General features: G+C 52.2%; 6 pseudogenes; all 6 read left to right on the top strand.

Annotated features, from left to right (window-relative positions):
- The first annotated feature begins 26,320 nt into the window (after positions 1–26,320).
- On the top strand, positions 26,321–27,658 carry LOC100992896 (double homeobox protein 4-like protein 4; annotated as a pseudogene).
- Positions 27,659–31,060: 3,402 nt separating this feature from the next.
- Positions 31,061–32,894, top strand: LOC100994641 (double homeobox protein 4-like protein 4; annotated as a pseudogene).
- A 10,473-nt stretch (positions 32,895–43,367) lies between these two features.
- Positions 43,368–45,337, top strand: LOC100993252 (uncharacterized; annotated as a pseudogene).
- A 3,430-nt stretch (positions 45,338–48,767) lies between these two features.
- On the top strand, positions 48,768–50,035 carry LOC129393984 (double homeobox protein 4-like protein 4; annotated as a pseudogene).
- A 12,191-nt stretch (positions 50,036–62,226) lies between these two features.
- Positions 62,227–63,495, top strand: LOC129393942 (double homeobox protein 4-like protein 4; annotated as a pseudogene).
- A 3,672-nt stretch (positions 63,496–67,167) lies between these two features.
- Positions 67,168–69,719, top strand: LOC100985013 (double homeobox protein 4-like protein 4; annotated as a pseudogene).
- Positions 69,720–72,089: the final 2,370 nt, after the last annotated feature.

Raw genomic sequence — 72,089 nt, 5'->3', positions numbered from 1 at the left:
AGATATGTCCCAATGTCCCTCTAGGCAGAGCTCAGACCAGAGACACATCTCCTGGGTGATCATTGCAGAGCTAAGTCACAATGCCCCCGTAGGCAGAGACTAGACAAGAGTTACATAACCCAGGTGGTCTGTGCAGAGTGAAGTCACAACGCCCTCTGTAGGCACATCCTAGAAAAGAGTTACATCACCTGGGTGATCAGTGCGGAGATATGTCACAATGCCCCCTGCAGGCAGAGCATAGAGAAGAGTTGCATCACCTGGGTGATCTGTGCAGAGATATGTCGCAATATCCCCTGTAGGCAGAGCACAGAGAAGAGTTGCATCACCTGGGTTATCACTGCAGAGATATGTCACAATGTCCCCTGTAGGCAAAGCCCAGGCAAGAGTAACATCACCTTTGTCATCAGTTCAGGGATATGCGAAAACGACCCTGTAGGCAGAGCCTAGACAAGAGTTACATCACCTAGTTGATCAGTGCAGAGATATTTCACAATATCCCCTGTGGGCAGATCCTAGACAAGAGTTGAATCACCTGGGTGATCAGTGCAGAGATATTTCACAATGCCCCCTTTGGGTAGAGGGTAGACAATGGTTACATCACCTAGGTGAACAGTGCAGAGATTTGTCAAAATTCCCTGTACGCAGTGCTTATAAAAGTGTTACATCACCTAAGTGATCAGTGCAGAAATATGTCACAAAGCTCCTGGAGGCAGAACTTAGATGAGTTACATCACCTGAGAGATCAGTGCAAATGTATGTCACAAAGCCCCTTGTAGGCAAAGCCTAGACAATAGTTACTTCACTTGGGTGATCACTGGCGAGATCTCTCACAGTTCTCCTGTAGGCAGAGCTTATACAACAGTTACATCTCCTGGGTGATCAGTGAAGAGATATGTCACAGTGCACCCATAGGCAGATCCAAGACAAGAGTCTGTCACCTGGGTGATCAGGGCAGAAATATGTCACAATGCCCCCTTAGGCAGAGCCTAGAAAAAACCCACATCACCTGGATGATCAGTGCAGAGTTATCTCACAAAGTCCCTTTAGGCATATCCTAGACGAGTGTTATTTCACTTGGATGATCGGTGCAGAGATTTATCACAATGCCACTGCAGGCAGAGCCTAGACAAGAGTTACATGACCTAGGTGGTCAGTGCTGAGATACATCGCAATGTCCCTGTACGCAGAGCCTTGACAAGTGGTACATCACCTGGGTGATCATTGCAGGGATATGTCACAAAGCACCCTGTAGGCCGATCCTACAGAAGAAATATATCACCTGGGTGATCAGTGCAGAGATATGTCGCAAGCCCCCTGTAGGCAGAGCCAACACAAGAGTTATAACACCTGGGTGATCAGAGCAGTGATATGTCACGATGCCATGTAGCCAGAGCATAGACTAATGTTACAGCACCTGGAAGATCAGTGCAGAGATATGTCCCAATGTCCCTCCAGGCGGATCTTAGATATGATTCACATCTCCTCGGTGATCAGTGCAGAGATATGTCACAATTTCCTCATAGGCAGAGCCTAGACAAGGGTTACATAACCCGGGTGATGCTTGCAGAGTGATGTCACAACGCCCTCTGTAGGCAGACTAGAAAATAGTTACATCACCTGGGTGATCAGTGCAGAGATATGTCACAAAGTCCCTTTAGGCAGATCCTAGACAAGAGTTTCATCACTTGGATCATCAGTGCATAGATATGTCACAAACCCTTCTGTAGGCAAAGCCAGTACAATTCTTACATCACCTAGGAGATCAGTGCAGTTATATGCCACAAAAATCCCTGTAGACAGAGCCTAGAAAAGAGTTATATCATCTGGGTGATAAGTGAAGATATTTGACACAATGCCCCCATAGACAGAGCCAAGCCAAGACTTCCACTACCTGGGTGATCAGTACAGTGCAGAGATATGTCACAAATCCCCCTCTAAGCAGAGTACAGAGAAAAGTCCCATCACCTGGGTGATCAGTGCAGAGATATTTCACAATGCCCCCTGTAGGCAGAGAGTACTCAAGAGTGACATAACCTAGGTGATCTGTGCAGGGCTGTGTCAAAACCCACCTGTAGGCAGAGCCTAGATATATGTTACATCAGCTGGGTGATCAGTGTAGAGATACATTACAATACCCCCTGTAGGTGGAGCCTAGACAAGAGTTACATCACCTGGGTTATCAGTGCTGAGATAGGTCACAATACCCCCTGTAGGTGGAGCCTAGACAAGAGTTACATCTCCTGGGTGATCAGTGCGGAGATATGTCACAAAGCCCCTGTAGGCAGAGCCTAAACAAGAGTTTCATCACCTGGGTGATCAGTGCAGAAATATGTCACAAATCCCCGGTAGGCCGAGCCTAGACAAGAGTTACATCTCCTGGGTGATCAGTGCAAACATATGTCACAAAGCCCCCTGTAGACAAATCCCAGAAAACTGTTACATCACCTTGGTGATCAGTGGAGATATCTCTCACAATTCCCCTTTAGGTGCAGCTTAGACGAGCGTTACATCACAAGAGTGATCAGTGCAGAGATATGTCTCAATGCCCCAATAGGCAGTTCCAAGACAAGAGTCCATCACCTGGGTGATCAGTGCAGTAATATGTCACAATGCCCCCATAGGCAGATCCAAGACAAGATTCCATCACCTGTGTGATCAGTGCAGAAATATGCCACAATACCGCCAGTAGGCATATATAGACAAGAGTTACATCACCTGCATGATCACTGCAGAGATAAGTCACAATGCCCCTGTAGGCAGAGCCTAGACAAGTGTCCCATCACCTGCGTGATCAGTGCAGAGTTATGTCACAATGCCCCCTTTTGGCAGAGCCTAGGCAAAGGTTACATCACCTTGGTGATCAGTGCAGAGATGTGTCACAAGACCCCTGTAGCCAGAGCCTAGACAAGAGTTACATCAGCTGTGTGATCAGTGCAATGACATGTCACAATATCCCTGTAGCCATATGCTTGAAAAAAGTGACATCACCTGGGTGATCAGTGCGGCGATATGTCATATTGTCTCCAGTAGGCACAGCCTAGACAGGAGTTACATCACCTGGGTGATCAGGGCAGAGATATGTCACAATGCCCCATGTAAGCAGATCCCAGGAAAGAGTTGCATCACCTCGGTGATCAGTGCAGAAGTGTGTCTCAATGCCCCCTGTTGGTGAAGCCTATACCAGAGTTACATCACCTCGGTGATCAGTGCAGTGATATGTTAAAATGCCACTGTAGGCAGAGCCTAGACAAGAGTTACATCACCTGGGTGATCAGTGCAGAGATAGCTCACAATATCCCATGTAAGCAAAGTCTACACAACAGTTACATCACCTGGGTGATCAGTGCAGAGATATGTCATAAATCCCACTGTAGGCAAAGCCTAGACAAGTTTTACATCACCTCAGTGATCAGTGCAGTTATATGTCCCAGTGTCCCTCTAGGCAGAGCTTAGACAAGTTTCACATTTCCTGGGTGATCAGTGCAGAGTGAAGTCACAATGCCAACATAGGCAGAGCCTAGACAAGAGTTACATAACCAGGGTGATCCCTGCAGGGTGATGTCACAACGCCCTCTGTAGGCAGAGACTAGAAAAGACTTACATCACCTGGGTGATCAGTGCAGAGATATGTCACAATGCCCCCTGTAGGCAGAGCATGGAGAAGACTTGCATCACCTGGGTGATCAGTGCAGAGATATGTCACAATGTCACTGTAGGCAGAGCTGAGAAAAGTGTTACACGAACTAAGTGATCAGTGCAGAGATGCATCGCAATGCCCCTGAAGGCAGAGCCTTGACAACTGGTATGTCACAAGGGTGATCATTGCTGGGATATGTCACAAAGCACCCTGTAGACAGATCCTAGAGAAGAGTTATATCACCTGTGTGATCAGTGCAGGGATATGTCACAAGCCCCTTGTCGGCACTGCCTTGACAAGAGTTATATCACCTGGGTGATCAGTGCAGTGATATGTCACAATGCCGTGTAGCCAGAGACTAGACTAAAGTTACAGCACCTGGGAGATCAGTGCAGAGATATGTCACAATGTCCCCAGTATGCAGAGACCAGGAAAGAGTTGGATCACCTCGGGATCAGTGCAGAGATATGTCTCAATCCCCCTGTGGGCACAGCCTAGACAAAAGTTACATCACCTTGGTTAACAGTGCAGCGATATGTCAAGGTGCCCATGTAGACCAAGCCTACACAAGTGTTACATCACTTAGGTGATCAGTGCAGAGATATGTCACAATACCCCCTGTATGCAGAGCGCAGACCGGAGTTATATCACCTGGGTGACCAGTGCAGATATGTGACAAGGCCCCTTTAAGCAGAGCCTAGACAATAGTTACATCACCTGAGTGATCAGTGCAGAGATCTGTTACAATGCCCCTTTAGGCAGAGCTTAGACCAGAGTTACATCACCTGGGTGATCAGTGCAGATGTATGTCACAATTCCCCCATAGGCAAATCCAAGACAAGTGTCCGTCACCTGGGTGATCAATGCATACATGTGTGACAATGCCCCCAGTAAGCAGAGCCTAGAGAATGGTCCCATTACCTGGGTGTTCAGTGCAGAGATATTTCACAATGCCCCTGCAGGCAGAGCGTTAGCAAGTGTTACATCACCTAGATGATCAGTGCAGAGATACGTCACAAGGCCCCTACAGGCAGAGCCTGGACAAGAGTTACCTCACGTCGGTGATCAATGCAGTGATATGTCACTATACCCCGTAGGCAGAGCCTAGTCAAGCGTTACATCACCTGGGTGATCAGTGCAGAGATATGTCACGAAGCACCCATACACAGAGCCTAGAAAATTGTCCCATCACCTGGGTGATCAGTGCAGAAATATGTAACAATGCCCCCATAGGCAGATCCAACGCAAGAGTTACATCACCTTGGTGATCAGTGTAGAGATATGTCACAATGCCCCCATAGGCAGAGCTTAGAAAAATGTCCCATCACCTGGGTGATCAGTGCAGAGATATGTCACAAGTCCCGTGTAGGCAGCGCATAGACAAGAGTTATATATCCAGGGTGATCAATGTATTCATATGTCACAATGCCTTGTAGCCAGAGCCTAGACTAAAGTTACAGCACCTGGGAGATCAGTGCAGAGATATGCCACAATGTCCCCAGTAGGCAGAGACCGGGCAAGAGTTGGATCACCTCGGAATGAGTGCAGAGTGATGTCTCAATCCCCCTGTGGGCAGAGCCAAGACAAGAGTTACATCACCTCGGTTAACAGTGCAGAGATATATCAAAATGTTCCTATAGGGAGAGCGCACACAAGTGTTGCATCACTTAGGAGATCAGAGCAGAGATATGTCACAATACCACCTGTAAATAGAGCCTAGACAAGAGTTACATCACCTGGGTGATCAGGGCAGAGATATGTCACAATGCCTCCTGTCAGCAGATCCCAGACAAGAGTTGCATCACCTCGGTGATCACTGCAGAGATATGCCTCAATGCCCCTTGTCGGCGAAGCCTATAAAAGACTTACATCATCTCGGTTTTCAGTGCAGTTATATGTTAAAATGCTCCTGTAGGCAGAGCGTAGAAAAGAGTTACATCACCTGGGTGATGAGTGCAGAGATATGTCATAAATCCAACTGTAGGCAAAGCCTAGAAAAGCTTTAAATCACCTCAGCGATCAGTGCAGAGATAAGTCCCAATGTCCCTCTAGGCAGATCTTAGACAGGAGTCACATCTCCTGGATGATCAGTGCAGAGATAAGTCACAATGCCCCCATAGGCAGAGCCTAGACAAGAGTTACATCACCTAGTTGATCAGTGCAGGGTTATTTCACAATACCCCCTGTAGGCAGATCCTAGACAAGAGTTGAATCACCTGGGTGATCAGTGCAAAGATAATTCTCAATGCACCCTTTGGGCAGAGGGTAGACAAGAGTTACATCACCTAGGTGATCAGTGCAGAGATTTGTCAACCTTCCCTGTAGTCAGTGCTTATAAAAGTGTTACATCACCTAAGTGATCAGTGCAGATATGTCACAAAGCTCCTGTATTCAGAACTTAGATGATTTACATCACCTGGGTGATCAGTGCAAAGGTATGTCACAAAGCCACCTGTAGGCAAAGCCTAGACAATAATTACATCACTTGGGTGATCAGTGGTGAGATCTCTCACAATTCCCGTGTAGGCAGAGCTTATATAACAGTTACATCACCTGGGTTATTAGTGCAGAGATATGTCACAGAGCCACCATAGGCAGATCCAAGACAAGAGTCCGTCACCTGGGTGATCAGTGCAGAAATATATCATAATGCCCCCTTAGGCAGAGCCCTGACAAACACCTCATTACCTGGATGATCAGTGCAGAGTTATGTCACAAAGTCCCTTTAGGCAGATCCTAGAAAAGTGTTACATCACTTGGATGATCAGTGCAGAGATATGTCACAATGCCACTGTAGGTAGAGCCTAGAAAAGAGTTATATGACCTAGGTGATCAGTGCGGAGATACATCGCAATGTCCCTTTATGCAGAGCCTTGAGAATTGGTACATCACCTGGGTGATCATTGCAAGGAGATGTCACAAAGCACCATGTAGGCCGATCCTAGAGAAGAGTTATATCACCTGGGTGATCAGTGCAGAGATATGTCACAAGCCCTCTGTAGGAAGAGCCTACACAAGGGTTGTATCACCTCGGTGATGAGTGCAGTCATATGTCACGATGCCGTGTAGCCAGAGCCTAGACTAATATTACAGAAACTGGGAGATCAGTGCAGAAATATCTCACAATGTCCCTCCAGGCAGAGCTTACACAAGAGTCACATCTCCTGAGGGATCAGTGCAGAGATAAGTCACAATGCCCCCATAGGCAGAGCCTAGACAAGAGTTACATAACCCGGGTGATCCGTGCAGAGTGATGTCACAACGCCCTCTGTAGTCAGAGACTAAGAAAGAGTTACATCACATGAGTGATCAGTGCAGAGATATGTCACAATGCCCCCTGTAGACAAAGCCTAGGTAAGAGTTACATCACCTTTGTCATCAGTTCAGGGATATGTGAAAACGCCCCTGTAGTCAGAGCCTAGACAAGAGTTACATCACCTAGTTGATCAGTGCAGAGAGTTTACACAATATCCCCTGTAGGCAGATCCTAGACAAGAGTTGAATCACCTGGGTGATCAGTGTAGAGATATTTCACAATGCCCCTTTGGGCAGAGGGTACAAAAGAGTTACATCACGTAGGTGATCAGGTGCAGAGATTTGTCAAAATTCCCTGTAGGCAGTGCTTATAAAAGTGTTACATCACTTAAGTGATCAGTGCAGAGATATGTCACAAAGCTCCTGTAGGCAGAACTTTGATGAGTTACGTCACCTGTGTGATCAGTGCAAAGGTATGTCACAAAACACCCTGTAGGCAAAGCCTAGACAATAGTTACATCACTTTGGTGATCAGTGGCGAGATCTCTCACAATTCCCCTGTAGGCAGAGGTTATACAACTGTTACATCACCTGGGTGATCAGTGCAGAGATGTGTCACAATGCCCCCATAGGCAGATCAAAGACAAGAGTCCGTCACCTAGGTGATCAGTGCAGAAATATGTCACAGTGCACCCTTAGGCAGAGCCTAGACAAAAGCCCCATCACCTGGATGATCAGTGCTGAGTTATGTCACAAAGAAACCTTTAGGCAGATCCTAGACAGGAGTTACATCCCTTGGATGATCTGTGCAGAGATATGTCACAATGCCACTGTAGGCATAGCCTACACAAGAGTTACATGACCTAGGTGATCAGTGCAGAGATACATCGCAATGTCCCTGTAGGCAGAGCCTTGACAAGTGGTACACCACCTAGGTGATCATTGCAGCGATATGTCACAAAGCACCTTGTAGGCAGATCCTAGAAAAGAGTTACATCACCTGGGTGATCAGTGCAGAGATATGTCACATTGCCACTGTAGGCAGAGCCTAGACAAGAGTTCCATGACCTAGGTGATCAGTGCAGAGATACATCACAATGCCCTGTAGGCAGAGCCTTGAAAATTGTTTTATGACCTGGGTGATCTTTGCAGGGATATGTCACAAAGCACCCTGTAGGCAGATCCTAGAGAAGACTTATATCACCTGGGTGATCAGTGCAGAGATATGTCACAAGCGCCCTGTCTTCCAAGCCTAGACAAGAGTTATATACCCTGGGTGATCAGTGCAGTGATATGTCACAATGCCGCGTAGCCGGAGCCTAGACTGAAGTTACAGCACCTGGGAGATCAGCACAGAGATATGTCACAATGTCCCCAGTAGGCAGAGACCAGGCAAGAGTTGGATCACCTCAGGATCAGTGCAGAGATATGTCTCAATCTCCCTGTGGGCAAAGCCTAGACAAGACTTACATCACCTCGGTTAACAGTGCAGGGATATGTCAAAATGCCCCTTTAGGCAGAGCCTAGAAAAGTGTTACATCACTTAGGTGAACAGTGCAGAGATACGTCACAATATCCCCTGTAGGTGGAGCCTAGACAAGAGTTACATCACCTGGGTGATTAGTGCAGAAATATGTCACAATACACCCTGTAGGCAGAGCCTAGACAAGAGTTACCTAACCCGGGTGATCCGTGCAGAGATATGACACCAATCCCCTGTAGGCAGAGACTAGAAAAGAGTTACATCACCTGGGTGATCAGTGCAGAGATATGTCACAAAGTCCATTTAGACAGATCCTAGACAAGAGTTTCATCACTTGGGTCATCAGTGCATAGATATGTCACAATGCCTTCTGTAGGCAAAGCCCATACAATGCTTACATCACCTAGGAGATCAGTGCAGTGATATGTCACAAAAATCCCTGTAGACAGAGCCTAGAAAAGAGTTACATCACGTGGGTGATCAGTGAAGACATATGACACAATGCCCCCATAGACAGAGCCTAGCCAACACTTCCATTATCTCGGTGATCAGTGCAGAGATATGTCACAAATCCCCCTCTAAGCAGAATATAGAGAAGAGTCCCATCACCTGGGTGATCAGTGCAGAGATATTTCACAATGCCCCCTGTAGGCAGAGAGTGCTCAACAGTGACATAACCTAGGTGATCTGAGCAGAGCTGTGTCAAAACGCACCTGTAGGCAGAGCGTAGATAAATGTTACATCACCTGGGTGATCTGTGCAGAGAGACGTCACAATACACCCTGTTGGTGGAGCCTAGACAAGAGTTACATCAGCTTGATGATAAGTGCAGAAATATGTCACAAAGCACATGTAGGCCGAGCCTAGACAAGACTAACATCTCCTGGGTGATCAGTTCAAAGATATGCCACAAAGCCCCCTGTAGACAAATCCTACAATATTGTTACATCACCTGGGTGATCAGTGGATATATCTGTCACAATTCCACTTTAGGCGCAGCTTAGGCAAGCCTTACATCACATGAGTGATCAGTGCAGATATATGTCAGTATGCCCCCATTGGCAGATCCAAGGCAAGAGTCCATCACCTGGGTGATGAGTGCAGAAATATGCCACAATGCCGCCAGGAGGCAGATAAAGACAAGAGTTACATGACCTGCGTGATCACTGCAGAGATATGCCACAATGCCCCTGTAGGCAGAGCCTAGAAAACAGTCCCATCACCTGGGTGATCAGTGCAGGGTTATGTCACAATGCCCCCTTTTGGCACAGCCTACACAAGTGTTACATCACCTTGGTGATCAGTGCAGAGATGTGTCACAAGCCCGTTGTAGCCAGAGCCTAGAGAAGTGTTACATCAGCTGTGTGATCAGTGCAGTGACATGTCACAATGACCCTGTAGCCATATCCTTCACAATAGTGACATCACCTGGGTGATGAGTGGGGAGATATATCACAATGTCTCCAGTAGGCAGAGCCTAGAGAACAGTTACATCACCTGGGTGATCAGTGCAGAGATATGTCTCAATGCCGCCTGTCGGCGAAGCGTATACAACAGTTACACCATCTCGGCGATCAGTGCAGTGATATGTTAAAATGCCCCTGTAGGCAGAGCCTAGACAAGAGCTATATCACCTGGGTGATCAGTGTAGAGATATGTCATAAATTCCACTGTAGGCAAAGCCTAGACTAGTTTTACATCACCTCAGCGATCAGTGCAGAGATATGTCCAAATTTCCCTCTAGGCAAAGCTTAGACAATACTCACACCTCCTGCGTGATCAGTGCAGAGATAAGTCATAATGCCTCCGTAGGCAGAGCCTAGACAAGAGTTACATAAAACGGGTGATCCGTGCAGAGTGATGTCACAACGACCTCTGTAGGCAGAGACTAGAAAAGAGTTACATCACCTGGGTGATCAGTGCAGAGATATGTCACAATGTCCCCTGTAGGCAAAGCCTAGGCCACAGTTACATCACCTTTGTCATCAGTTCAGGGATACGCCCCTGTAGGCAGAGCCTAGACAAGAATACATCACCTAGTTGATCGGTGCAGAGATATTTCACAATACCGCCTGTAGTCAGATCCTAGGCAAGAGTTGAATCACCTGGGTGATCAGTGCAGAGATATTTCACAATGCCCCCTTTGGGCAGAGGGTAGACAAGAGTTACATCACCTAGGTGATCAGTGCAGAGATTTCTCAAATTTCCCTGTAGGCAATGCTTCGAAAATTGTTACATCACCTAAGTGATCAGTGCAGAGATATGTCACAAAGCTCCTGTAGGCAGAACTTAGATGAGTTACATCACCTGAGTGATCAGTGCAAAGATATGTCACAAAGACCCCTGTAGGCAAATCCTAGAAAATAGTTGCATCACTTGGGTGATCAGTGGAGAGCTCTCTCACAATTCCCCTGTAGGGAGATCTTATACAACAGTTACATCACCTGGGTGATCAGTGCAGAGATATGTCACAATGCCCCCATAGGCAGATCCAAGACAAGAGTCCATCACCTGGGTGATCAGTGCAGAAATATGTCACAATGCCCCCTTAGGCAGAGCCTAGAAAAAAGCCCCATCACCTGGATGATCAGTGCAGAGTTATGTTACAAAGTCGCTTTAGGCAGATGCTAGAAAAGGGTTACATCTCTTGAATGATCAGTGCAGAGATACGTCACAGTGCCACTGTAGGCAGAGCCTAGACAAGAGTAACACGTCCTAGGTGATCAGTGCAGAGATACATCAAAATTTCTCTGTAGGCAGAGCCTTGACAAGTGGTACATCACCTGGGTGATCATTGAAGGGACATGTCACAAAGCACCCTGTAGGCAGATCCTAGAAAAGAGTTACATCACCTGGGTGATCAGTGCAGGGATATGTCACATTGCCACTGTAGGCAGAGCCTAGAAAAGAGTTACATGACCTAGGTGATCAGTGCAGAGATACATCGCAATGCCCCTGCAGGCAGAGCCTTGACAATTGGTGTATAACCTGGGTGATCATTGTAGCGATATATCACAAAGCTCCCTGTAGGCAGATCCTAGAGAAGAGTTATAACACCTGTGTGATCAGTGCAGACATATGTCAGTATGCCCCCATATGCAGATCCAAGACAATTGTCAATCACCTGTGTGATCAGTGCGGAAATATGCCACAATGCTGCCAGTAGGCAGATATAGACAAGAGTTACATCACCTGCGTGATCACTGCAGAGATATGTCACAAGCCCCCTGTAACCAGATCCTAGAGAAGAGTGACATCAGCTGTGTGATCAGTGCAGTGACATGTCACAATGCCCCTGTAGCCATATCCTTGACAAAAGTGACATCACCTGGGTGATCAGTGCGGAAATATGTCACAATGTCTCCAGTAGGCAGAGCCTAGACAAGAGCTACATCACCTGGGTGATCAGGCAGACATGTCACAGTGCCCCCTGTCAGCAGATCACAGACAAGTGTTGCATCACCTCGGTGATCAGTGCAGAGTTATGTCTCAATGCCCTCTGTCGGCGAAGCTTATACAAGAGCTACATCATCTTGGTGATCAGTGCAGTGATATGTTAAAATGCCCCTGTAGGCAGAGCCTAGACAAGAGTAACATCACCTGGGTTATCAGTGCAGAGATATCTCACAATACCCCCTGTAAGGAGAGCCAAGACAAGAGTTACATCACCTGGGTGATCAGTGCAGAGATATGTCATAAATCCCAATGTAGGCAAAGCCTAGACAAGTTTTACATCACCTCAGCGATCGGTGCAGAGATATGTCCAAATTTCCCTCTAGGCAGAGCCTAGAAAAGAGTCACTTCTCCTGCGTGATCAGTGCAGAGATAAGTCAAAATGCCCCCATAGGCAGAGCCTAGACAAGAGTTACATAACACGGGTGATCCGTGCAGAGTGATGTCACAACGGCCTCTGTAGGCAGAGAGTAGAAAAGAGTTACATCACATGGGTGATCAGTGCAGATATATGTCAAAATGTCCCCTGTAGGCAGATCACAGAGAAGAGTTGCATCACCTGGGTGATCAGTGCAGAGATATGTCACAATGTCCCCTGTAGGCAAAGCCTAGGTAAGAGTTACATCACCTTTGTCATCAGTTCAGGGATATGTGAAAACGCCCCTGTTGCAGAGCCTAGAGAAGAGTTACATCACCTTTCTCATCAGTTCAGGGACATGTGAAAACGCCTCTGTAGGCAGAGCCTAGACAAGAGTTACATCACCTAGTTGATCAGTACAGAGATATTTCACAATACCCCCTGTGGGCAGATCCTAGACAAGAGTTGAATCACCTGGGTGATCAGTGCAGAGATATTTCACAATGCTCCCTTTGGGCAGAGGGTAGACAAGAGTTACATCATCTAGGTGATCAGTGCAGAGATTTTTCAAAATTCCCTGTAGGCAGTGCTTATAAAAATGTTACATCATCTAAGTGATCAGTGCAGAGATATGTCACAAATCTCCTGTAGGCAGAACTTAGATGAGTTACATCACCTGGGTGATCAGTCCAAAGGTATGTCACGAAGCCCCCTGCAGGCAAAGCCTAGACAATAGTTACATCACTTGGGTGATCAGGGGCGAGATCTCTCACTATTCCCCTGTAGGCAGAGCTTATACAACTGTTACATCACCTGGTTGATCAGTGCAGAGATATGTCACAATGCCTCCAAAGGCAGATTCAAGACAAGAGTCCGTCACCTGGGTGATCAGTGCAGAAATATTTCACAATGCCCCCTTAGGAAGAGCCTAGACAAAAGCCCCATCACCTGGATGATCAGTGCAGATTTATGTCACAAAGTCCTTTTAGGCAGATCCTAGAGAAGAGTTACATCACTTGGATGATCAGTGCAGAGATATGTCACAATGCCACTGTAAGTAGAGCCTAGACAAGAGTTACATGACCTAGGTGATCAGTGCAGGGATACAACACAATGTCCCTGTAGGCAGAGCTTTGACAAGTGGTACATCACCTGGGTGATCATTGCAAGGCTATGTCACAAAGCACCCTGTAGGCAGATCCTTGAAAAGAGTTACATCACCTGGGTGATCAGTGCAGACATATGTCACAATGCCTCTGTAGGCAGAGCCTAGAAAAGTGTTACATGACATAAGTGGTCAGTGCAGAGATACATCGCAATGCCCCTGTAGGCAGAGCCTTGACAAGTGGTATATCACCTGGGTGATCATTGCAGTGATATGTCAAAAAGCACCCTCTAGGCAGATCCTAGAGAAGAGTTATATCACCTGGTTGATCAGTGCACAGATGTGTCACAAGCCCCCTGTAGGCAGAGCCTATACAAGGGTCATATCATCTGGGTGATCAGTTCAGTGATATGTCACAATGCCGTGTAGCCACAGCCTAGACTTAATTTACAGCACCCGTGAGATCAGTGCAGAGATATGTCACAATGTCCCCAGTAGGCAGGGACCAGGCAAGAGTTGGATCACCTCAGGATCAATGCAGAGATATGTCTGAATCCCCATGTGGGCACACTCTAGACAAGAGTTACATCACCTCTGTTAACAGTTCAGAGATATGTCAACATGCCCCTGTAGGCATAGCCTACACAACTCTTACATCACTTAGGTGATCAGTGCAGAAGTATGTCACAATACCCCCTGTAAACAGAGCCTAGACAATAGTTACATCACCTGTGTGATCAGTGCAGAGATCTGTCACAATGCTTCTTTAGGGAGAGCTTACACCAGAGTTACATCACCTGAGTGATCTGTGCAGAGATATGTCACAATGCCACCGTAGGCAAATCCAAGACAAGAGTCCGTCACCTGGGTGGTCAGTGCAGAAATATGTGACAATGCCCCCAGCAGGCACAGCCTAGAGAAGAGTCCCATCACCTGGATGATCAGTGCAGACATTTTTCACAATGCCCCTGCAGGGAGAGCGTAAGCAAGAGTTACATCAGCTAGATGATCAGTGCAGAAATATGTCACAAGACCCCCTATAGGCAGAGCCTGGACAAGAGTTACATCACCTCGGTGATGAATGCAGTGATATGTCACTATGCCCCATAGGCAGAGCCTAGTCAAGCATTACATCTCCTGGGTGACCAGTGCAGAGATATGTCACAAATCCCCCATACACAGAGCCTAGACAAGTGTCCCATCACCTGTGTGATCAGTGCAGAAATATGTCACAGTGCCACCATAGGCAGATCCAACGCAAGTGTTACATCACCTGAGTGATCAGTGTAGAGATATGTCACAATGCCCCCATAGGCACAGCCTAGACAATAGCCCCATTGCCTGTGTGATCAGTGCAGGGATATGTCACAAATCCCCTGTCGGCAGAGCCTAGACAAGAGTTACATCACTTTGTTGATCATTTCAGAGATGTGTCATGCTGACTGTTTGCTCCCAGAGCTCTGCGGGCACCTGGAAACATGCAGGGCAGGGTGGAAGATGCGCATGTTGCCTTCGCTCTCCTTGCCAGTTTCCAAACCGGCCACACTGCAGACTCCCCATGTTGCCGCACACGGGAATCCATCGTCAGGCGATCACGCCGGGGAGGCATCTTCTCTCTGGGGTCTCGCTCTGGTCTCCTTCTTGGAAATGAACGAGAGCCACACGCCTGCACGTGTGAGACTGTCCCGGCAATGTCGTCACCCACAGACACTGCCTCCTTCACGGAGAGAGGGCCTGGATAACTCAAGACTCCCATGGAGGTTCAGTTCCACACTCCCCTCCACCCTCTCAGGCCGGTTTCTCCCTGCTGAAGCCACGTGGGAGCCCAGAGAGCGGCTTCCATTTCCCGCGGGACTCCTGGAGAGGTCCGGAGAGCCAGCCCCCGAAACACGCCCCCCTCACCACTTCCCCCTCGCCCCCTTCCTCTTCGTCTCTCCGGCCCCACCACTACCATCCCCCCCCCAACCCACCAGCCCTCGGCCGCAGGCCTCGACACCCTGGGAGCCTTCCGGGGTGGGGCGGGCTGTCTCATGGCTCACCGCCATTCATGAAGTGTTGGAGCCTGCCTGCCTGCGAGCCTTTATAAGAGACGCTGGCTGGCTGTCCGGCAGGCCTCCTGGCTGCACTTGCCACAATGCACAGGCCGGCTGAGGTGAATGGGAGCCCGCCAGCCTCTCTCTGCCCGTGTCCGTCCGTGAAATTCCGGCTGCGGCTCCCCGCGATGGCCCTCCCGACTCCTTCGGACGGCATCCTCCCCGCGGAAGCACGGGGACGGTGACGGCGAAGGAGACTGGTTTGGAACCCGAGCCAAAGCGAGGCCCTGCGATCCTGCCTTGAGCGGAACCCGTACCCAGGTATCGCCATCAGAGAAAGGCTGGCCCAGGCCATCGGTATTCCGGAGCCCAGGGTCAAGATTTGGTTTCAAAATGAGAGGTCATACCAGGCGAGGCAGCAATGGCGGGAATCTCGGCCCTGGCCCAGGAGACGTGGCCCGCAAGAAGGCAGGCAAAAGCGGACGGCCGTCACTGGATCCCAGACCACCGTGCTCCTCCGAGCCTTTGAAGAGGATCTCTATCCAGGCATAGCCACCAGGGAAGAGCTGGCCAGAGAGACAGGCCTCCCGTAGTCCAGGATTCAGATCTGGTTTCAGAATCAAAGGGCCAGGCACCCGGGACAGGGTGGCAGGGCGAACACGCAGGCAGGCGGCCTGTGCAACGCGATCCCCGGCGGGTGTCACCCTGCTCACTCGTGGGTCTTCTTCGCCCACACCGGCACCTGGGTAACGGGGCTTCACGCACCCCACGTTCCCTGCGTGCCTTGGGCTCTCCCACAGGGGGATTTCCTGAGCCAGTTAGCGAGGGCCGTCCCCGTGCTCCAGCCCAGCCTGCCGCGCCGGCAGAGGGGATCTCCCAACTTGTCCCGGCACGTGGGAATTTTGCCTACGCCGCCCCGGCTCCTCCGGAAGGCGGGCTCTTCCACCCTCAGGCTCCTCGTTGGCGTCCGTGCCTGGGTAAAAGCTGGGAGGACTGGGACCCGCAGTGCGACGGCCTGCCGGGCCCGTGGGTGGTGGCACCGCCTGGGCCCTCTCAAGCGGGGCGACAGGCCCAATGTGTACTTGTGCCACCCAAATCACAGGGGATTCCGTGGTGGGGCTGTGGCTGGGGTCCCCAGGTCGCTGGGGCGGCGTGGGAACCACAAGATGGGGCAGATCCACCTCCCCAACCCACGCCCCCGAGGCCTCCGTGCGCAGGTGCAGATGCAAGCCATACCGGTGCCCTCCCAGGCGCTCCAGGAGCCGGGGCACTCGTCTGCATTCCCCTCTGGCCTGCTGCTGGATGAGCTCCTGGCGAGCTCGAAGTTACTGCAGCAGGTGCAATCTTTCCTAGAAACGGAGGCCCCGGGGGAGCTGGAGGCCTTGGAAGAGGCCGCCTTGCTGGAAGCACCCCTCAGCGAGGAAGAATACTGGACTCCGCTGGAGGAGCTTAAGGACACGGGGTTGGGACGGGGTTGGGTCGGGTCGGGGCAGGGTGGTGGCCTCTCTTTCGCGGGGAACACCTGGCTGGCTATGTAGGGGTGTATCTTCCCCCCACCCCCTCCACCAGGCTGACCGGCCTGGGATTCCTGCCTTCTAGGTCTAGGCCCGGTGAGAGGCTCCACAGAGCGGAGAACTGCCATTCTATCCTGCGCATCCCGGGGATCCCAGAGCTGGCCCAGGTACCAGCAGGTGGGCCACCTACTGTGCACACGCAGGTTTGCGTGCAGCCGTCTGGGCTGTGGGAGCAGCCCGGGCAGAAGTCTCATGCCTTTCCACCACCCCAACCCCGCCTGACCACACCATCCACACACCCAACACCCTACCCCTGGAAAATGCGTCCTCCCCTGGGCTGGGTGGAGACCCCCGTCCTGTGAAACACCGGGCCCGCGCAGCATCCAGGCCTGACACCCGTCCAGTGGCTCGCCTCCTCTGCACTTCTGCGCCACCGTCGCTGGCCCGCCTGTGCCTCTGCAACCTCCCAGCTGCCACCATGGAGCGCCCGGTGGTGGAAGGCAGAACTCTAGCTCTCTTTGCTGGCGTCCTGGCTAGACCTGCTCTCATTGCGCACCCCGGCTGACGTGCAATGGAGCCCGCTGGCCTCTCTGTGCCCTGGTCCATCCGTGAAAGTCCGGCTGAGGCTCTCCCAACACCTTCCGACGCTCTTTACTCGAAGCCTGGAGAATACTTATATCTCCTGGATGATCAGTTCAGAAATATGTCACAATGCCCCCTCCCTGTGGATACTAGAGAAGATTTGCATCATTTGGGTGATCAGTGCAGAGATATATCACAATGCCCCCTGTACAAAAATCCTGGATATGATTTACATCACCTTGGTGATCAGGGCATAGGTATGTCAGAAATCCCCAGTATGCTGAACCTAGACAAGGGTTACATCACTTAGGTGATCACTGTAGAGATATGTGAAAATTCCCGTGTAGACAGAGCCTAGAAAAGTGTTACATCACCTAGCGATCAGTGAAGGGATAAGTCATAAAGCCTCCTGTAGGCAGAGTGTAGACAAGTGTTTCCTCCCTGGGGTGATCAGTACAGATATATGTCACAAAGCCCCTGTAAGCAGAACCTTGTCAAGGGTTACATCACCTGTTTGATCAGTGGAAATGTATATCACAAAGCCCCCTGTAGGCAAAGCCCAGACAATTGTTACATCACTTGGGTCAGCAGTGGAGAGATCTGTCACAATACCCCTGTAGGCAGAGCTTAGACAAGGGTTACATCACCTGGGTTATCGGTGCAGAAATATGTCAAAAACCCCCTGTCCGCAGAGTCTAAACAAGGGTTATATCTCCTGGGTGATCAGTGCAGAAATATATCACAAAGCTCCTGTAGGCCGAGCCTAGAAAAGAGTTACATCTCCAGGGTGATCAGTGCAAAGACATGTCACAAAGACCCCTGTAGACAAATCCCAGGAATTTGTTACATCCCCTTGCTGATCACTGGAGACATCTGTCACAATTCCCCTTGAGGCGCAGCTTAGACAAGCGTTACATCATATGAGTGAGCAGTGCAGAGATATGACACCTTGCCCGAATAGGCATATCCAAGACAAAGTCCATCACCTGGGTGATCAGTGCAGAAATATGTCACAATGCCCCCATAGGCAGATCCAACACAAGGGTTACATCACGTGGGTGATCAGAGTAGAGATATGTCACAATGCCCCCATAGGCAGAGCCTAGACAAGAGTCCCATCACCTGGGAGATCAGTGCAGAAATATGTCCCAATGCCCCCATAGGCAGAGCCTAGACAAATGTCCCATCACCTGGGTGATCAGTGAAGAGATATGTCACAAAGCCCCTGTAGGCAGAGACTAGACAACTGTTACATCTCCAGGGTGATCAGTACAGAAATAGGTCACAAAACCCCTGTAGGCCGAGCCTAGACAAGAGTTACATCTCCTGGGTGATCAGTGCAAACATATGTCACAAAGCCCCCTGTAGACAAATGCCGGAAAATTGTTACATCACCTGGGTGATCAGTGGAGATATCTGTCACAATTCCCCTTTAGGCGCAGCTTAGACAAGCGTTACATCACATGAGTGATCAGTGCACAGATATGTCACTATGTCCCCATAGGCAGATCCAAGACAAGAGTCCATCACGTGGGTGATCAGTGCAGAAATATGCCACTATGCCGCCAGTAGGCAGATATAGAAAAGGGTTATATCACCTGCGTGATCACTGCAGAGATATGTCACAATGCCCCTGTAGGCAGAGCCTAGAAAAGAGTCCCATCACCTGGGTGATCAATGCAGAGTTATATCACAATGCCCCCTTTTGGCAGAGCCTAGAAAAGGGTTACATCACCTGGGTCATCAGTGCAGAGATGTGTCACAAGACCACTGTAGCCAGAGCCTAGGCAAGTGTTACATCACCTGTTTGATCAGTGCAGTGATAGGTCACAATGTCCCTATAGCCATATCTTTGACAATAGTGACATCACCTGGGTGATCAGTGCGGAGATATGTCACAATGTCTACATAAGGCAGAGCGTAGACAAGAGTTACATCCCCTGGGTGATCAGGGCAGAGATATGTCACAATGCCCCCTGTAAGCAGATCCCAGACAAGAGTTACATCACCTCGGTGATCAGTGCAGAGATATGTCTCAATGCCCCCTGTCGGTGAAGCCTATACAAGAGTTACAACATCTCGGTGATCAGTGCAGTGATATGTGAAAATGCCCCTGTAGGCATAGCCTAGACAAGAGTTACATCACCTGGGTGATCAGTGCAGAGATATCTCACAATACCCCCAGTAAGCAGAGCCTAGACAAGAGTTACATCACCTGGCTGATCAGTGCAGAGATGTGTCATAAATCCCACTGTAGACAAAGCTTAGACAATTTTGCATCACCTCAGAGATGAGTGCAGAGATATGTCCCAATGTCACTGTAGGCAGAGCTTAGACAATAGTCACACCTCCTGGGTGAACAGTACAGCGATAAGTCACAGTGTCCCCGTAGGCAGAGCCTAGACAAGAGTTACATAACCCGGGTGATCTGTGCAGAGTGATGTCACAGCGCCCTATGTAGGCAGAGACTTGAAAAGCGTTACATCACCTGGGTGATCAGCGCAGAAATAGGTCACAAGGCCCCCTCGAGGCAGAGCATACAGAAGAGTTGCATCACCTGGGTGATCAGTGCAGAGATATGTCACAATGTCCCCTGTAGGCAAAGCCTAGGCAAGAGGTGCATCAGCTGGGTTATCAGTGCAGATATATGTCACAATGTCCCCTGTAGGCAAAGCCAAGGCAAGAGTTACATCACCTTTCTCATCAGTTCAGGGATATGTGAAAACGCCCCTGTAGGCAGAGCCTAGACAAGAGTTACACCACCTAGTTGATCAGTGCAGAGATATTTCACAATACCTCCAGTAGGCAGATCCTAGACAAGAGTTGAATTACCTGGGTGATCAGTGCAGAGATATCTCACAATACCCCCTGTAAGCAGAGCCAAGGCAAGAGTTACATCACCTGGGTGATCAGTGCAGAGATACGTCGTAAATCCCACTGTAGGCAAAGCCTAGACAAGATTTACATCACCTCAGCGATCAGTGCAGAGATATGTCCCAATGTCCCTCTAGACAGAGCTTAGAAAAGAGTCATATCTCCTGGGTGATCAGTGCAGAGATAAGTCACAATGCCCCTGTAGGCAGAGCCTAGAGAAGAATTACATCACCCAGGTGATCCGTGCAGAGTGATGTCACAACGCCCTCTGTAGGCAGAGACTAGAAAAGAGTTACATCACTTGGGTGATCAGTGCAGAGATATGTCACAATGGCCCCTGTAGGCAGAGCATAGAAAAGAGTAGCATCACCTGGGTGATCAATGCAGCGATATGTCAAAATGTCCCCTGTAGGCAAAGCCTAGGCAAGAGTTACATCACCTTTGTTATCAGTTCAGTGATATGTGAAAACGACCCTATAGGCAGAGCCTAGACAAGAGTTACATCACCTAGTTGATCAGTGCAGAGATACATCGCAATGTCCCTGTAGGCAGAGCCTTGACAAGTGAAATATCACCTGGGTGATCATTGCAGGGATATGTCACAAAGCACCCTGTAGGAAGTTCCTAGAAAAGAGTTACATCACCTGGGTGATCAGTGCAGAGATATGTCACAATGCCACTGTAGGCAGAGCCTAGACATGAGATATATCACGTGGGTGATCAGTGCAGTGATATGTCACAATACCTTGCAGCCAGAGCCTAGTCTAAAGTTACTGCACCTGAGAGATCAGTGCAGAGATATGTCACAATGTCCCCAGTAGGCAGAGACCAGGCAAGAGTTGGATAACCTCGGGATCAGTGCAGAGATATGTCTCAATCCCCCTGTGGGAACAGCCTAGACAAGAGTTACATCAACTCGTTTAACAGTGCAAAGATATGTCAAAATGCCCCTGTAGGCAGAGCCTACACAAGAGTTTCATCACTTTTGTGATCAGTGCAGAGATATGTCACAATACACCCTGAAAGCGGAGCCTAGACAAGAGTTACATCACCTCGATGATAAATGCAGTCATATGTCACTATGCCCCGTAGGCAGAGCCAAGTGAAGCAATACATCACCTGGGTGATCAGCGCAGAGATTTGTCACAATGCCCCCATACACAGAGCCTAGACAAGAGTCCCATCACCTGGGTGATCAGTGCAGAGATATGTCACAAAGCCACTGAAGACAGAGCCTAGACAAGAGTTACATCACTTTTTTGATCAGTTCAGAGATATGTCACAATGTCCCCTGTAGGCAAAGTCTAGGCAAGAGTTACATCACCTTTGTCATCAGTTCAGGTATATGTGAAAACGCCCCTGTAGGCAGAGCCTAGACAAGAGTTACATCACCTCGTTGATCAGTGCAGAGATATTTCACAATACCCCCTGTAGGCAGATCCTAGACAAGAGTTGAATCACCTGGGTGAACAGTGCGGAGATGTTTCGCAATGCCCTCTTTGGGCAGAGGGTATACAAGAGTTACATCACCTAGGTGATCAGTGTACGGATTTGTCAAAATTCCCTGTAGGCAGTGCTTATAAAATTGTTACATCACCTTAGTGATCAGTGCAGAGATATATCACAAAGCTCCTGTAGGCAGAATTAGATGAGTTACATCACCTGGGTGATCAGTGCAAATATATGTCACAAAGCCCCCTGTAGGCAAAGCCTAGACTATAGTTACATCACTTGGGTGATCAGTGGCGAGATCTCTCAAAATTCCCCTGTTGGCAGAGCTTATACAACACTTATATCACCTGGGTGATCAGTGCAGAGATATGTCACAGTGCCCCCATAGGCAGATCCAAGACAAGAGTCCATCACCTGGGTAATCAGTGCAGAAATATGTCACAATGCCCCCTTAGGCAGAGCGTAGACAAAAGCCCCATCACCTGGATGATCAGTGCAGAGTTATTTCACAAAGTCCCTTTAGGCAGATCTTAGACAAGTGTTACATCACTTGGATGATCAGTGCAGAGATATGTCACAATGCCACTGTAGGCAGAGCCTAGACAAGAGTTCCATGACCTAGGTGATCAGTGCAGAGATACATCGCAATGCCCCTGTAGGCAGACCTTTGACATGTGGTATATCACCTGAGAGATCATTGCAGGGATATGTCACAAAGCACCCTGTAGGCAGATTCTAGAGAAGAGTTATATCACCTGGGTGATCAGTGCAGAGATATGTCACAATCCCCGTGAAGGCAGAGCCTAGACAATTGTTATATCACCTGGGTGATCAGTGCAGCGATATGTCACAATGCCATGTAGCCAGCGCCTAGAATAAAGTTACAGCACCTGGTAGAACAGTGCAGAGATATGTCACAATGTCCCCAGTAGGCATAAACCAGGCAAGAGTTGGATCATCTCGGGATCAGTGCAGAGATATGTCTCAATACCCCTGTGTGCACTGCCTAGACAAGAGTTGCATCACCTAGGTTGATAGTGCAGAGATATATCAAAATGCGCCTGTAGGCACAGCCTCCACAAGTGTTACATCACTTAGGTGATCAGTGCAGAGATATGTCACAATACCCCCTGTAAGCAGAGCATAGACAAGAGTTACATCACCTGGGTGATCAGTGTAGAGATATGTGACAAGTCCTCTTTAAGCACAACCTAGATAATAGTTACATCACCTGAGTGATCAGTGCAGAGAACTGTCACAATGTCCCTTTAGGCAGAGCTTAGACCAGAGTTCCATTACCTGTGTGATGAGTGCAGAGATATATCACAGTGCCCCCATAGGGAAACACAAGAGAGGAGTCCGTCACCTGGGTGATCAGTGCAGAAATATGTGACAATGCCCCCAGTAGGCAGAGCCTAGAGAAGAGTCCCAAAACCTGGGTGATCAGTGCAGAGATATTTCACAATGCCCCTGCAGGCAGAGCATAATCAAGAATTACATCACCTAGACGATCAGTGCAGAGATATGTCACAAGGCCCCCTATAGGCAGAGCCTGGACAATAGTTACATCACCTCGGTGATCAATGCAGTGATATGTCACTATGCCCCGTAGGCAGAGCCTAGTCAAGCGTTACATCACCTGGGTGATCAGTGCAGAGTTATGTCACAAAGCCCCCATACACAGAGCCTAGACAAGAGCCCCTCACCTGGGTGATCAGTGCAGAGATATTTCACAATGCCCCATCGGCAGATCCTAGACAAGAGTTGAATCACCTTGGTGATCAGTGTAGAGATATGTCATAATGCCCCCATAGGCAGAGCCTAGACAAGCATCCCATCACCTGGGAGATCAGTGCAGAAATATGTCACAATGCCCCCATAGGCAGAGCCTAGACAAAAGTCCCATCACCTGGGTGATCAGTGAAGAGATATGTCACAAAGCCCCTGTAGGCAGAGCCTAGACAACAGTAACATCTCCTGGGTGATCAGTACAGAAATATGTCACAAAGCCCCTGTAGGCCGAGCCTAGACAAGAGTTATATCTCCCGGGTGATCAGTGCAAACATATGTCACAAAGCCCCCTGTAGACAAATCCCGGAAAACTGTTACACCACCTGGGTGATCAGTGGAGATATCTGTCACAATTCCCCTTTAGGCGCAGCTTAGACAAGCGTTACATCACATGAGTGAACAGTCCAGAGATATGTCACTATGCCCCCATAGGCAGATCCAAGACAAGAGTCCATTACCAGGGTGATCATTGCAGATATATGCCACAATGCCGCCAGTAGGCAGATATAGACAAGAGTTACATCACCTGCGTGATCACTGCAGGGATATGTCACAATGCCCCTGTAGGCAGAGCCTAGACAAGAGTCCCATCACCTAGGTGATTAGTGCAGGGTTATATCACAATGCCCCCTTTTGGCAGAGCCTAGAAAATCGTTACATCACCTGGGTGATCAGTGCAGAGATGTGTCAAAAGACCCCAGTAGCCAGATCCTAGACAAGAGTTACATCAGCTGTTTGATCAGTGCAGTGATATGTCACAATGTCCCTGTATCCATATCCTTGAGAAAAACGACATCACCTGGGTGATCAGTGCAGAGATATGTCACAAAGTCTCCAGCAGGCAGAGCCTAGACAAGAGTTACATCACATGGGTGATCAGGGCAGAAATATGTCACAATGCCCCCTGTAAGCAGATCCCAGACAAAAGTTGCATCACCTCTGTGATCAGTGCAGAGATACGTCTCAATACCCCCTGTTGGTGAAGCCTATACAAGAGTTAAATCATCTCGGTGATCAGTGCAGTGATATGTTAAAATGCCCCTGTAGGCAGAGGCTAAACAAGAGTTACATCACCTGGGTGATCAGTGCAGAGATATCTCACAATACCCCCTGTAAGCAGAGCCTAGGCAAGAGTTACATCACCTGGGTTATCAGTGCAGAGATGTGTCATAAATCCCACTGTAGGCAAAGCTTAGACAAGTTTTGCATCACCTCAGTGATCAGTGCAATGATGTGTCCCAATGTCGCTCTAGGCAGAGCTTAGACAAGAGTCACACTTCCTTGGTGAACAGTACAGCGATAAGTCACAATGCCCCCGTAGGCAGAGCCTAGACAAGAGTTACATAACCCGGGTGATCTGTGCAGAGTGATGTCACAACGCCTTATGTTGGCTGAGACTTGAAAAGCGTTACATCACCTGGGTGATCAGTGCATATGTATGTCAAAATGCCCCCTTAGGCAAATCCAAGATGAGAGTCCATCACCTTGGTGATCAGTGCAGAAATATGTGACAATGACCCCAGGAGGCACAGCCTAGAGAAGAGTCCAATCACCTGGGTGATCAGTGAAGAGATATTTCACAATGCCCCTGCAGGCAGAGCGTAAGCAAGTGTTACATCACCTAGATGATCAGTGCAGAGATATGTCACAAGGCCCCCTATAGGCAGAGCCTGGACAAGAGTTACATCACCTCGGTGATCAATGCAGTGATATGTCACTATACCCCGTAGGCAGAGCCCAGTCAAGCGTTACATCACCTAGGTGATCAGTGCAGAGATATGTCACAAAGCCCCCATACACAGAGCCTAGACAAGAGTCCATTCACCTGGGTGATCAGTGCAGAAATATGTCACAATGCCCCCATAGGCAGATCCAATACAAGGGTTACATCACCTGGGTGATCAGTGTAGAGATATGTCACAATGCCCCCATAGGCAGAGCCTAGACAAAAGTCCCATTACCTGGGTGATCAGTGCAGAGATATGTCACAAATCCCCTGTAGGCAGAGCCTAGACAAGGGTTACATCACTTTGTTGATCAGTTCAGAGATGTGTTATGGTGACTGTTTGATCCCGGAGCTCTGCGGGCACCCGGAAACTTGCAGGGAAGTGTGGAAGACCGGTATGGTGTCTTCGCTCTCCTTGGCAGTTTCCAAACCGGCCTCACTGCAGACTACCCATGTTGCAGCACACGGGAATCCATCGTCAGGCCATGACGCCGGGGAGGCATCTTCTCTCTGGGGTCTCGCTCTGGTCTCCTACGTGGAAATGAACGAGAGCCACACGCCTGCGTGTGTGAGACTGTCCTGGTAACGGCGACACCTACAGGCATTGCCTCCTTCATGGAGGGAGGGCCTGGAACACACAAGACTCCCACGGAATTTCTATTCCACACTGCCCTCCACCCTCCCAGGCCCGTTTCTTACTGCTGAAGAGGCATGGGAGCACAGAGAGCGGCTTCCAGTTCCCATGGGATTCCTGGAGAGGTCCGGAGTGCCATCCCCTGAAACGCGCCCCCCTCATCCCTTCCCCCTCACCCCCTTCCTCTTCGTCTCTCCGGCCCCAACACCACCATCACCACACCCTCCCCATCCACCCCACTACCCCCTCGCCGCAATTCTCGACGCCCTCTGACCCTTCCAGGGTGGGGCAGTCTCTCCCAGGGCTCATCGCCATTCATGAAGGGGTGGAGCCTGCCTGCCTGCAGGCCTTTATAAGAGCCGCTGCCTAGCTCTCCGGGCAGGCCGCCTGACTGCACCTGCCGCAGTGAACAGGACGGCTGAAGTGCACGGGAGCCCGCTGGCCTCTCTCTGCCTGTGTCTGTCCATGAATTTCAGGCCGGGGCTCCCCGGGATGGCCCTCCCGACACCTTCGGACGGCACCCTCCCCGTGGAAGCCTGGAGACCGGGAAGACGAAGGAGACTCGTTTGGACCCTGAGCCAAAGCGAGGCCCTGCGAGCCTGCTTTGAGCTGAACCCGTACCCGGGCATCGCCATCAGAGAACAGCTGGCCTAGGCCATCGGCATTCCAGAGCCCAGGGTCCAGATTTGGTTACAGAATGAGAGGTCATGCCAGCTGAGGCAGCACCAGAGGGAATCTCGGCCCTGGCCTGGGAGACGTGGCCAGCAAGGAGGTAGGCGAAAGCGGACCGCCGTCAACGGATACCAGACAGCCCTGCTCCTCCGAGACTTTGAGAGGGATCACTTTCCAGGCATCACCACCAGGGAAGAGCTGGCCAGAGAGACAGACCTCCCGGAGTCTAGGATTCAGATCTGTTTTCAGAATCGAAGGGCCAGGCACCCGGGACAGGCTGGCAGGATGCCTGCACAGGCAGGCAGCCTGTGCAACGCGGGCCCCATCGGGTGTCACCCTGCTCCCTCGTGGGTCGTCCTGGCCCAAACCGGCACATGGGGAACGGGACTTCCCGCACCCCACGTGCCCTGCGCACCTGGGGCTCTCCCACAAGGGGCTTTCGTGAGCCAAGGAGCAAGGACCGTCCCCGTGCTCCAGCCCAGCCAGGCCGCGCCGTCAGAGGGGATCTCCCAACCTGCTCCGGCACGTAGGGATTTTGCCTACGCCGCCCCGGCTCCTCCGGAATGGGCGCTTTCCCAGCCTCAGGCTCCTCGGTAGCCTCCACACCCGGGCAAAAGCCAGGAGGACCGGGACCCACAGTGGGAGGGCATGCCAGGCCCTTGCACAGTGGGACAGCCTGGGCCCGCTCAAGTGGGGCCACAGGGCCAAGGTGTGCTTGCACCACCCGCGTCTCAGGGGAGTCCGTGGTGAGGCCGGGGCTGGGGTCCACAGGTCGCCGGGGAGGCATGGGAATCCCAAGCTGGGGCAGCTCCACCTCATCAGCCCACGCCTCCAGAGGCCTCCGCGCAGCAGGGGCAGATGCAAGGCATCCCGGCGCCATCCCAGGTGCTCCAGGAACCAGGGCGCTGGTCTGCACTCCCCTCCGTACTGCTGCTGAATGAGCTCCTGGCGAGCCCGGAGTTTCCGCATCAGGTGCAACCTTTCCTAGAAACGGAGGCCCCGGGGTAGATGGAGGCCTTGGAACAGGCCGCCTCACTGGAAGCACCCCTCAGCGAGGAAGAATACCGGGTTCTGCTGGAGGAGCTTTAGGACGTGGGGTTGGGAAGGGGTCGGTTCGGGGCAGGGCGGTGGCCTCTCTTTCGCGAGGAACACCAGGCTGGCCATGGAGGGGCGTGTCTTCCCCCCGCCCCCTCCACTGTTCTGACCGGCCTGAGATTCCTGCCTTCTAGGTCTAGGCCCAGTGGGAGACTCCACCCAGCGGAGAACTGCCATTATTTCCTGGGCATCCAGGGGATCCCAGAGCCGGCGCAGGTACCAGCAGGTGGGCCGTCTACTGTGCACGCGCGTGTTTGCCAGCAGCCCCCTGGGCTGTGGGAGCAGCCCTGGCAGACCTCTCATGCCTTTCCACCACCACACCCCCGCATGACAACCCACTCCCCACCACCACCCCACAACACCAGAAAATGCGTCCTCCCCTGGGCTGGGTGGAGACCCCCGTGCTGAGAAACACCGGGACTGTGCAGCGTCCAGGCCTCACACCCCTCCGGTGGCTCGCCTCCTCTGTGCCTCCCCGCCATGATCCCCGGACCTCCAGTGCCCCTGCAGCCTCCCAGCTGCCACCATGGAGCACCTGGCGGCGGAACCCACACCTCTAGCTCTCTTCGCAGGCTTCCTGGCTAGACCCGTGCTCATTGCGCACCCCGGCTGACGTGCAAAAGAGCCCGCGGGTCTCTCTGTGCCCGTGTCTGTCCGTGAAATTCCGGCTGAGGTTCTCTCAACACCTTCCGACACTCTTTAGTCAAAGCCTGGAGAATAGTTACATCTCCTGGATGATCAGTTCAGAAATATGTCACAATTCCCCCTCCCTGCGGAGCCTAGAGAAGATTTCCATCATTTGGGTGATGAGGGGAGAGATATATCACAATGTCCCCTGTACAAAAAGCCTGGTAATGATTTACATCACCTTGGTAATCAGTGCATAGGCATGTCAGAAATCCCCAGTAGGCTGAACCTAGAAAAGGTTTACATCGCTTAGGTGATCAGTGTAGAGATATGTGAAAATTCCCATGTAGACAGAGCCTAGACAAGTGTTACATCACATAGAGATCAGTGCAGGGATAAGTCATAAAGCCTCCTGTAAGCAGAGTGTAGACAAGTGTTTCCTCCCTGGGGTGATCAGTGCAGAGATATGTCACAAAGCCCCTGTAAGCAGAACTTTGACAAGGCTTACATCACCCGTTTGATCAGTGGAAATGTATATCACAAAGCCCCCTGTAGGCAAAGCCCAGACTACTGTTACATCACCTGGGTGAGCAGTGGAGAGAACTGTCACAATGCCCCTGTAGGCAAAGCTTAGACAAGGGTTACATCACCTGGATCATCAGTGCAGAGATATGTCAAAACGCTCCTGTAGGCTGAACCTAGACAGGAGTTACATCACCCGGGTGATCACTGCAGAGATATGTGAGAATTCCCGTGTAGGCAGAGGCTAGACAGGTGTTACATCACCTAGGTAATCAGTGCAGGTATAAGTCATAAAGCCTCCTGTAGGCAGAGCGTAGACAAGAGTTCTCTCCCCAGTGTGATCAGTGCAGAGATGTGTCACAAATCCCTTGTAGGCAGAGCCTAGACAAGAGTTTCATCACCTGGGTGATCAGTGCAGAGATGTGTCACAATGCCCTCATACACAGAGCCTAGACAAGAGACCCATCACCTGGATGATCAGTGAAGAAATATGCCACAATGCCCTCATAGGCAGATCCAACACAAGAGTTACATCACCTGGGTGATCAGTGTAGAGATATGTCACAAAGCCCCTTTAGGCAGAGCTTAGACCAGAGTTACATCACCTGGGTGATCAGTGCAGAGTTATGTCACAATGCCTCTATAGGCAAATCCAAGACAAGAGTCCATCACCTGGGTGATCAGTTCAGATATGTTTGACAATGACCCCAGAAGGCAGAGCCTAGAGAAGAGTCCCTTCACCTGGGTGATCAGTGCAGAGATATTTCACAATGACCCTGCAGGCTGAGCGTAAGAAAGATTTACAGCACCCAGATGAGCAGTGCAGAGATATGTCACAAGGCCCCCTATAGTCAGAGCCTGGACAATAGTTACATCACCTGGGTTATCAGTGCAGAGATATGTCATAATGCCACTGTAGGCAGAGCCTAGACAAGAGTTACATGACCTAGCTGGTCAGTGCAGAGATACATCGCAATGCCCCTGTAGGCAGAGCCCTGACAAGTGGTATATCACCTGGGTGATCATTGAAGGGAGATATCACAAAGCACCCTGTAGTCAGATTCTAGAGAAGAGTTATATCACCTCGGTGATCAATGCAGTGATATGTCACTATGCCCCATAGGCAGAGCCTAGTCAAGCGTTACATCACCTGGGTGATCAGTGCAGAGTTATGTCACAATGCCCCCATACACAGAGACTAGACAAGAGTCCCATCACCTGCATGTTCGGTGAAGAAATATGCCACAATGCCGCCATAGGCAGATCCAACACAAGAGTTACATCATCTGGGTGATCAGTGTGGAGATATGTCACAAAGCCCATGTAGGCAGAGCATAGACAAAAGTCCCATCACCTGGGTGATCAGTGCAGAGATATGTCACAAAGCCCCTGTAGGCAGAGCCTAGACAAGTGTTACATCACTTTGTTAATCAGTTCAGAGATGTGTCATGGTGACTGTTTGCTCCTGGAGCTCTGAGGGCACCCGGAAACATGCAGGGAAGGGTGGAAGACCCGCATGGTGCCTTCGCTCTCCTTACCAGTTTACAAACCGGCCACACTGCAGACTCCCCATGTTGCCGCACGCGGGAATCCATCGTCAGGCCATCACGCCAGGGAGGCATCTTCTCTGTGGGGTCTCGCTCTGGTCTCCTACGTGGAAATGAACGAGAGCCACACGCCTGCGTGTGTGAGACTGTCCCGGCAATGGCGACACACACAGGCACTGCCTCCTTCATGGAGAGAGGGCCTGGAACACTCAAGAATCCCACGGAGGTTCAGTTCCACACTCCCCTGAACACTCCCAGGCCGGTTTCTCCCTGCTGAAGACGCGTGGGAGCCCAGAGAGCGGCTTCCAGTTCCCGCGGGATTCCTGGAGAAGTCCGGAGAGCCAGTCCCCGAAACGCGCCCCCCTCACCACTTCCACCTCTACCCCTTCATCTTCGTCTCTCCGTCCCCACCACCACCATCACTACGCCCTCCCCCCCCCCACCCCACCACCCCCCAGCCGCAGGTCTCGACTCCCTGGGACCCTTCCGTGGTGGGGCGGACTGTCCCTGGTCTCGCGGCCATTCTTGAAGGGGTGGAGCCTGTCTGCCTGCAGGCCTTTATAAGAGCGGCTGGCTGTCTGTCCTGGCAGGCCTCCTGGCTGCACCTGCCACAGTGCACAGACCACCTGACATGTGCGGGAGCCCGCTGGCCTCTCTCTGCCCATGTCCGTCCGTGAAAATCCGGCCAGGGCTCCCCGCAATGGCCCTCCCAAAATCTTCGGACAGCACCCTCCCCGCGGAAGCCCGGGGACTGGGACGGTGAAGGAGACTCGTTTGGACCCCGAGCCAAAGCGAGGCCCTGCGAGCCTGCTTTGAGCGGAACCCGTACCCGGGCATCGCCACCAGAGAAGGGCTGGCCCAGGCCATCGGCATTCTGGAGCCCAGGGTCCAGATTTTGTTTCAGAATGAGAGGTCATGCCAGCTGAGGCAGCACCGGCGAGAATCTCGGCCCTGGCCCGGGAGATGCGGCCTGCAAGAAGGCAGGTGAAAGCGGAACGCCATCACCAGATCCCAGACTGCCCTGCTCCTCTGAGCCCTTGAGAAGGATCGCTTTCCAGCCACCGCCGCCAGGGAAGAGCTGGACAGAGAGACGGGCCTCCCAGAGTCCAGAATTCAGATCTGGTTTCAGAATCAAAGGGCCAGGCACCCGGGACAGTTTGGCAGGGCGCCCACGCAGGCAGGCGGCCGGTCCAACGCGACCACCGCTGGGTGTCGCCCTGCTCCCTCGTGGGTCGCCTTCGCCAACCCCAGCGCGTGGGGAAGGGGCTTCCCACACCATACGTGCCCTGCACGACTGGGGCTCTCCCACAGGGGGCTTTCGTGAGCCAGGGAGCGAGGGCCGTCCCCGTGCTCCAGCCCAGCCAGGCCGCACCGGCAGAGGGGATCTCCCAACCTGCCCTGGCACGCAGGGATTTTGCCTACGCCACCCTAGAACTTCCGGAAGGTGCTCTCTCGGACCCTCAGGCCCCTCGGTGGCCTCCACACCCGGGCAAAAGCCGGGAGGAACGGGACCTGCAAAGCGACGGCCTGCCGGGCCCTTGCACGGTGGGACAGCCTGGGCCCCCTCAAGCGGGCCCACAGGGTCAAGATGTGCTTGCACCACCCGCGTCCCAGTGGAGTCCATGGTAGGGCTGGGGCCGGGGTCCCCATGTCGCCGGGGCGGCATGGGAACCCCAAGCTGGGGCATCTCCACCTCGCCAGCCCACGCCCCCGGAGGCCTCCGCGTGGAAGGGGCAGATGCAAGGCATCCCAGCACCCTCCCAGGCGCTCCATTAACCGGGGCGCTGGTCTGCACTCCCCTCCAGCCTGCTGCTGGATGAGCTCCTGGTGAGCCCGGAGTTTCTGCAGCAGGCACAAGCTTTCCTAGAAACGGAGGCCCCGGGGGAGCTGGAGGCCTTGGAAGAGGCCGACTCACTGGAAGCACCCCTCAGCGCAGAAGAATACCGGGCTCTGCTGGAGGAGCTTCAGGACCCTGGGTTGGGAGGGGATCCGGTCGGGGCAGGGCGGTGGCCACTCTTTGACAGCTAACAACTGGCTGGCTATGGAGGGGTGTGTATTCCCCCTGCACCCTCCAGTGGGCTCACCGCCCTGGAATTCCTGCCTTCTAGGTCTAGGCCTGGTGAGAGGCTCCACACAGCGGAGACCTGCCATTCTTTCCTGGGCATCCGGGGGATCCGAGAGCCGGCCCAGGTACCAGCAGGTGGGCCGCCTTCTGTGCACGCGCAGGTTTGCGGGCAGCCGCCTGGGCTGTGGGAGCAGCCCGGGCAGATCTCTCATGCCTTTCCACCACCCCAACCCCGCCTGACCACCGCCGCCCCACTCCCAACTCCCAACCCCGGAAAATGCGTCCTCCCCTGGGCTAGGTGGAGACCCCCGTCCCGCGAAACACTGAGTCCTGGCAGCATCCAGGCCTGACACCCCTCTGGCGGCTCGCCTACTCTGCACCTCTGCGCCACTGTCGCCGGCCCGCCCATGCACCTGCAGCCTCCCAGCTGCCACCATGGTCCGCCTGGCGGCGGAACACAGACATCTAGCTCTTTTTGCCGGCATCCTGGCTAGACATGCGCGCATTTCACACCCCGGCTGTCGTGCAAGGGAGCCCGCTGGCCTCTCTGTGCCCTTGTCCATCCGTGAAATTCCGGATGAGCCTCTCCCAACACCTTCCGACGCTCTTTAGTCAAATCCTGGAGAACAGTTACAACTCCTCGATGATCATTTCAGAAATATGTCACAATTCCCCTCACTGCAGAGCCTAGAGAAGATGTGCATCATTTGGGTGATCAGTGCAGAGATTTATCACAATGTCCCCTGTACAAAAAGCCTGGAAATGGTTTACATCACGTCGGTGATCAGTGCATAGGTATGTCAGAAATCCCCAGTAGGCTGAACCTAGACAAGTGTTACCTCATTTAGGTGATCAGTGTAGATATATGTGAAAATTCCCGTGTAAACAGAGCTTAGACAAGTGTTACATCACCTAGTGATCAGTGCAGGGATAAGTCGTAAAGCCTCCGGTAGGCAGAGTGTAGACAAATATTTCCTCCCTGGGGTGATCAGTGCAGATATATGTCACAAAGCCCCTGTAAGCAGAACCTTGACAAGGGTTACATAACCTGTTTGACCAGTGGAAATGTATATCACAAAGCCCCCTGTAGGCAAAGCCAGGACAATTGTTACATCACCTGGGTGAGCAGTGGAGTGATCTGTCACAATGCCCCTGTAGGCAGAGCTTTGACAAGGCTTACATCACCTGTGTGATCAGTGCAGAGATATGTCAAAACGCTCCTGTAGGCTGAACCTAAACAGGAGTTACATCACCTGGGTGATCAGTGTAGAGATATGTGAGAATTCCCGTGTAGGCAGAGCCTAGACAAGTGTTACATCACCTAGTTTATCAGTGCAAATATAAGTCATAAAGCCTCCTGTAGGCAGAGCGTAGGCAAGAGTTCCCTCCCCAGGGTGATCAGTGAAGAGATGTGTCACATAGCCCGTGTAGGCAGAGCCTAGACAAGAGTTTCATCACTTGGTTGATCAGTTCAGAGATGTGTCATAATGTCCATGTAGGCAGATCTAACACAAGAGTCCATCACCTGGGTGATCAGTGCAGAGCTATGAACCAAAGTCCCCTGTAGGCCGTGCCTAAACTAGAGTTGCAACACCACAGAGATCAGTGCATAGATATGTCACAAAGCCGTCTGTAGGCAAAGCCCATACCAGGCTTACATTACCTAGGTGATCAGTGCAGTGATATGTCACAAAAATCCCTGTAGACATAGCCCAGACAAGAGTTACATCACCTGGGTGATCAGTGCAGATATTTGACACAATGCCCCCATAGACAGAGCCTAGACAAGACTTTCATCACTTGGGTGATAGCTGCACAGATATGTCACAAATCGCCCTCTAGGCAGAGAATACAGAAGAGTCCCATCACCTGGGTGATCAGTGCAGAAATATTTCACAATGCCCCCTGTAGGCAGAGGTCAGGGTCCAAAAGAGTCTCCTTCACCGTCCCCGTACCCAGGCTTCCTTGGGGAGGGTACTGTCTGAAGTTTTCGGGAGGGCCACCTCGGGGAGCTCTGGCCAGAATTTCACAGAGGGACACCGGCAGAGAGAGGCCGGCGGGCTCCCGTGCACTTCAGCTGGCCTGTGTACTGCGGCAGGTGCAGCCAGGAGGCCTGCCCGGACAGCCAGCCAGCGGCTCTTATAAAGGCCCGCAGACAGGAAGTCTCCACCCCTTCATGAATGGCGGAGAGCCCTGGGACAGCCCGCCCCACCCCGGAAGGGTCCCAGGGCATCGAGTCCTGCGGCCGGGGTGTTGTGGAGTGGGGGGGGGGGACAGCATGGTGATGGTGGTGGTCAGGCCAAAGAGAGGAAGAGGAAGGGGGTGAGGGGGAAGGGGTGAGGTTGGTGCCTTCTGGGGGCTGGCTCTCCAGACCTCTCAAGGAATGCCGGGGGAACTGGAAGCCGCTCTCTGGGCTCCCATGCATCTTCAGCAGGTAGAAACTGGCCTGGGAGGGTGGAGAGGAGTGTGGAACTGAACCTCCGTGGGAGTCTGGAGTGTTCCAGGCCCTCTCTCCATGAAGAAAGCAGTGTCTGTGGGTGTCGCCGTTTCCGGGACAGTCTCACACGTGCAGGCGTGTGGCTCTCGTTCATTTCCACGTAGGAGACCAGAGCGAGACCCCGGAGAGAAGATGCCTCCCCGGCGTGATGGCCTGACGATGGATTCCCGTGTGCGGCAACACGTTGAGTCTGCAGTGAGACAGGTTTGGAAACTGGTAAGGAGAGCGACGGCATCATGCTGCTCTTCCACACTTCCCTGCATCTTTCCGGGTGCCCGCAGAGCTCCAGGAGCAAACTGTCAGCATGACACATCTCTGAACTGATCAACAAAGTGATGTAACAATTGTTTAGGCTCTGCCTACAGGGGCTTTGTGACATATCTCTGCACTGATCACCCAGGTGATGGGACTTTTGTCTAGGCTCTGCCTATGGGGGCATTGTGATATATCTCTACAGTGATCACCCAGGTGATGTAACTCTTGTGTCGGATCTGCCTATGGGGGCATTGTGACATATTTCTGCACTGATCACCCAGGTGACGGGACTCTTGTTTAGGCTCTGTGTGTGGGTCCTGTGTGATATATCTCTGCACTGATCACCCAGGTGATGTAAACCTTGACTAGGCTCTGCCTACGGGGCATAGTGACATATCACTGCATTGATCACCGAGGTGATGTAACTCTTGTCCAGGCTCTGCCTATAGGGGGCCTTGTGACGTATCTCTGCACTGCTCATCTAGGTGATGGAACTCTTGCTTACACTCTGCCCTGCAGGGGCATTGTGAAATATCTCTGCACAGATCACCCAGGTGATGGGACTCTTCTCTAGGCTATGCCTACTGGGGGCATGGTCACATATATCTGCACTGATCAGCCAGGTGATGGACTGTTGTCTTGGATTTGCCTATGGGGGCATTGTGACATATCTCTGCACTGATCACCCCGGTGATGTAACTTTGGTCTAAGCTCTGTCTAAAGGGCCATTGTGACAGAACTCTGCACTGATCACTCAGGTGATGTAACTACTCTCTCGGTTCTGCTTACAGGGGTCTTGTCACATAACCCTGCACTGATCACCCAGGTGATGTAACTCTTTTCCAGGCTCTGCTCACAGGGGGTATTGTGACTTACCTCTGCACTGATCACCTAAGTGATGTAACACTTGTGTAGGCTCTGCCTACAGGGGCATTTTGACATAGCTCTGCACGGTTAACCGAGGTGATGTAACTCTTGTCTAGGCTGTGCCCACAGGGGGATTGAGACATATCTCTGCACTGATCCCGAGGTGATCCAACTCTTGCCTGGTCTCTGCCTACTGGGGACATTAAGACATATCTCTGCACTGATCTCCCAGGTGCTGTAACTTTAGTCTAGGCTCTGGCTACACGGCATTTTGACATATGACTGCACTGACCACCCAGGTGATATAACTCTTGTCTAGGCTCTGCCTACAGGGGGCTTGTGACATATCTCTGCACTGATCACCCAGGCGATATAACTCTTCTCTAGTATCTGCCTACAGGGTACTTTGTGACATATCACCGCAATGATGACCCAGGTGATATACCACTTGTCAAGGCTCTGCCTCCAGGGGCATTGCGATCTATCTCTGCACTGATCACCTACGTCATGTAACACTTTTCTAGGCTCTGCCTAGAGGGGCACTGTGACATATCTCTGCACTGATCACCAAGGTGATGTAACCCTGTTCTAGGATCTGCCTACAGGGTGCTTTGTGACATATCCCTGCAATGATCACCCAGGTGATGTTCCAATTGTCAAGGCTCTGCCTACAGGGACATTGCAATGTATCTCTGCACTGATCACCTAGGTCATGTAACTCTTGTCTAGGCTCTGCCTACAGAGGCATTGTAACATATTTCTGCACTGATCATCCAAGTGATTTAACTCTTGTCTAGGATCTGCCTAAAGGTAATTTGTGACATAACTCTGCACTGATCATCCATGTGATGAGGCTTTTTTCTAGGCTCTGCCTAAGGGGTCATTCTGACATATTTCTGCACTCATCACGCAGGTGAGGGACTCTTGTCTGGAATCTACCTATGGAGGCTTTGTGACATATCTCTGCACGGATCACCCAGGTGATGGGACTATTGTCTAGGCTCTGCCTATGGGGGCATTGTGACATAATTCTGCACTGATCACCCAGGTTATGTAGCACTTGTGTTGGATCTGCCTATGGGGTCATTGTGACATATTTCTACACAGATCATCCAGGCGATGTAACTGTTGTATAAGCTCTGCCTACAGGAGAATTGTGAGAGATCTCGCCACGGATCACCCAAGTGATGTAACTATAGTCTAGGCATTACCTACAGGGGGCTTTGCGACATACCTTTGTACTGATCACCCAGGAGATGTAACTCATTTAATTTCTGCCTACAGGAGCTTTGTGACATATATCTGCACTGATCACTTAGGTGATGTAAAACTTTTATAAGCACTGCCTACAGGGAAATTTGACAAATCTCTCCACTGATCACCTAGGTGATGTAACTCTTGTTTACCCTCTGCCCAAAGGGGGCATTGTGACATATATCTGCACTGATCAACCAGGTGATTCAACTCTTGTCTAGGGTCTGCCTTCATGGGGTGTTTTGAAATATCTCTGCACTGATCAACTAGGTGATGTAACTCTTGCCTAGGCACTGCCTACAGTGGTGTTTTCACATATCCCTGAACTGATGACAAAGGTGATGTAACTCTTCTCTAGGCTCTGCCTACTGGGGCATTGTGACATATCTCTGCACTGATCACCCAGGTGATGTAAAACTTTTCTAGTCTCTGCCTACAGAGGGCACTGTGACATCACTCTGCACGGATCACCTGGGTTATGTAACTCTTGTCTAGGCTCTGCCTATGGAGGTATTGTGACTTATTTCTGCACTGATCATCCAAGAGATGTGACACTTGTCTAAGCTCTGCCTATAGGGACATTGGGACATATCTCTGCTCTGATTGCTGAGGTGATGTAAAACTTGTCTAGGATTTGCCTACAGTGGGATTTGTGACACATCTCTGCATTGATTACCCAGGTGATGTAACTCTGGTCTATGCTCTGCTTACAGGGGTTGTTGTGAGATATCTCCGCACTGATCACCCAGGTGCTGTAATTCTTGTCTAGGGACTGCCTACAGGAGCATTTTAAAACATCACTGCACTGATCACCGAGATGATGTAACTCTTGTATACGCTTCGCCGACACGGGGCATTGAGACATATTTCTGCACTGATCACAGAGGTGATGCAACTCTTGTCTGGAATATGCTTACAGGGGGCATTGTGACATATCTCTGCCCTGATCACCCTGATGATATAACTTTTGTCTAGGCTCTGCCTACTGGACATATTGTAATATATCTCCGCACTGATCACACAGGTTATGTCACTTTTCTCAAGGATATGGCTACAGGGATATTGTGACATGTCACTGCACTGATCACACAGCTCATGTAACTCTTGTCTAGGCTCTGGCTACAGTGGGCTTGTGACACACCTCTGCACTGATCACCCAGGTGATGTAACCCTTGTCTAGACTCTGCCAAAAGGGGCATTGTGACATATCTCTGAAGTGATCACGCAGTTGTTGTAACTCTTGCCTATATCTGCCTTCTGGCGGCATTGTGGCATATTTCTGCACTGATCACCCAGGTGATGGACTCCTGTCTTGGATCTGCCTATGGGGGCATTGTGACATATCTCTGCACTGATCACTCATGTGAGGTAACGCTTGTCTAAGCTGCGCCTAAACGGGAATTGTGACAGATATCTCCAGTGATCACACAGGTGATGTTACAAATTTCTGGAATTCGTCTATAGGGGTCTTTGCACTGATCACCCAGGAGATGTAACTCTTGTCTAGGCTCGGCCTACAGGGGCTTTGTGACATATTTCTGCACTGATCACCCAGGAGATGTAACTCTTGTTTATGCTCTGCCTACAGGCTTGACACCCCTCTGGCGGCTCCCTTCCTCTGCACCTCCGTGCAACCATCGCCTGCCCGCCCGTGCCCTGTAGCTTCCCAGCTGCCACCATGGAGCACCTGGTGGTGGAACGAAGACCTCTAGCTCTCTTTGCCGGACTCCTGGCTAGACCTACGCTCATTTCGCACCCCGGCTGATGTGCAAGGGAGCCCACTGGCCCCTCTGTGCCCTTGACCATCTGTGAAATTCTGGCTGAGGCTCTCCCAGCACCTTCCGACGCTCTTTAGTCAAAGCCTGGAGAATAGTTACATCTCCTGGATGATCGGTTCAGAAATATGTCACAATGCCACCCCCCTGCGGTGCCTAGAGAAGATTTGCATCATTTCTGTGATCAGTGCAGAGATATATCACAATGTCCCCTGTACAAAACGCCTGGAAATGATTTACTTCACCTCGGTGATCAGTGCATAGGTATGTCAGAAATCCCCAGTAGGCTGAACCTAGACAAGGGTTACATCACTTAGGGGATCAGTGTAGAGATATGTGAAAATTCCCGTGTAGACAGAGCCTAGACAAGTGTTACATCATCTAGTGATCAGTGCAGGGATAAGTCATAAAGCCTCCTGTAGGCATAGTGTAGATAAGTGTTTCCTCCCTGTGGTGATCAGTGCAGAGATATGTCACAAAGCCCCTGTAAGCAGAACCATGACAAGGGTTACATCACTTGTTTGATCTGTGGAAATGTATATCACAAAGCCCCCTGCAGGCAAAGCCAGCACAATTGTTACATCACCTGGGTGAGCAGTGGAGAGATCTGTCACAATACCCCTGTAGGCAGAGCTTAGACAAGGGTTACATCACCTGGGTCATCAGTGCAGAGATATGTCAAAACGCTCCCGTAGGCTGAACTTAGACAGCAGTTACATCACCTGGGTGATCAGTGCAGAGATATGTGAGAATTCCCGTGTAGGCGGAGCCTAGACAAGTGTTACATCACCTAGGTTATCAGTGTAGGTATAAGTCATAAAGCCTCCTGTAGGCAGAGCGTAGACAAGAGTTCCCTCCTCAGGGTGATCAGTGCAGAGATGTGTCACAAAGCTCCTGTAGGCAGAGCATAGACAAGAGTTTCATGACTTGGTTGATCAGTTCAGAAACGTGTCACAATGTCCATGTAGGCAGATCTAAGACAAGAGTCCATCACCTGGGTGATTAGTGTAGAGATATGTACCAATGTCCCCTGTAGGCAGTGCCTAGACAAGAGTTGCATCACATCAGAGATCAGTGCTTAGATATGTCACATAGACTTCTGTAGGCAAAGCCCATACAAGGCTCACATCACCTAGGTGATCAGTGCAGTGAAATGTCACAATAATCCCTGTAGACAGAGCCCAAAAAAGTGTTACATCACCTGGGTGATCAGTGCATATATTTGACACAATGCCCCCACAGACAGAGCCTAGAAAAGACTTCCATCACCTGGGTTATCAGTGCAGAGATATGTCACAAACCCCCTCTAGGCAGAGTATAGAGAAGTGTCCCATCACATGGGTGATCAGTGCAGAGATATTTCACAATGACCCTGTACGCAGACAGTGGACAAGAGTTACATAACCTATGTGATCTGTGCAGAACTATGTCAAAACGCCCCTGTAGGCAGAGCCTAGATAAATGTTACATCACCTGGGTGATCAGTGCAGAGATACGTCACAATACCCCCTGTAGGTGGAGCCTAGAAAATAGTTACATCACCTGGGTGATCAGTGCAGAGATACATCACAACAACCCGTGTAGGTGGAGCCTAGACAAGAGTTACATCACCTGGGTGATCAGTACAGAAATATGTCACAAAGCCCCAGTAGGCCGACCCTAGACAAGAGTTACATCACCTGGGTGATCAGTACAGAAATATGTCACAAAGCCCCAGTAGGCCGAACCTAGACAAGAGTTACATCTCCTGGGTGATCAGTCCAAAGATATGTCAAAAAGCCCCCTGTAGACAAATCCCAGAGAATTGTTACATCAGCTGGGTGATCAGTGGAGATATCTGTCACAATTCCCATTTAGGCGCAGCTTAGACAAGCGTTACATCACATGAGTGATCAGTGCAGAGTATGTCACTATGCCCCCATAGGCAGATCCAAGACAAGAGTCCATCACCTGGGTGATCATTGCAGAAATATGCCACAATGCCGCCAGTAGGCAGATATAGAAAAGAGTTACATCACCTGGATTATCACTGAAGAGATATATCACAATGCCCCTGTAGGCACAGCCTAGACAAGATTCCCATCACCTGGGTGATCAGTGCAGGGTTATGTCACAATGCCCCATTTTGGCAGAGCCTAGACAAGGCTGACATCACCTGGGTGATCAGTGCAGAGAAGTGTCACAAGCCCCCTGTATTCAGAGCCTAGACAAGAATTACATCAGCTGTGTGATCAGTGCAGTGACAGGTCACAATGTCCCTGTAGACATATCGTTGACAAAAGTGACATCACCTGGGTGATCAGTGCGGAGATATGTCACAAGGTCTCCAGTAGTCAGAGCCCAGACAAGTTACATCACCTGGGTGATCAGTGCAGAGATATGTCACAAAGCCCCTGTAGGCAGAGCCTAGACAAGAGTTACATCACCTGCGTGATCACTGCAGATATATGTCACAATGCCACTGTAGGCAGAGCCTAGGCAAGAGTCCCATTACCTGGGTGATCAGTGGAGAGTTATGTCACAATGCCCCCTTTTGGCAGAGCCCAGACAAGGGTTACATCACCTGGTTGACCAGTGCAGAGTTGTGTCACAAGCCCCCTGTAACCAGAGCCTAGACAAGTGTTTCATCAGCTGTGTGATCAGTGGAGTGACATGTCATAATGTCCCTGTAGCCATATCCTTGACAAAAGTGACATAACCTGGGTGATCAGTGTGGAGATATGTCACAATGAATCCAGTAGGCAGAGGCTAGACAAGAGTTACATCACCTGGGTTATCGGGGCAGTGATATGTCACAACGTCCCCTCTAAGCAGATCCCAGACAATAGTTGCATCAATGCAGTGATCAGTGCACAGATATGTCTCAATGCCCCCTGTCGTCAAAGCCTGTACAAGAGTTACATCATCTCTGTTGTCAGTGGAGTGATATGTTAAAATGCCCCTGTAGGCAGAGCCTAGACAAGAGTTACATCACCTGGGTGATCAGTGCAGAAATATGTCATAAATCCCACTGTAGGCAAAGCCTAGACAAGTTTTACATCACCTCAGCGATCAGTGCAGATATATGTCCCAATGTCCCTCTAGGCAGAGCATAGACAAGAGTCACACCTCCTGGGTGATCAGTGCAGAGATAAGTCACGATGCCACTGTAGGCAGAGCCTAGGCAAGAGTCCCATTACCTGGGTGATCAGTGGAGAGTTATCTCACAATGCCCCCTTTTCGCAGAGCCCAGAAAAGGGTTACATCACCTGGGTGACCAGTGCAGAGATGTGTCACAAGCCCCCTGTAGCCAGAGCCTAGACAAGTGTTTCATCAGCTGTGTGATCAGTGGAGTGACAAGTCATAATGTCCCTGTAGCCATATCCTTGACAAAAGTGACATAACCTGGGTGATCAGTGCGGAGATATGTCACAATGACTCCAGTAGGCAGAGGCTAGACAAGAGTTACATCACCTGGGTTATCAGGGCAGTGATATGTCACAATGCCCCCTGTAAGCAGATCCCAGACAATAGTTGCATCACCTCGGTGATCAGTGCACAGATATGTCTCAATGCCCCCTGTCGTCAAAGCCTGTACAAGAGTTACATCATCTCTGTTGTCAGTGGAGTGATATGTTAAAATGCCCCTGTAGGCAGAGCCTAGACAAGAGTTACATCACCTGGGTGATCAGTGCAGAGATATGTCATAAATCCCATTGTAGGCAAAGCCTAGACAAGTTTTACATCACCTCAGCGATCAGTGCAGATATATGTCCCAATGTCCCTCTAGGCAGAGCATAGACAAGAATCACACCTCCTGGGTGATCAGTGCAGAGATAAGTCACAATGCCCCCGTAGGCAGAGCCTAGACAAGAGTTACATAACCCGGGTGATCCGTGCAGAGTGATGTCACAACTCCCTCTGTAGGGTGAGACTAGAAAAGCGTTACATCACCTGGGTGATCAGTGCAGAGATATGTCACAATGCCCCTTGTAGGCATAGCATAGAGAAGAGATGCATCACCTGGGTGATCAGTGCAGAGATATGTCACAATGTCCCCTGTAGTCAGAGCATAGAGAAGAGTTGCATCACCTGGGTGATCAGTGCAGAGATATGTCACAAAGCCCCCATACACAGAGCCTAAACAAGAGTCCCATCACCTGGGTTATCAGTGCACAAATATGTCACATTGCCCCCATAGGCAGATCGAACACAAGAGTTACATCACCTTGGTGATCAGTGTAGAGATATGTCACAAAGCCCCTGTTGGCAGAGCCTAGACAAAAGTTTCATCACTTTGTTGATAAGTTCAGAGATGTGTTATGCTGACTGTTTGCTCCCAGAGCTCTGTGGGCACCCGGAAACATGCAGGGAATGGGAGAAGACCAGCATGGTGCCTTTGCTCTCCTTGCCGATTTCCAAATCGCCCACACTGCAGACTCCCCATGTTGCCGCTCACGGGAATCCATCGTCAGGACATCACGTCGGGGCGGCATCATTTCTCTAGGGACTCGCTCTGGTCTCCTACGTGGAAATGAACGAGAGCCACACGCCTGCGTGTGTGAGACTGACCCAGCAATGGCGACACCCACAGACACTGCCTCCTTCACGGAGAGAGGGCCTGGAACACTCAAGATTCCCACGGAGGTTCAGTTCCACACTCCCCTCCACCGTCCCAGGCTGGTTTCTCCCTGCTGAAGAGGCGTGGGAGCCCAGAGAGCGGCTTCCAGTTCCCGCGGGATTCCTGGAGAGGTCCGGAGAGCCAGCCCCTGAAACGCGCCCCCCTCACCCCTTCCCCCTCGCCCCCTTCCTCTTCGTCTCTCCGGCCCCACCACCACCATCACCACGTCATCCCCCACAACCCACCACCCCACGACCGCAGGCCTCGATGCCCTGGCACCCTTCCCAAGTGGGGCATGCTGTCCCAGGGCTCACCGCCATTCATGAAGAGGTGGAGCCTCCCTGCCTGTGGGCCTTTATAAGAGCCACTGGCTGGCTGTCCGGGCAGGCCTCCTGGCTGCACCTGCCGCAGTGCACAGGCTGGCTGAGGTGCACGGGAGCCCGCCCGCCTCTCTCTGCCCATGTCCGTCCCTGAAATTCCGGCCGGTTCTCCCCGCGATGGCCTTCCGGACACCTTCAGAGCGCACCCTCCCCGCGGAAGCCCGGGGACAGTGACAGTGAATGAGACTCGTTTGGACCCTGAGCCAAAGCGCAGACATGCGAGCCTGCTTTGAGCAGAACCTGTACCCGGGCATAGACGTCAGAGAATGGCTGACCCAGGCCATCGGCATTCCGGAGCCCAGGGTCCAGATTTGGTTTCAGAATGAGAGGTCACGGCAGCTGAGGCAGCACCGGCGGGAATCTTGGCCCTGGCCCAGGAGACACCGCCCGCAAGAAGGCAAGCTAAAGCGGACTGCAGTAACTGGATCCCAGACCACCCTGCTCCTCGGAGCCTTTCAGAAGGATCGCTTTCCAAGCATCCCCGCCAGGGAAGATCTGGCCAGAGGGACGGGCCTCCCGGAGTCCAGGATTCAGATCTGGTTTCAGAATTGAAGGGCCAGGCTCCTGGGACAGGCTGGCAGGTCTCCCACGCAGGCAGGCGGCCGGTGCAATGTGACCCCCAACAGGTTTCACCCTGCTCCCTCTTGGGTCGCCTTCGCCCATACTGGCGCGTGGGGAATGGGGCTTCTCACACCCCACGTGCCCTGCGCACCTGTGGCTCTCCCAGAGGGGTCTTTCGTGATCCAGGGAGCGAGGGCTGTCCCGGTGCTCCAGCACAGCCAGGCTGCGCCATCAGAGGGGATCTCCCAAACTGCCCCAGCACGCGGGGATTTTGCCTACACAGCCCTGGCTCCCCCGGAAGGGGCGCTCTCCCACCCTCAGGCTCCTCGTTGGCCTCCGCACCGGGGCAAAAGCCGGGAGGACCAGGACCTGCAGCTTGACGGCCTGCGGGCCCTTGCGCGGTTGCACAGCCTGGGCCCGCGCAAGTGGGGCCACATGGCCAAGGTGTGCTTGCGCCACTCACGTCCCTGGGGATTCTGTGGTTTGGCTGGGACTGGGGAACCTAGGTCGCCAGGCCGGTGTGGGAACCCCAAGCCGGGGCAGCTCCACCTCGCCAGCCCGCGCACCCGGATGCCTCTGCGTGGCAGGGACAGATGCAAGGCATCCCGGCGCCCTCCCAGGCACTTTAGGAGCCAGGGAGCTCCTCTGCTCTCCCCTCCGGCCTGCTGCTGGATGAGCTCCTGGTGAGCTCGGAGTTTCTGCAGCAGGCGCAACCTTTCCTAGAAGCGGAGGCCCCGGAGGAGCTGGAGGCCTTGGAAGAGGCCACCTCGCTGGAAGCAGCCCTCAGCGAGGAAGAATACCGGGCTCGGCTGGGGGAGCTTTAGGACGCAGGGCTGGGATGGGGTCAGTTCAGGGCAGGGCGGTGGCCTCTCTTTCGCGGGGAACACCTGGCTGGCTATGGAGGGGCGTGTCTTTGCCCCGCCCCCTCCACCAGGCTGACCGGCCTGGGATTCCTGCCTTCTAGGTCTCGGCACGGTGAGAGACTACACACATTGGAGAATAGTCATTCTTTCCTGGGCATCCTGGGGATCCAAGAGCCGGCCAAGGTACCAGCTGGTGGGCCGCCCACTGCACACGTGCCGGTTTGCAGGCAGTCGCCTGGGCTGAGGTAGCAGCACGGGCAGAGCTCTCATGCCTTTACACCAACCCACCGCCGCCTGACCAGCCCATCCCCAACCCCACACCCCAGCCCCAGAAAATGCGTCCTCCCCTGGGCTGGGTGGAGATCCCCATCCCTCGAAATGCTGGGAACATTCAGTGTCCAGGCCTGACACACCTCCGGCGACTCGCCTCTTCTGTGACTCCACGCCACCGTCGCCGGCCCACCCGTGTTCCTGCACCCTCCCAGCTGCCACCATGGAGCGCCTGGCGGCAGAAAGCAGACCTCTAGCTCTCTTTGCCAGCCTCCTGGCTAGACCTGCGCTCATTGTGCACCCCGGCTGACGTGCAAGGGAGACCGGTGGCCTCTCTGTGCCCTTTGCCATCCGTGAAATTCTGGCTGAGGCTCTCCCAACAACATCCGACGCTCTTTAGTCAAAGCCTGGGGAATAGTTACATCTCCTGGATGATCAGTTCAGAAATATGTCACAATGCCCACTCCCTGCGGAGCCTATAGATTTGCCTCATTTGGGTGATCAGTGCAGAGATATATCACAATGCCCCCTGTACAAAAAGCCTGGAAATGATTTAGATCACCTCGGTGATCAGTGCATAGGTATGTCAGAAATCCCCAGTAGGCAGAACCTAGACAAGGGTTACATCACTTAGGTGACCAGTGTAGAGATATGTGAAAATTCCCGTGTAGACAGAGCCTAGAAAAGTGTTACATCACCTAGTGATCAGTGCAGGGATAAGCTGTAAATTCTCCTGCAGGCAGAGTGTAGACAAGTGTTTCCTCCCTGGGGTGATCAGTGCACAGATATGTCACAAAGCCCCTGCAAGCAGAACCTTGATAAGGGTTACATCACCTGTTTGATAACTGGAAATGTATATCACAAAGCCCCCTTTAGGAAAAGCCCAGACAATTGTTACATCACCTGGGTGAGCAGTGGAGAGATCTGTCACAATGCCCCTGTAGGCAGAGCTTAGACAAAGGTTAAATCACCTGGGTGATCAGTGCAGAGATATGTCAAAACGCTTCTGTAGGCTGAACCTAGACAGGAGATACATCAGCCTGGTGATCAGTGCAGAAATATGTCAAAACGCTCCTGTAGGCTGAACCTAGAAAGGAGTTACATCACCTGGGTGATCAGTGCAGAGATATGTGAGAATTCCCGTGTAGGCAGAGCCTAGACAAGTGTTACATCACCTAGGTAATCAGTGCAGGTATAAGTCATAAAGCCTCCTGTAGGCAGAGCGTAGACTATAATTCCCTCTGCTGGGTGATCAGTGCAGTGATGTGTCACAAAGCCCCTGTAGGCAGAGCCTAGAGAAGAGATTCATCACTTGGTTGATCAGTTCAGAGTTGTTTCACAATGTCCATGTAGGCAGATCTAAGACAAGAGGCCATCACCTGGGTGATCAGTGCAGAGATACGTACCAATGTCCCCTGTAGGCAGTGCCTAGACAAGAGTTGCATCACCTCAGAGATCAGTACATAGATATGTCAAAAAGCCTTATGTAGGCAAAGCCCATACAAGGATTACATCACCTAGGTGATCAGTGCAGTGATATGTCACAAAAATCCCTGTAGACAGAGCCTAGAAGAGCGTTACATCACCTGAGTGATCAGTGCAGATATTTGACACAATGCCCCCATAGACAGAGCCTAGACAAGACTTCCATCACCGGGGTGATCAGTGCAGAGATATGTCACAACTCCCCCTCTAGGCAGAGTATAGAGAAGAGTCCCATCACCTGGGTGCTCAGTGCAGAGATATTTCACAATGCCCCTGCAGGCAGAGCGTAAGCAAGAGTTACATCACCTAGATTATCAGTGCAGAGAGATGTCACAAGGCCCCCTATAGACAGAGCCTGGACAAGAGTTACACCACCTCTGTGATCAATGCAGTGATATGTCACTATGCCCCATAGGCAGAGCCTAGTCAAGAGTTACATCACCTGGGTGATCAGTGCAGAAATATGTCACAAAGCCCCCATAAACAGAGCCTAGACAAGGGTCCCATCACCTGGGTGATCAGTGCAGAAATATGTCACAATGCCCCCATAGGCAGATGCAACACAAGTATTACATCACCTGGGTGATCAGTGTAGAGATATGTCACAATGCCCCCATAGGCAGAGCCTAGACAAAAGTCCCATCACTTGAGTGATCAGTGCAGAGATACGTCATGAAGCCCCTGTAGGCAGAGCCCAGACAAGAGTTACATCACTTTGTTGATAAGTTCAGAGATGTGTCATGCTGACTGTTTGCTCCCGGAGATCAGCGGGCACACGAAAACATGCACGGAAGGGTGGAAGACCGGCATGGTGCCTTCGCTCTCCTTGCCAGTTTCCAAGCTGGCCACACTGCACACTCCCCATGTTGCCACACTCGGGAATCCATCGTCAGGCCATCACTCCGTGGAGGCATCTTCTCTCTGGGGTCTCACTCTGGTCTCCTACGTGGAAATGAAAGAGAGCCACACACCTGCGTGTGTGAGACTGTCCCGGCAATGACAGCACCCACAGGCACTGCCTCCTTCACGGAGAGAGGGCCTGGAAAACTCAAGACTCCCACGGAGGTTCAGTTCCAGACTCCCATCCACCCTCCCAGGCCGGTTTCTCCCTGCTGAAGATGTGTGGGAGCCCAGAGAGTTGCTTCCAGTTCCCGCGGGATTCCTGGAGTGGTCCAGAGAGCCAGCCCCCGAAACGCGCCCCCTCACCACTTCCCCCTCACCCCCTTCCTCTTTGTGTCTCCAACCCCACTATCACCATCACCACACCCTCCCCCCACACACCACCACCCCCTGGCCACAGGACTCGACGCCCTGGGACCCTTCCGGGGTGGGCGGGCTGTCCCAGGGCTCACCGCCATTCATGAAGGGGTGGAGCCTACCTGACGGCGGGCCTTTACAAGAGCCAGTGGCTGGTTTTCCGGGCAGGCCACCTGGCTGCACCTGTCGCAGTGTACAAGCTGGCTGAGGTGCACGGGAACCCGCCGGCCTCTCCCTGCCCATGTCCGTCCGTGAAATTCCGGCCGGGGCTCCCCGCGATGGCCCTCCCGACACCTTCGATGGCACCCTCCCCGCGGAAGCCCGGGGATGGGGACGGCGAAGGAGACTCGTTTGGACCACGAGCTAAAGCGAGGCCCTGCGAGCCTGCTTTAAGCGGAACTCGTACCCGGGCATTGCCACCAGATAATGGCTGGCCCCAGGCATCGGCATTCTGGAGCCCAGGGTCCAGATTTGGTTTCAGAATGAGCGGTCACGCCAGCAGAGGCAGCACCGGCAGGAATCTCGGCCCTGGCCCAGGAGACGCGGCCTGCAAGAAGGCAGGAGAAAGTGGACTGCCATCACCGGATCCCAGACCACCCTTCTCCTCCAAGCCTTTGAGAAGGATCGCTTTCCAGGCATTGCCGCCAGGGAAGAGCTGGCCAGATAGATGGGCCTCCCGGAGTCCAGGATTCAGATCTGGATTCAGAATCGATGGGCCAGGCACCCAGGACAGGCTGACAGGTCACCCGCGCAGGCAGGCGGCCGGTACAACGCAGCCCCAGGCAGTTGTCACCCTCCTCCCTCGTGGGCCTCCTTCGCCTACAACGGCGCATGGGGAACGGGGCTTCCCACACCCCACATGCCCTGTGCACCTGGGGCTCTCCCACAGGGGGCTTTTGTGAGCCAGGGAGCGAGGGCTGTCCCCGTGCTCCAGCCCAGCCAGGCCGCGCCGGCAGAGGGGATCTCCCAACCTGCCCCGGCATGCGGGGATTTTGCCTAAGCTGCCCCGGCTCCTCCGGAAAGGGCGCTTTCCCACCCTCAGGCTCCTCGGTGGCCTCTGCACCAGGGCAAAAGCCAGGAGAACCGGGAACTGCAGCACGACGGCCTGCCAGGCCCTTGCGCGGTGGGTTAGCCAGGGCCTGCTCAAGTGGGGCCAGAGGGCAAAGGTGTGCTTGCACCACCCGCATACCAGGGGAGTCCATGGTGGGGCTGGGGCCGAGGTCCCCAGGTCGCTGGGGCGGCGTGGGAACCCCAAGCTGGGGCAGCTCCACCTCGACAAACCAAGCCCCCGGAGGCCTCCCCATGGCAGGGGCAGATGCAAGGCATCCCGGCGCCCTACGAGGCGCTCCAGGAGCCGGGGTGCTCCTCTGCACTCCCCTCTGGCCTGCTGCTGGATGAGCTCCTGGCGAGCCCGGAGTTTCTGCAGCAGGCGCAACCTTTCCTAGAAACAGAGGCCCCGGGGGAGTTGGAGACCTTGGAAGAGGCCACCTCGCTGGAAGCACCCCTCAGCGAGGAAGAATACCGGGCTCTGCTGGAAGAGATTTAGGACATGGGGTTGGGACCGGGTCGGGTCGGGACAGGGCAGTGGCCTCTATTTCGTGGGGAACACCTGGCTGGCTATGGAGGGGCGTGTCTTCCCCCCGCTCCCTCCACCAGGAAGAACGACCTGGGATTCCTGCCTTCTAGGTGTAGGCCCGGTGAGAGACTCCACACAGCGGAGAACAGCCATTCTTTCCTGGGCATCCCAGAGATCCCAGATCCGGCCCAGGTACCAGCAGGTGGGCTGACTACTGCGCGCGTGCGTGTTTGCAGGCAGATGCCTGGGCTGTGGGAGGAGCCTGGGCAGAGCTCTCAGGCCTTTCCATCACCTCAACCACGCTTGACAACCCCCTCCCCAACCCTACCACCCACCCCCATAAAATGCATCCTCCCCTTGGCTGGGTGGAGACCCACGTCCTGCAAAACACTGGGGCCATGCAGCGTACAGACCTGACACCCCTCTGGTGGTTCGCCTCCTCTATGCCTCCGCGCCACCGTCGCCAGCCCGCCCGTGCCCCTGCAGCCTCCCAGCTGCCACCATGGATCGCCCGGCGGCGGAATGCAGACCTCTACCTCTCTTTACCAGCCTCCTGGCTAGACCTGCTGTCATGGAGCACCAAGGCTGACGTGCAAGGGAGCCCGATGGCCTCTCTGTGCCCTTGTCCGTCCGTGAAATTCTGGCTGAGGCTCTCCCAACTCCTTCAGACTCTCTTTAGTCATAGCCTGGAGAATAGTTACATCTCCTGGATGATCAGTTCAGAAATATGTCACAATGCCCCCTCCCTGTGGAGCCTAGAGAAGATTTGCCTCATTTGGGTGATCAGAGCAGAGATATATCACAATGTCCCCTATACATAAAGGCTGGAAATTATTTACTTCACCTCGGTGATCAGTGCATAGGTATGTCAGAAATCCCAAGTAGGCTGAACCTAGACAAGGGTTACATCACTTAGCTGATCAGTGTAGAGATATGTGAAAATACCCGGGTAGACAGAGCCTAGTAAAGTGTTACATCACCTAGTGATCAGTGCAGGGGTAAGTCGTAAAGCCTCCTGTTGGCAGAGCGTAGACAAGAGTTCCCATCCCAGGGTGATTGGTGTAGAAATGTGTCACAAAGCCCCTATAAGGAGAGCCCAGACAAGAGTTTCATCACTTGGTTGATCAGTTCATAGATGTGTCACAATGACCATGTAGGCAGATCTAAGACAAGTGTCCATCACCTGGGTGATCAGTGCAGAGAGATGTACCCATGTCCCATGTAGGCAGTGCCTAGACAAGAGTTGCATAACCTCAGAGATCAGTGCCTAGATATGTCACAAAGCCTTCTGTATGCAAAGCCCATACAAGGCTTACATAACCTAGGTGATCAGTGATATGTCCCAAAAATCCCTGTAGACAGAGCCTAGAAAAGAGGTACATCACCTGGGGGATCAGTGCAGATATTTGAAACAATGACCCCATAGACAGAGCCTAGACAAGACTTCCATCACCTGGATGATCAATGCAGAGATATGTCACAAATCCCCCTCTAGGCAGAGTGTAGAGAAGAGTTCCATCACCTGGGTGATCAGTGCAGAGATATTTCACAATACCACCTGTAGGCAGAGAGAGTACAAGAGTTACATAACCTAGGTGATCTGTGCAGAGCTATGTCAAAACACCCCTGTAGGCAGAGCCTAGATAAATGATACATCACCTGGGTGATCAGTGCAGAGATACCTCACAAAAACCCCTGAAGGTGGAGCCTAGACAGGAGTTACTTCACCTGGGTGATCAGTGAAGAGATATATCACAAAGCCCCTGTAGGCCGAGCCTAGACAAGAGTTATATCTCCTGGGTGAACAGTGCAAAGATATGTCACAAAGCCCCCTGTAGACAAATCCCAGAAAATTGTCACATCACCTGGATGATCAGTGGAGATATCTGTCACAATTCCCCTTTAGGCGCGGCTTATACAACCGTTACATCACATGAGTGATCAGTGCAGAGATATGCCACTATGCCCCCATAGGCAGATCCAAGAAAAGAGTCCATCACCTCAGTGATCAGTGCATAAATATGCCACAATGCCGCCAGTAGGCAGATATAGACAAGAGTTACATCATCTGCGTGATCACTGCAGAGATATGTCACAATGCCCCTGTAAGCAGAGCCTAGACAAGAGTCCAGTCACCCAGGTGATCAGTACAGATTTATGTCACAATGACCGCTTTGGGCAGAGCCTAGACAAGGGTTACATCACCTGAGTGATCAGTGCAGAGATGTGTCACAAGCACCCTGTAGCCAGAGCCTAGAAAATAGTTACATCAGCTGTGTGATCAGTGAAGTGATAGGTCACAATGTCCCTGTAGCCATGTCATTGAAAATGGGACAACACCTGGGTTATCAGTGCGGAGACATGTCACAATGTCTCCAGTAGGCCAAGCCTAGACAAGAGTTACATCACCTGGGTGACCAGGGCAGAGATATGTCACAATGCCCCCAGTAAGCAGATGCCAGAGAAGATTTGCTTCACCTCAGTGATCAGTGCAGAGATATGTCTCAATGCCCTTGTCGGTGAAGCCTATACAAGAGTTACATCATCTCGGTGATCAGTGCAGTGATATGTGAAAATACCCCTGTAGGCAGAGCCTAGACAGGAGTTACATCAACTGGGTGATCAGTGCAGAGATATCTCACAAGATCCCCTGTAAGCAGAGCCTAGACAAGGGTTACATCACCTGGGTGATCAGTGTAGAGATATGTCGCAATGTCCCCTGTAGGCAGAGCATAGTGAAGAGTTGCATCACCTGGGAGATCAGTGCAGAGATATGTCACAATGTCCCCTGTAGGCAGAGCGTAGAGAAGAGTTGCATCACCTGGGAGATCAGTGCATGAGATATGTCACAATGTCCCCTGTAGGAAAGCCTAGGCAAGAGTTACATCACCTTTGTCATCAGTTCATGGATATGTGAAAACGCCCCTGTAGGCAGATCCTAGACAAGAGTTGAATCACCTGGGTGATCAGTGTAGAGATATTTCACAATGCCCCCTTTGGGCAGAAGGTAGACAAGAGTTACATTACCTAGGTGATCAGTGGAGAGATTTGTCAAAATTCCCTGTAGGCAGTGCTTATAAAAGTGTTACACCACCTAAGTGATCAGTGCAGAGATATGTCACAAAGCTCCTGTAGGCAAAACTTAGATGAGTTACATCACCTGGGTGATCAGGGCAAAGGTATGTCACAAAGCCCCTGTAGGCAAAGCCTAGAAAATGGTTACATCACTTGGGTGATCAGTGGCGAGATCTCTCACAATTCCCCTGAAGGCAGAGCTTATACAACAGTTACATCCCCTGGGTTATCAGTGCAGAGATATGTCACAATACCCCCATAGGGAGATCCAAGACAAGAGTTCGTCACCTGGGTGATCAGTGCAGAAATATGTGACAATGCCCCCTTAGGCAGAGCCTAGACAAAAGCCCCATCACCGGAATGCTCAGTGCAGAGTTAAGTCACAAAGTCCGTTTAGGCAGATCCTAGACAAGGGTTACATCACTTGGATGATTAGTGCAGAGATATGTCACAATGCCATTGTAGGCAGAGCCTAGACAAGAGTTACATGACTTAGGTGGGCAGTGCAGAGATACATCACAATGTCCCTGTAGACAGAGCCTTGACAAGCGGTATATCACCTGGGTGATCATTGCAGGGATATGTCACAAAGCACCCTGTAGGTAGATCCTTGAGAAGAGTTATATCACCTGGGTGATCAGTGCAGAGATATGTCACAAGCCCCCTGTAGGCAGAGCCTAGACAACAGTTATATCACCTGGATGATTAGTGTAGTGATATGTCACAATGCCATGTAGCCAGAGCCTAGACTAAAGTTACAGCACCTGGGAGATCAGTGCAGAGATATGTCACAATGTCCCCAGTAGGCAGAGACCAGGCAAGATTTGGATCACCTCAGGATCAGTGCAGAGATATGTCTCAATCCCCCTGTGAGCACAGCCTAGACAGGAGTTACATCACCTCGTTTAACACTGCAGAGATATGTCAAAATGCCACTGTAGGCAGAGCCTACACAAGTGTTACATCACTTAGGTGGTCAGTGCAGAGATATGTAACAATACCCACTGTAAATAGAGCCTAGACAAGAGTTACATCACCTGGGTGATCAGTGCAGAGATCTGTCACAATGGCCCTTTAGGCAGAGCTTAGACCAGAGTTACATAACCTGGGTGATCAGTGCAGAGATATGTCACAATGCCCCCATAGGCAAATCCAAGACAAGGTTCCGTCACCTGGGTGATCAGTGCAGGCATGTGTGACAATGCCCCAGTAACCAGAGCCTAGAGAAGGTTCCCATCACCTGGGTGATCAGTGCAGAGATATTTCACAATGCGCCTGCAGGCAGAGCCTACACAAGTGTTACATCACTTAGGTGATCAGTGAAGAGATATGTCACAATACCCCCTGTAAGCAGAGCCTAGAAAAAAGTTACATCTGGGTGATCAGTGCAGAGATATGTGTCAAGGCCCCTTTAAGCAGAGCCTATAAAATAGTTACATCACCTAAGTAATCAGCGCAGAGATCTGTCACAATGCCCCTTTAGACAGAGCTCAGACCAGTGTTGCATCACCTGGGTGATCAGTGCAGAGATATGTCATAAAGCCTTCTGTAGGCAAAGCCCATACAAGGATAACATCACCTAAGTGATCAGTGCAGTGATATGTAGCAAAAATCCCTGTAGACAGAGCCTAGACAAGACTTCCATCACCTGGGTGATCATTGCAGAGATATATCACAACTCCCCCTCTAGGCAGAGTATAGAGAAGAGTCCCATCCCCGGGCTGATCAGTGCAGAGAGATTTCACAATGCCCCCTGTAGGCAGACAGTGGACAAGAGTTACATAACCTAGGTGATCTGTGCAGAGCTGTGTCAAAATTCCCCATCTGGCAGAGCCTAGATAAAAGTTGCATCACCTGGGTGATCAGTGCAGAGATACGTCCCAATAAACCAAGTAGGTGGAGCCTAGACAACAGTTACATCACCTGGATGATCAGTGCAAATATACGTCACAATAACCCCTGTAGGTGGAAATTAGACAAGAGTTACATCACCTGGGTGATCAGTACAGAAATATGTCACAAAGCCCCTGTAGGCAGAGCCTAAACAAGAGTAACATCTCCAAGGTGATCAGTGTGGAAATATTTCACAAAGCCCCTGCAGGCCGAGCCTAGACAAAAGTTATATCTCCTGGCTTATCAGTGCAAAGATATGTCACAAAGACCCCTGTAGACAAATCTCAGAAAATTGTTACAACACCTGGGAGATCAGTGGCGTTATCTGTCACAATTCCCCTTTAGGCACAGCTTAGACAAGCGTTACATCACGTGAGTGATCAGTGCAGAGATATGTCACTATGCTCCCATAGGCAGATCCAAGACAAGAGTCCATCAACTGGGTGATCGGTGCAGAAATATGCCACAATGCCACCAGTAGGCAGTTACAGACAACAGTTACATCACCTGCGCGATCACTGCAGAGGTATGTCACAATGCCCCTGTAGGCAGAGCCTAGACAAGAGTCTCATCTCCTGGGTAATCAGTGCAGAGTTATGTCACAATGCCCCTTTTGGCAGAGCATAGACAAGGGTTACATCACCTGGGTGATCAGTGCAGAGATGTGTCACAAGATCCCTGTAGCCAGAGCCTAGACAAGGGTTACATCAGCTGTGTGATCAGTGCAGTGACATGTGACAATGTCCCTGTGACCATATCCTTGACAATAGTGACATCACCTGGGAGATCAGTGCCGAGATATGTCACAATGTCTCCAGAAGGCAGAGCCTAGACAAGAGTTACATCACCTGGGTGATCAGGGCAGAGATATGTCCCAATGCCCCCTGTAAGCAGATCCCAGACAAGAGTTGCATCAACTCGGTGATCAGTGAAGTGATATGTGTCAATGCCCCTGTTGGCGAAGCCTATACAGGAGTTACATCATCGCGGTGATCAGTGCAGTGATATTTTAAAATGCCCCTGTAGGCAGAGTGTAGACAAGAGTTACATCACCTGGGTGATCAGTGCACAGAAATCTCACAATACCCCCTGTAAGAAGAGCCTAGAAAAGAGTTACATCACCTGGGTGATCAGTGCAGAGATATGTCATGAATCCCAGTGTAGGCAAAGCCTAGACAAGTTTTACATCACCTCAGCGATCAGTGCAGAGATATGTCCCAATGTCCCTCTAGGCAGAGCTTAGACAAGAGTCACATCTCCTGGGTGATCACTGCAGAGATAAGTCACAATGCCCCCGTAGGCAGAGCCTAGACAAGAGTTACATAACCCGGGTGATCCGTGCAGAGTGATGTCACAACGCCCTCTGTAGGCAGAGACTACAAAATGGTTACATCACCTGGGTGATCAGTGGAGAGATATGTCAAAATGTACCCCGTAGGCAGAGCATGGAGAAGATTTGCATCACCTGGGTGATCAGTGCAGAGATATGTCACAATGTCCCCTGTAGGCAAACCCTAGGCAAGAGTTACATCACCTTTGTGATCAGTTCAGGGATATGTGAAAAAGCCCCTGTAGGCAGAGCCTAGAAAACAGTTACAACACCTAGTTGATCAGTACAGAGATATTTCACAATACCCCCTCTAGGCAAATCCTAGACAAGAGTTCAATCACCTGGGTGATCAGTGCAGAGATATTTCACAATGCCCCCTTGGGCTGAGGGTAGACAAGAGTTACATCACCTAGGTGATCAGTGCAGAGATTTGTCAAAATTCCCTGTAGGCAGTGCTTAAAAAAGTGTTACATGCCCTAAGTAATCAGTGCAGAGATATGTCAAAAAGCTCCTGTAGGCAGAACTTAGATGTGTTACATCACCTGGGTGATCAGTGCAAAGGTATGTCACAAAGCCCCCTGTAGGCAAAGCATAGACAATGGTTACATCACTTGGGTGATCAGTGGCGAGATCTCTCACAATTCCCCTGTAGGCACAGCTTATACAACAGTTACATCACCTGGGTTATCAGTGCAGAGATATGTCACAATGCCTCCATAGGCAGATCCAAGTCAAGAGTTCGTCACCTGGGTGATCAGTGCAGAAATCTGTCACAATGCCTCTTTAGGCAGAGCCTAGACAATAGCCCCATCACCTGCATGACCAGTGCAGAGTCATGTCACAAAGCACCCTGTAGGCAGATCCTAGAAAAGAGTTTCATCACCTGGTTGATCAGTGCAGAGATATGTCAAAATGCCACTGTAGGCAGAGCCTATACAAGAGTTACATGACCTAGGTGATCAGTGCAGAGAAATATCACAATATCCTTGTAGGCAGAGTCTTGACATGCGGTATATCAGCTGGGTGATCATTGCAGGGATATGTCACAAAGCACCCTGGAGGCAGATCCTAGAGAAGAGTTATATCACCTGGGTGATCAGTGCAGAGATATGTCACAAGCCCCCTGTAGCAGAGGCTAGACAAGAGTAATATCACCTGGGTGATCAGGGCAGTGATACGTCACAATGCCATGTAGCCAGAGCCTAGACTAAAGTTACAGCACCTGGGAGATCAGTGCAGAGATATGTCACAATGTCCCCATTATGCAGAGACCAGGCAAGAGTTGGATCACCTCGGGATCAGTGCAGAGATATGTCTCAATCTCCCTGTGAGCACAGCCTAGACAAGGGTTACATCACCTTGGTTAACAGTGCAGAAATATGTCAAAATGCCCCTGTAGGCGGAGCCTACACAAGTGTTACATCACATAGGTGATCAGTGCAGAGATATGTCACAATTTCCCCAGTAAATAGAGTCTAGACAAGAGTTACATCACCTGGGTGATCAGTGCAGAGATCTGTCACAATGCCCCTTTAGGCAGAGCGTAGACCACAGTAACATCACCAGGGTGATCAGTGCAGATATATGTCACAATGCCCCCATAGGCAAACCCAAGACAAGATTCCATCAGCTGGGTGATCACTGCAGACATGTGTGACAATGCCCCCAGTAAGCAGAGCCTAGAGAAGGGTCCCGTCACCTGGGTGATCAGTGCAGAGATATTTCACAATGCCCTTACAGGCAGAGCCTACACAAGTGTTACATCACTTAGGTGATCAGTGCAGAGATATATCACAATACCCCCTGTAAGCAGAGCCTAGAAAAGAGTTACATCATCTGGGTGATCAGTGCAGAGATATGTGTCAAGGCCCCTTTAAGCAGGGCCTATAAAATAGTTTCATCGCCTGAGTGATCAGTGCAGAGATCAGTCACAATGCCCCTTTAGGCAGAGCTCAGACCAGTGTTGCATCACCTGGGTGATCAGTGCAGAGATATATCACAAAGCCTTCTGTAGGCACAGCCCATACAAGGATAACATCATCTAGGTGATCAGTGCAGTGATATGTAACAAAATTCCCTGTAGACAGAGCCTAAACAAGACTTCCATCACCTGGGTGATCAGTGCAGATATATGTCACAACTCCCCCTCTAGGCAGAGTATAGAGAAGAGTCCCATCCCCTGGGTGATCAGTGCAGAGATATTTCACAATGCCCCCTGTAGGCAGAGAATGGACAAGAGTTACATAACCTAGGTGATCTGTGCAGAACTATTTCAAAACGCCCCAGTAGGCAGAGCCTAGATAAATGTTACATCACCTGGGTGATCAGTGCAGAGATACGTCACAATACACCCAGTAGGTGGAGCCTAGACAAGAGTCTCATCACCTGGGTGATCAGTGCAGAGATACGTCACAATACGCCCTGTAGGTGGAAACTAGACAAGAGTTACATCACCTGGGTGATCAGTACAGAATATGTCACAAAGCCCCTGTAGGCAGAGCCTAAATAAAAGTTACATCTCCTAGGTGATTAGTGCAGAAACATGTCAAAAAGCCCCTGTAGGCCGAGCCTAGACAAGAGTTACATCTCCTGGGTTATCAGTGCAAAGATATGTCACAAAGCCCCCTGTAGACAAATCCCAGAAAACTGTTACAACACCTGGGTGATCACTGGAGATATCTGTCACAATTCCCCTTTAGGCGCAGCTTAGACAAGTGTTACATCACATGACTGATCAGTGCAGAGATATGTCACTATGCTCCCATAGGCAAATCCAAGACAAGAGTCTATCACCTGGGTGATCAGTGCAGAAATATGCCACAATGCCACCAGTAGGCACATAGAGACAACAGTTACATCACCTGCGTGATAACTGCAGAGATATGTCACAATGCCCCTGTAGGCAGAGCCTAGACAAGAGTCCTATCACCTGGGTGATCAGTGCAGAGTTATGTCACAATGCCATTGTAGGCAGAGCCTAGACAAGGGTTACATCAGCTGTGTGATCAGTGAAGTGGCATGTCACAATGTCCCTGTAGCCAAGTCATTGAAACTGTGACAATACCTGTGTGATCAGTGCAGAGATATTTCACAATGTCTCCAGTAGGCCGAGCCTAGACAAGAGTTACATCACCTGGGTGATCAGGGCAGAGATATGACACAATGCCCCCTGTTAGCAGATCCCAGACAAGAATTGCACCACCTCGGTGATCAGTGCAGAGATATGTCTCAATGCCCGCTGTCGGTGAAGCCTATACAAGAGTTACATCATCTCGGTGATCAGTGCAGTGATATGTTAAAATGCCCCTGTAGGCAGAGACTAGGCAAGAGTTACATCACCTGGGTTATCAGTGCAGAGATATCTCACAATACCCCTCCAAGCAGAGCCTAGACAAGGGTTACATCACCTGGGTGATCAGTGCAGAGATATGTCATAAATCCCACTTTAGGCAAAGCCTAGACAACTTTTACATCACCTCAGCGATCAGTGCAGAGATATGTCCCAATGTCCCTCTAGGCAGAGCTTAGACAAGAGTCACATCTCCTGGGTGATCAGTGAAGTGATAAGTCACAATGCCCCCATAGGCAGAGCCTTGACAAGAGTTACATAAACCGGGTGATCCGTGCAGAGTGGTGTCACAACATCCTCTCTAGGCAGAGACTAGAAAATAGTTACGTCACCTGGGTGATCAGTGCAGAGATATGTCACAATTCCCCCTGTAGGCAGATCCTAGACAAGAGTTACATCACTTGGATGATCAGTGCAGAGATATGTCACAATGCCACTGTAGGCAAAGCGTAGAGAAGTGTTAAATGACCTAGGTGATCAGTGCAGAGATACATCGCCATGTCCCTGTAGGCAGAGCCTTGACAAGTGGTACATCACCTGGGTGATCATTGCAGGGATATGTCACAAAGCACCCTGTAGGCAGATCCTAGAAAATAGTTACATCACCTGGGTTATCAGTGCAGAGATGTGTCACAATGCCACTGTAGGCAGAGCCTAGACAAGAGTTACAAGACGTAGGTGATCAGTGCAGAGATACATCGCAATGCCCCTCTAGGCAGAGCCTTGACAAGTGGTATATAACCTGGGTGATCATTGCAGGGATATGTCACAAAGCACCCTGTAGACAGATCCTAGAGAAGAGTTATATCACCTGGGTGATCAGTGCAGTGATATGTCACAATGCCATGTAGGCAGAGCCTAGACTAATGTTACCGTACCGGGGAGATCAGTGCAGAGAGATGTCACAATGTCCCTAGTAGGCAGAGACCATGCGAGAGTTGGATCACCTCGGGATCAGTGCAGAGATATGTCTCAATCCCCCACTGGGCACAGCCTAGACAAGAGTTACATCACCTCATTTAACAGTGCAGAGATATGTCAAAATGCCCATGTAGGCAGAGCCTACACAAGTGTTACACCACTTATGTGATCAGGGCAGAGATATGTCACAATACCCCCTTTAAGCAGAGCCTAGGCCAGAGTTACATCACCTGGGTGATCAGTGCAGAGATATATGACAAGGCCCCTTTAAGCAGAGCCTAGACAATAGTTACATCACCTGAGTGATCAGTGCACAGATCTGTCACAATGACCCTTTAGGCAGAGCTTAGACTAGAGTTAAATCACCTGGGTGATCAGTGCAGAGATATGTCACAAGGCCCCATGTAGGCAGAGCTTGGACAAGTGTTACACCACCTTGGTGATCAATGCAGTGATATGTCACTATGCCCGGTAGGCAGAGCCTAATCACGTGTTACATCACCTGGGTGATCAGTGCAGAGATATGTCTGAAAGCCCCCATATACAGAGCCTAGACAAGAGTCCCATCACCTGGGTGATACCTGCAGAAATATGTCACAATGCCCCATAGGCAGATCCAACACGAGAGTTACGTCTCCTGGGTGATCAGTGTAGAGATATGTCGCAATGCCCCCATAGGCAGAGCCTAGACAAAAGTCCCATCACCTTGGTGATCATTGCAGAGATATTTCACAAAGCCCCTGTAGGCAGAGCCTAGACAAGGGTTACATCACATTGTTGATTAGTTCAGAGATGTGTCATGCTGACTCTGCTCCCGGAGCTCTGCGGGCACCCAGAAACATGCAGGGAAGTGTGGAAGACCGGCATGGTGCCTTCGCTCTCCTTGCCAGTTTCTAAACCGGCCACACTGCAGACTCCCCATGTTGACGCACACGGGAATCCATCATCAGGCCATCACGCCGGGGAGGCATCTTCTCTCTGGGGTTTCGCTCTGGTCTCCTACGTGGAAATGAAGGAGAGCCACATGCCTGTGCGTGTGAGACTGTCCCGGCAATGGCGACACACACAGGCACTGCCTCCTTCACGGAGAGAGGGCCTGGAACACTCAAGACTCCCAGGGAAGTTCATATCCACACTCCCCTCCACCATCCCAGGCAGGTTTCTCCCTGCTGAAGTCGCGTGGGAGCACAGAGAGCCTCTTCCAGTTCCCACGGGATTCCTGGAGAGGCCCGGAGAACCTGCCCCCGAAACGTGCCCCCCTCACCCCTTCCCCCTCGCCCCCTTCCTCTTTGTCTCTCCAGCCCCACCACCACCATCACCATGCCCTCCCCCCACTCACCACCACCACCCGGCCTCAGGCCTCAATGTCCTGGGCCCTTCCGGGGTGGGGTGTGCTGTCCCAGGTCTCACCACCGTTCTTGAAGTGGTGGAGACTGCCTGTCTGCGGGCCTTTATAAGAGCCACTGGCTGGCTGTCCCGGGAGGCCTGCTGCCTGAACCTGCCGCAGTGCACAGGCCGGCTGAGGTGCACAGGAGCCTGCCGGCCTCTCTCTGCCCGTGTCCATCCGTGAAATTCCAGCCGGGGCTCCCCGCGATGGCCCTCCCAACACCTTCGGATGGCACAATCCACGTGGAAGCCTGGGGACGGGGACGGCGAAGGAGACTCGTTTGGACCCAGAGCCAAAGCGAGGCCCTGTGAGCCTGCTTTGAATGGAACCCGTACCCGGGCATCACCACCAGAGAACGGCTGGCCCAGGCCATCGGCTTTCCGGAGCCCTGGGTCCAGATTTGGTTTCAGAATGAGAGGTCACGCCAGCTGAGGCAGCACCGGCGGGAATCTCTGCCCTACCCTGGGAGACGTGGCCCGCAAGAAGGCAGGCAAATGCGGACCACCGTCACCGGATCCCAGACCGCCCTTCTCCTCCGAGCCTTTGAGAAGGATCGCTTTCCAGGCATCACCGCCAGGGAAGAGCTGGCCAGAGAGACGGGCATCCCGGAGTCCAGGATTCAGATCTGGTTTCAGAATCGAAGGGCCAGGCACCCGGGACAGGCTGGCAGGGAGCCCGCGCAGGCAAGTGGCCTGTGCAACGTGGCCCCCGGCAGGTGTCACTCTGCTCCCTCGTGGGTCGCCTTTGCCCACACAGGCGTGTGGGGAACGGGGCTTCCCGCACCCCACGTGCCCTGTGTGTCTGGGAATCTCCCACAGGGGGCTTTGGTGAGCCAGGGAGCAAGGACCATCCCCATGCTCCAGCCCAGCCAGGCCGCGCCGGCAGAGGGGATCTCCCAACCTGCCCCGGCACGCGGGGAATTTGCCTAAGCCACCCCGGCTCCTCCGGAAGGGGCGCTCTCCCAACCTCAGGCTTCTTGGTGGCCTCCGCACCCGGGCAAAAGCCGGGAGGACCGGGACCTGCAGCAGGACAGCCTGCCGGGCCCTTGCGCAGTGGGACAGCCTGGGCCTGCTGAAACGGGGCCACAGGGCCAAGGTGTGCTTGTGCCACCCATGTCCCAGGGGAGTCCGAGGTGGGGCTGGGGCCGGGGTCCCAAGGTCACCGGGGCGGCGTGGGAACCCCAAGCCGGGGCAGTGCCCCCACGCCAGCCCATGCCCCCCGAGGCCTCCACACGGCAGGGGTAGATGCAATGCTTCCCGGCACCCTCCCAGGCGCTCCAGGAGCTGGAGCGCTCATCTGCACTCCCCTCCGGCCTGCTACTGGATGAGCTCCTGGCGAGCCCGCAGTTTCTGCAGCAGGCTCAACATTTCCTAGAAACGGAGGCCCCGGGGGACCTGGAGTCCTTGGAAGAGGCCACCTCGCTGGAAGCACCCCTCAGCGAGGAATAATATCGGGCTCTGCTGGAGGAGATTTAGGACGTGGGGTTGGGAAGGGGTCGGGTCGGGGCAGGGCGGTGGCCTCTCTTTCGCGGGGAACACCTGGCTGGATATGGAGGGGGCGTGTCTTCTCCCCAACCCCTTCACTGGAATGACGGGCCTGGGATTCCTGCCTTCTAGGTCTAGGCCCGGTGAGAGGCTCCACCCAGCAGAGAACTGCAATTCTTTCCTGGGCATACCGGGGATCCCAGAGCAGGCCCAGGTACCAGCAGGTGGTCCACCTACTGCACACTTGTGGGTTTGCGGGCAGCCGCCTGGGCTGTGGGAGCAGCCCGGACAGAGCCCTCATCCCTTTCCACCACCACACCCCAGCCTGACCACCCCCTCCCCACCCTTACCTCCCACACCTGGAAAATGCGTCCTCCCTTGTGTTGGCTGGAGACCCCCGTCCCGCAAAACACCAGGCCCGCGCTGCATCCAGGCCTGACATCCCTCTCGTGTCTCGCTTCATCTGCACCTCCGTGCCACCATCACCGGCCCGCCCGTGCCCCTGCAGCCTCCCAGCTGCCACAGTGGAACGCATGGCAGAGGAACGCAGACCTCTAGGTCTCTTTCCCAGCCTCCTGGCTAGACCTGCGTTCATTGTGCACCACCGCTGACGTGCAAGGGAGCCCGCTGGCCTCTCTGTACCCTTGTCTGTCCGTGAAATTCCGGCTGAGGCTCTCCCAACACCTTCTGACACTGTTTAGTCAAAGCCTGGAGAATAGTTACATCTCCTGGATGATCAGTTCAGAAATATGTCACAATGCCCTCTCCCAGCGGAGCCTAGAGAAGATTTGCATCATTTGGGTGATCAGAGCAGAGATATATCACAATGTCCCCTGTACAAAAAGCCTGGAAATGATTTACATCACCTCGGTGATCAGTGCATAGGTATGTCAGAAATCCCCAGTAGGCTGAACCTAGACAAGAGTTACATCACTTAGGTGATCAGTGTAGAGATATGTGAAAATTCCCGTGTAGACAGAGCCTAGACAAGTGTTACATCACCTAGTGATCAGTGCAGGGATAAGTCATAAAGCCTCCTGTAGGCAGAGTGTAGACAAGTGTTTCCTCCCTGGGGTGATCAGTGCAGAGGTATGTCACAAAGCCCCTGTAAGCAGAACCTTGACAAGGGTTACATCACCTGTTTGATCAGTGGAAATGTATATCACAAAGCCCCCTGTAGGCAAAGCCCAGACAGTTGTTACATCACCTGGGTGAGCAGTGGAGAGATCTGTCACAATACCCCTGTAGGCAGAGCTTAGACAAAGGTTACATCACCTGGGTGATCAGTGCAGTGATATGTCACAAAAATCCCAGTAGACAGAGCCTAGACAAGGTTTACATCACCTGGGTGATCAGTGCAGATATTTGACACAACGCTCCCATAAACAGAGCCTAGACAAGACTTCCATCACCTGGGTGATCAGTGCAGAGTTATGTCACAAATCCCCTTCTAGGCAGAATATAGAGAAGAGCCCCATCACCTGGGTGATCAGTGCAGAGATAGTTCACAATGACCCTGTTGGCAGAGAGTAGACAAGAGTTACATAACCAAGGTGATATGTGTAGAGTTACATCACAATATCCCCTGCAGGTGGAACCTAGACAAGAGTAACCTCACCTGGTTGATCAGCGGAGATATACGTCACAATACCTCCGTAGGTGGAGCCTAGACAAGAGTTACATCACATGGGTGATCAGTGCAGATATATGTAACAAAGCCCCTGTAGGCAGACCCTAAACAAGAGTTACATCACCTGGGTGATCAGTGCAGAAATATGTCACAAAGCCCCTGTAGGCTGAGCCTAGAAAAGAGTTACATCTCCTGGGTGATCAGTGCAAAGATATGTCACAAAGCCCCCTGTAGACAAATCCCAGAAAATTGTTACATCTCCTGGGTGATCAGTGGAGGTATCTGTCACAATTCCCCTTTAGGCGCAGCTTAGACAAGCATTACATCACATGAGTGATCAGTGCAGAGATATGTCAATATGCCCCCATAGGCAGATCCAAGACAAGAGTCCATCACCTGGATGATCAGTGCAGAAATATGCCACAATGTCGCCAGTAGGCAGACAAAGACAAGAGTTACATCACCTGCGTGATCACTGCAGAGATATGTCACAATGCCCCTGTAGGCAGAGCCTAGACAAGGGTTACATCACCTGGGTGATCAGTGCAGAGATGTGTCACAAGCTCCCTGTAGCCAGAGCCTAGACAAATTACATCAGCTGTGTGATCAGTGCAGTGACATGTCACAAGGTCCCTGTAGCCATATCCTTGACAATAGTGACGTCACCTGGTTGATCAGTGCGGAGATATGTCACAATGTCTCCAGTAGGCCGAGCCTAGACAAGAGTTACATCACCTTGGTGATCAGTGCGGAGATATGTCATAATGTCTCCAGTAGGCAGAGCCTAGACAAGTGTTACATAACCCGGGTGATCCGTGCAGAGTGAAGTCACAACGTCCTCTGTAGGCAGACACTAGAAAAGAGTTACAAAACCTGGGTGATAAGCGCAGAGATATGTCACAATGCCCCCTGTAGGCAGAGCATAGAGAAGACTTGCATCACCTGGGTGATCAGTGCAGAGATATGTCACAATGTCCTCTGTAGGCAAAGCCTAGGAAAGAGTGACATCACCTTTGTCATCAGTTCAGTGATATGTGAAAACGACCCTGTAGGCAGAACCTATACAAGAGTCCCATCACCTGGATGATCAGTGCAGAAATATGTCACAATGCCCCCATAGACAGATTCAACACAAGAGTTACATCACCTGGGTGATCAGTATACAGATATGTCACAATGCACCCATAGGCAGAGTCTACACAAAAGTCCCATCACCTAGGTGATCAGTGCAGAGATGTGTCACAAAGCCGCTGTAGGCAGAGCCTAGACAAGTGTTACATCACTTTGTTGATCAGTTCAGAAATGTTTCATGCTGACTGTTTGCTCCCGGAGCTCTGCGGGCACCCAGAAACATGCATGGAATGGGGGAAGACCGGCATGGTGCCTTCGCTTTCCTTGCCAGTTTCCAAACCGGCCACACTGCAGACTCCCCATGTTGCTGCACATGGGAATCCATCATCAGGCCATCACGCCGGGGAGGCAACTTCTCTCTGGGTTCTCGCTCTGGTCTCCTACGTGGAAATGTACGAGTGCACACGCCTGTGTGTGTGAGACTGTCCCGGCAATGGCGACACCCACAGGCACTGCCTCCTTCACGGAGCGTGGGACTGGAACTCTCAAGACTCCCACGGAGGTTCAATTCCACACTCCCCTCCACCATCCCAGGCCGGTTTCTCCCTGCTGAAAACGTGTGGTAGCCCAGAAAGCGACTTCCAGTTCCCGCGGGATTCCTGGAGATGTCCGGAGAGCCAGCCCCTGAAATGCTTCCCCCTCACCCCTTCCCCCTCGCCCCCTTCCTCTTCGTCTCTCTGGCCCCACCACCACCATCACCACGCCCTCCCACCACACCACACCACCCCACGGCCGCAGGCCTCGATGCCCTGGGACCCCTCCGTGGTGGGGCGGGCTGTCCCAGGGCTCAACACCATTCATGAAGTGGTGGAGCCAGCCTGCATGAGGGCCTTTATAAGAGCCGCTGGCTGGCTGTCCGGGCAGGCCTCCTGGCTGCACCTGCCGCAGTGCACTGGCCGGCTGAGGTGCACGGGAGCCCACCGTACTCTCTCTGCCCGTGTCCGTCCATGAAATTCCAGCCGGGGATCCCCGCGATGGCCCTCCTGACACCTTCGGACAGCACCCTCCCTGCGGAAGCCCTGGGATGGGGACGGTGAAGACACGTTTGGACACCACGCTAAAGCGAGGCCCTGCAAGCCTGCTTTGTGCGGAACTCGTACCCGGGCAATGCCACCAGAGAACGGCTGGCCCAGGCCATCGGCATTCTGGAGCCCAGGGTGCAGATTTGGTTCCAGAATGAGAGGTCACGCCAGCTGAGGCAGCACCGGCGGGAAACTCGTTCCTGGCCCGGAAGATGAGGCCCGCAAGAAGGCAGGCGAAAGCAGACCGCTGTCACCGGATCCCAGACCGCCCTGCTCCTCCAAGCCTATGAGAAGGATGGCTTTCCAGGCATCGCTGCCAGGGAAGATCTGGCCAGAGAGACGGGACTACCGGATTCCAGGATTCAGATCTGGCTTCAGAATCGAAGGGCCAGGCATCCGGGACAGGCTGGCAGACCGCCCGCACAGGCAGGGGGCCTGTGCAACGCGGCCCCCGGCGAGTGTCACCCTGCTCCCTCGGGGGTCGCCTTCGCCCAAACCTGCACGTGGGGAATGGGGCTTCGCACACCCCACGTGCTCTGCGCGCCTGGGGCTCCCCCACAGGGGGCTTTCGTGAGTCAGGGAGCAAGGGCCGTCCCCGTGCTCCAGCCCAGCCAGGCCGCGCCGGCAGAGGGGATCTCCCAACATGTGCCGGCATGCGGGGTTTTGCCTAAGCGGCCCTGGCTCCTCTTGAAGGGGCGCTCTCCCACCCTCAGGCTCCTCAGTGCCCTCTGCACCCAGGCCAAAGCTGGGAGGACCAGGACCCGCTCCGCGATGGCCTGTCAGGCCCTTGCGTGGTGGGACAGCCTGGGCCCGCTCAAGCGGGGCCACAGGGCCAAGGTGTGGTTCTGCCACCAGCCTCCCAGGGGAGTCCGTGGTGGGGCTGGGGCCGGGGTCCCCAAGTCGCCGGGGTGGCCTGGGAACCCCAAGCCAGGGCAGCTCCACCTCGCCAGCCCGCGATCCCGGAGGCTTCCACATAGCAGGGGCAGATGCAAGGCATCCCGACGCCCTCCCAGGCACTCCAGGAGCCGGGGCGCTCGTCTGCACTCCCCTCTGGCCTGCTGCTGGATGAGCTCCTGGTGAGCCCGGAGTTTCTGCAGCAGGCGCAAACTTTCCTAGAAACGGAGGCCCCAGGGGAGCTGGAGGCCTTGGAAGAGGCGCCTTGCTGGAAGCACCCCTCAGTGCTGAGGGTAGGAGAGCGACCCTTCCGAAAGAGCAGGGGCGGCATAGGCAAAATCCCTGCATGCAGGGGCAGGTTGGGAGATGCCCTCTGCCAGCGCGGCCTGGCTGGGCTGGAGCACGGGGATGGCCCTCGCTCCCTGGCTCACCAAAGCCCCCTGTGGGAGAGCCCCAGGTGTGTAGGGCACGTGGGGTGCGGGAATCCCCGTTCTCCACGCACCGGTGTGAGTGAAGGCAACCCACGAGGGAGCAGGGTGTCACCCTCCGGGGACCGCATTGCACCAACCGCCTGCCTGCACGGGGGCCCTGCCAGCCTGTCCCAGTTGCCTGGCCCTTCAATTCTGAAACCAGATCTGAATCCTGGACTCCAGGAGGCCCGCCTCTCTGGCCAGTTCTTCCCTGGCGGCGATGCCTGGTAAGCGGTCCTTCTCAAAGGCTCGGAGGAGCAGGGCGATCTGGGATCCGGTGTCGGTGGTCCGCTTTCACCTGCCTTCTTGCAGGCCATGTCTCCCGGGCCAGGGCTGAGGTTCCCGCCGTTGCTGCCTCAGCTGGCGTGACCTCTCATTCTGAAACCAAATATGGACCCTGGGCTCCGGAAAGCCGATGGCCTGGGCCAGCCGTTCTCTGGTGGCGATGTCCAGGTATGGGTTCCGCACAAAGCAGGCACACAGGGCCTTGCTTTGGCTCAGAGTCCAAACGAGTCTCCTTCGCCATCCCCATCCCTGGGCTTCCGCAGCGAGGGTGCCGTCCGAAGGCATCGGTAGGGCCATCGCGCAGAGCCTCAGCCAGAATATCACGGACAGACACGGGCAGAGAGAGGCCGGCGGGCTCCCAGGCACCTCAGCCGGCCTGTGCACTGCGGCAGATGCAGCCAGGAGGCCTGCCCGGACAGCCAGCCAGCGGCTACTATAAAGGCCCACAGGCAGGCATGCTCCACCCCTTCATGAATGGCGGTGAGCCCTGGGACAGCCCGTCCAACCCTGGAAGGGTCCCAGGGCGTCGAGGTCTGCGGCTGGGGTGTGGTGGGGTGGGAGGGGAGGTCGTGGTGATGGCGGTGTTCGGGACGGAGAGACGAAGAGGAAGGGGGCTAGGGGAAAGGGGTGAGAGGGGTGGGTTTATTGGGCTGGTTCTCCGGACCTCTCCAGGAATCCCACGGGAACTGGAAGCCACTCTCTGGGCTCCCACGCGTCTTCAGCAGGGAGAAACCGGCCTGGGACGGAGGGGAGTGTGGATCTGAACCCCCATGGGAGTCTTGAGTGTTCCAGGCACTCTCTCAGTGAAGGAGGCAGTGCCTGTGGGTGTCGCCGTAGCCGGGACAGTGTCACAGGCACAGGCGTGTGGCTGTCGTTCATTTCCACGTAAGAGACCAGAGCGAGACCCCAGAGAGAAGATGCCTCCCCGGCGTGATGGCCTGACTATGGACTCCGGTGTGCGGCAACGTGGGGAGTGTGCAGTGTGGCCGGTTTGGAAACTGGCAAGGAGAGCGAAGGCACCATGCGGGTCTTCCACACTTCCCTGCATGTTTCTGGGTGCCCGCAGAGTGCTGGGAGCAGTCAGCATGACACATCTCTGAACCGATCAACAAAGTGATGTAACACTTGTCTAGGCTCTGCCTACAGCGGCTTTGTGACATATCTCTGCACTGATCACCCAGGTGATGGGACTGTTGTCTAGGCTCTGCCTATGGGGGCATTGTGGCATATCTCTACACTGATCACACAGGTGATGTAACTCTTGGGTTGGATCAGCCTATGGCGGCATTGTGATATATTTCTGCACTGATCATCCAGGTGATGGGACTCTTGTCTAGGCTCTGTCTATGGGGGCTTTGTGACATATCTCTGCACTGATCACACAGGTGATGTAACGCTTGACAAGGTTCTGCCTAAGGGGCATAGTGACATATCACTGCATTGATCACTGAGGAGATGTAACTCTTGTCCAGGCTCTGCCTATAGGGGGCCTTGTGACATATCTCTGCACTGATCATCAGGGTGATGTAACTCTTGCTTACCCTCTGCCTGCAGGGGCATTGTGAAATATCTCTGCAATGATCACCCAGGTGATAAGACTCTTCTCTAGGCTCTGCCTACTGGGTGCATTATCAGATATTTCTGCACTGCTCACCAAGGTGATGGACTCTAGTCTTAAATTTGCCTATGAGTGCATTGTGACATATCTCTGCACTGATCACCAAGGTGATGTAACTCTGGTCTAAGCTCTGCCTAAAGGGGCATTGTGACATATCTCTGCACTGATCACCCAGGTGATGTAACTGTTGTATAAGCTATGCCTACAGGGGAATTGTGAGAGATCTCACCACTGATCACCCAAGTGATGTATCTATTGTCTAGGCTGTGCCTACAGAGGACTTTGCGACATACCTTTGCACTGATCACCCAGGTGATGTAACTCATCTAAGTTCTGCCTACAGGAGATTTGTGACATATCTCTGCACTGATCACTTAGGTGATGTAACACTTTTATAAGCACTGCCTACAAGGAATTTTGACAAATCTCTGCACTGATCACCTAGGTGATGTAACTCTTGTCTACCCTCTGCCCAAAGGGAGCATTGTGAAAAATCTCTGCACTGACCACCCAGGTGATTCAACTCTTGTCTAGGATCTGCCGACAGGGGGTATTGTGAAATATCTCTGCACTGATCAACTTGGTGATGTAACTCTTGTCTAGGCTCTGCCTACAGGGGCGTTTTGACATATAAATGAACTGATGACAAAGGTGATGTAACGTTTGCCTAGGCTTTGCCTACAGGGGACATTGTGACATATCTCTGCACTGATCACGCAGGTGATGGGACTCTACTCTAGTCTCTGCCTACAGAGGGCGTTGTGACATCACTCTGCAAAGATCACCCGGGTTATATAACTCTTGTCTAGGCTCTGCCTATGGGGGCATTGTGACTTATCTCTGCACTGATCACCCAGGAGATGTGACTCTCTTCTAAGCTCTGCCTAGTGGGAAATTGGGACATATCTCTGCACTGAACGGTGAGGTGATGTAAAACTTTCCAAGGCTTTGCCTACAGTGGGATTTATGACATATCTCTGCCCTGATCTCCCAGGTGGTGTAACTCTTGTCTAGTCTCTGCCTACTGGAGACATTGTGACATGTCTCCGCACTGATCACCCAGGTGATGTCACAATTATCAAGGATATGGCTACAGGGACATTGTGACATGTCGCTGCACTGATCACGCAGCTGATGTAACACTTGTCTAGGCTCTGGCTACAGGGGAGTTGTGACACATCTCTGCACTGATCACTCAGGTGATGTAACCCTTGTCTAGGCTCTGCCAAAAGGGGGCATCGTGACATAACTCTGCACTGATCACCCAGATGATGGGACTCTTGTCTAGGCTCTGCCTACAGGGGCATTGTGACATATCTCTGCAGTGATCACTCATGTGATGTAACGCTTGTCTAAGCTGCGCCTAAAGGGGAATTGTGACAGATATCTCCACTGATCACCCAGGTGATGTAACAATTTTCTGGGATTTGTCTACAGGGGTCTTTGTGACATATGTTTGCACTGATCATCCAGGAGATGTAACTCTTGTCTAGGCTCGGCCTACAGGGGCTTTGTGACATATTTCTGCACTTATC

The sequence above is a fragment of the Pan paniscus genome, chromosome 16, assembly GCF_029289425.2.
Source record: "Pan paniscus chromosome 16, NHGRI_mPanPan1-v2.0_pri, whole genome shotgun sequence".
NCBI classification, from domain to species: domain Eukaryota; kingdom Metazoa; phylum Chordata; class Mammalia; order Primates; family Hominidae; genus Pan; species Pan paniscus.
This window is presented reverse-complemented; position numbering and strand designations above follow the sequence as displayed.